The sequence below is a fragment of the Lactuca serriola genome, chromosome 8 (assembly GCF_051521515.1).
Source record: "Lactuca serriola cultivar US96UC23 chromosome 8, Lser_US96UC23_V15, whole genome shotgun sequence".
Taxonomy (NCBI): Eukaryota; Viridiplantae; Streptophyta; class Magnoliopsida; order Asterales; family Asteraceae; genus Lactuca; species Lactuca serriola.
In genome coordinates this window covers 309,183,157-309,255,245 of record NC_136415.1, presented here as the reverse complement: position 1 = coordinate 309,255,245, position 72,089 = coordinate 309,183,157, and the positions used below count along the sequence as shown (strand labels likewise).

The following is a 72,089-nucleotide window of genomic DNA, read 5'->3' as shown; positions in this document are numbered from 1 at the left end:
TTTTAAAGAAAACCCAACGAATTGAAGAAGTGGATCAAGTGCCTGAAACTCCTGAAGATGACATTCCAAAAGAAGCAGAAATCCTTCAGTCTACTGAGATTTCGAAGCCTGATGACATAAAGATTCTTGAACAAACGTCTTTACCACAGGTTACTTCAACAACTGATTCTCCTACATTTCAGTCTATAATGGATCAACCTTTCACCACCATATTCTCTACACAATCAACCGAATCACCAAATCCATCATCACCTGTCGCTGAAACAATGACTATTGATGAGGAAACTGACAACGAAGGGTTTGGAGGAACATTCGAAGCTCTTTCCTTTGATAAAGCTGAAGAAGAATTTCCTGACCATATGTTGATGACGATGAAGCAGTTCAAGATATTGAATTCAAAATTGAATTCTATCTTGCAATATCAAGCGGATGTAGGAAGTGCTGGAATCAATATCTTGGAAGTTGATTCTCTTATGAAGGAAATGGAAAGCAGGGTGATTTCGAAGGCGTCAGGGTTAGTACGTGATTCTGAAAGCCGAATTCTTGAGAAGACTGATCAGACTGATAGTTCCACAGAGAATAGAATCAATTCTCTGAGATCTGATTTTCTGAGGGAGGTGAAGGATTTAAAGATGGTTACGAAGGAGCGGCATGAGCTCTTCGTATAGGAAGTGAAGAAGGTTCGAGAAGACGTGAATATGCAGATTCGTGAACTTCGTGAAGAAATGACGAAGGAAGTTCAACATATTCAACAAGTGAATGAATCAGCACATCAAAAGATCGATATCATTTGTGATGCGGTTGTTAAGTCTGTTAAAATGTTCGAACAAGTCAATACTCAGATGATCTCTCTTTCAGCTAACGAAGAACAACATTTTGGAGAGTTGGTGAAACTGCTGAAAGAACTTCAAGACATATCTTCGAAATCATTTTCTCCAATTATCTCTCAAGAATTTCTTTCTTAGAAATTTCTTCATTTCGAAGCCATTCTTCAAAAACATCTTACTCCATTACTTCGAATCTCAAGCCTTTTGCCGAATGTATCAGATGCCCCACCTGCTGTCACAGGGGTGCAAGGGGGAGAAAAGGTTGGTCAAGCAAAGGCTGGTGAACATCAGAAGATATCTGAAGATTCGAAGGTGGTTGGAAAAGTTTATCCTTCGAAAGTTATGGTTAAACCAACAATAGTTTCAGCTGCTCCAGTCATTTCGACTGTGACTACAACTGTTCCAATTTCAAGACCTATTACAAAAGGTATTGTAATTGAGAATGTAGTTTCTTCGAATCTATCTTCGTCAAAGAATGCAGCTCCTTCGAATGTTAAAGACAAAGGAAAAGGAGTCATGGTTGAGAAGTCAAACAAAGAGAAGAAAGCTGAGGTAGCAGCAGAGGTTGAAAGAATGAGGCAAGTTGAAAGTATTATGCGTCAAAGAGCTCTTGAAGGTTTGAATGTTGATAAAGGGGATCCTTCGAAGATGTACAATTACGAAACTATTGAATCAAGGGTGATGTTCGATCACATGTATTCATTTGAAAAGATTCTGAAGAAGAGTTTTGTGGTGACAAATACTGATTATGGTCAACTTGACTTTCCGATAAATGAGATGATGTTCGTCATGCCACAGTTCAAAGCTGAGACAAAGACTATGGATACCGAAGAGGGAAAGAAGATGAAGATAAGATTTCATGCTGTGTTAGCAAAGGCTCAAGAAGAAGTTTGGTTCTTGGAGAAGATTAAGAAGGTGATATCCATAAAAAAGGATGTTATTTTCGAAGGAAAGTTTCAGAATTTGAAATATGTTGTGACAAGAGCAAGTGGAAAGATACAAGAGTTCACTGTGGCGGACTTTCCATTGATGAACACTTACGATCTCATCAATATTGCTCAGATTCTTAAAGACAAGCCCTTCTCTTTTCTTCAAGATACAGAACCAGATGTTTTTAGTCTTGGGTGTAGGCATATAAAAATTTTCTTGGAGAACTATTTCGAATGCTTAGCTCAAACTGATGTCGAACTTGCCACTGTTAAGGGCATCGACATTACAGCACCAATGGCTCCTACGAAGAAGCAGGTTGAGTTGAAAAAGTACAAAGACGGAGAAATATGTCTAAAGCCATTGGGGATAGTCTTCGCAGGAAAAGATAAAGCTGGAAGAGCCAAGAGATTCTTGTTTCAAACTTCTAAAGTGGAGAGATATACAAATTCGCAATATATGAACTTAATTGTTCGTATGAATCATTGCAAGAAGAATTCAGAAGGAGACAAGAAGGAGATAAAGAAAGTCATCTCCTGGTACATGGAAATCCGAAGAGTATTGATGTATGCCGTTCAACTACTAACTTCATGAAGACTTCGACCTTTATTCCAAAGGGGGAGAATGTTAGAGTATAAATGTTGTAATATGTCGAAGTGTTAGTTGTTACGAAGGATCTTTAGTCTTCGTAAGAAGAGTCTTCGGATGTAATGTTATTTTTACTAAGGCATGTTAAATGAAGTCTTAATGTCTAGTCCTTAGTATTTTTTATTATGCTTTTGTTCTCTTGTAAATAGAGGTCTGTACTTAGTGAGTAACGAATCCTTTCACTGAGTCTTTTACAGTTTATTCCTTTGTACTCTGTAAACACCAAAAGCATAATACGAGCTGAATCAAGATTATATTTACTCTCGTGTTCATCGTGTTTCTTCTTTCTGAATTCTTACATGAATTGATCTTAAACTCGATTACTAATCACATCAGGATTATATCATTACCCTTTCGGTTCCACTTACACACTTTTGGGAACCAAATTTTGATTCAAAGGGTTTTCTTGTTAAAATTTCGATTGTTAATACATTACCTTCAAGTATCAAAAAAAAACAAAAACAAAAAAAAACAAAACAAAAAAATGGCATGCAAATTTTCAGTTGCAACTATCTTAGATAGGTGGTCGGTTCAATTATTGAACAAATTTTCCAACATCTTGGTCACCCGGCGTTTGATATTCATTTGTATAGGTTTGTTTTATTGTATATAGATTGAGTTGTTTTTTTTTCGCAAATTGGTGATGTTAGGGAGACTGTCGAGTCGGATACTACGGGAGGTTTGGGCTAACATTAAGTGAACCGATTCCTACAACAGTGCCCGAGCGATTAAACCTAGTTACACCTGAGAGAAACCGGCAGACGTGAGAGCAGAGTGTGCACTTAAAGAAGAGCTCCACCCGAGCCCATCCAGTTGCTTTCTCCCTACTACAGATGTTCTTCATTGTATGCATGTTCCATTAAGACTACGACTGACCATCCCTCCTTATTCACCTAGAGGATTTGTCCTGGCTGTGGTTTATGGTTCCATTGTCATCTGATGAAAAAGTTGTGAGATAGCAGCTAGATCAATTCTGACCATGTTGACTAACGTCGAACAGGTTCCATGGTTCTATCCATTCTTTTTATTTCTAGGGTAGTTCTTCTGACTATGTTGACTAACATCGAACAGGTTCCATGGTTCTATCCATTCTTTTTATTTCTAGGGTAGTTCGTCCCAAGTTCATTTTAGTCGTGTCTTACTTGAGGACAAGTAAGGTTTAAGCTTGGGGTGATTTGATAGCTTCATTTTATTTACTTCTTTTTATAGTTTTTTTAGCACATTCCATTCGCATTTTAGTTAATTTCCATGCATATTTTCCTTTTTGTTATTTTTATGACCATTTCGGGTACTTTCTAGTTTCTTGAGCATTATTGCAGATTTTAAGGAAACTAGAGGAGCGGGAGTGTGCGGGATCTTTTGGAAGGCAATTGGACTTGAAGAGCAGTGGGGATTTCGTGCTTGATAGCTTTGGAGGTGATTCAGGGAGTAGGCTTGTCGATTTCTTGAAGGCGCAGAAGTGTTGAACTTTAAATATGAAAGGGCGCGGGAGAATTCTTGAGTGTGCAAGATCGATGTTTAGGAGTTTGCGGAAGTTTTGAGTGATGTGGAAAGACAAATTGGGCTTTAATTGAAGAAATATTAAAGAAAAATGGGCTAGGAGCTGATTGGATTCGAACTGGGCCAATGGATTAGCTGTAAGGGCCCAAGACTTGAAGAAGCCCAAAATTTCCGTCGAAGTCACACGGCCCGCGTGAATTCCTAACAAGGGCAATTTCAGGATTTTACTTAGAGCTCTATATTGGGAAGGTTGTTGTGCCTCTTCAGCCTTAGCTTGGAGGTCCAATTTTGATACTTTCTCTCTGGAGTTTGGAGCACTTTTGCAGGCCAAGAACACTTCAAGAATATCTTCTTTTCATTTCTTGATTCTTGTCAAGTGTTTGGTACAATCTCAACTAACTTTGTTTCTTTGAGTTTAGTCATGCTTGGCTAAACTAATCTTGGTTGACTTTTTGTTGAATCCTTTGAACTTTTGTTGGATGTTGAAGAATCCATGAACTTGTTCTTAAATCTTTATGGAAATGTTTTGTGTTTTATCATATTATCACTACTAGTATCTTTTTATTCATGAGTTTAAATGTGTTTGTGGTGATTAGTTGGCTAATTTCTTGATTAAGTAAAGGATCCTCAAATTAGCAAGCAACAAGTGATTTTTGTGTTGTTTTTGCTTCACACAATCATAAAAACATTTTCTCCAACATGGTAGTGAAAGCAATTGACTCCTCTTGGATTTTGTGACTTTTTGGTTCTTAATGCTAGTTGACTTTCACTAATTACATGTTATTTGGAATTAGTGACTTTGACTAAGGAAATTGTTATGAGCTTCTCTAGCCATTTCAACAATTAAGAAAATTCTAGGTAATCTCAAGCTCCTTGGATTACTATAGCCAAATTAAGGATTTAAATCAAAGTATTGCACCATTGGATTCTAATGATATGTTCATCAAGAGTCAAAGTGAGGAAACTTTAAGTCAACCGTCTCTCCCTTATTGATTTTACATCAAACCCTTATTTTTGTTGAAATTGTCTATTTAAATCATAGTTAATTCTAATTTGTTTCAAGTATTTCAAAATACCAAAACCCCCCATTTTATTTTTATTGTTATCTTACAAGTATTTTTACAAAGAGATTTTTCATAGAGTTATAAATTGAACCAATCTCCATGGATTCGACCCCTTTACCACTATACACTATTTTAGTGTGTAATATTTAGGGTTATTATTTTTGTTGGCCTCGACAACCACCACCCACCACCGTCGGCTACCATGACTTCATTTACTGGAGGGAAGAGATCTGAAAATAGATTGCAGATGTGTCTTAGAACTCCTGATTTTCAATGAAGCACTTCATCTTCTGCTGCAAAAAGAGATCTGAAATTTGATTTCTTGTCTTCAAATCAATCAGTGGGTGTTGGTCGGTACCTGAGGAAAGAGGAATTATATTACAGGTGGAAGGGAAGGGAATCGATGGTGATTCCAGCCATCTCTTTTTTTATGAGGCATAAATGAAAACATGAGAAGGGTAAATTATGTCCGGTGGGTTTTAATTTTAACTTTATCGGAGATGAAGGTAAAAACTTAAAGGGGAAGAGATAAAGGGTGTGGGTCCCTCATGTTTAGTTATCAATTTCTTTTAATAATAGGGTTATTGTCACTATAGCCCAATAAACTTTAGTATATCGGTTTAAGTAGTCCCTCGTGACTGTTTTTTGTATTTAAAGGGCACGAACTTGTATTTTTAGGTTTTAAAATGTCCTTTTAGAAATTTTGAAGGGGTCACCCGGTGACCCCATCCTAATCATTTATTTGCAAATGCCACGTAACTAATCCACCTCATCTCTCTCTCTCTCTCTCTTTCTCTCGCTCTCCTTCTCTCTATCTCTCTCTCTCTCTCTCTTCATTTTTCTCTCTCAAGACAGTAGTCACTGAAGATATCTTGTTGGCAACAATATCATACCCACCACCTTCTTCCTTATCTTCATCTATCTCCACCATAAACGGTGGTCGTTGTTGTGTTTCTTGAAGTGCCGCCAGAACCCGCCATTGTTGTTGTGGCTAAGCTATAATAGGAGTGGAAAAAGCTTGTCATTCAATGGATTCCTAGAGCACATGATTATATCATTTATCCATGTGTGTTCTTCCAAATTCAGAGTCATATCCTCTGATCCATGCCCCCAGAATAAAAACGATGTTTCTTCATAACCATCATCAACGTATCCATCATCATCCACAACCATGTGATACACCATCTTCCCTTCCTTCTTTGCAGTCGGTGGATCATTTCCCTGCATTTCCACAAACACGTGGTGTGCATCCCAACAAGTGGGTCATAGATAATTTCTCTGGTCTAGCTTCCACTGTTTCAACATCCTTCATAGATTCATCGTTTTCATCTACTAAAACAGAGATGAAAAAATCAAAACACCAAACCCATTTGAGTAATTATTGAAAAACAAGATTAAATTACAAAAGAAAACTCACATAATGTTATGGTTACATTGATGTTGTTGCTTTTGCTTTTCTCGAAAGCCATAGCCATACCTTGTGATCTTGTGATTCTTCGTGATGGATGTTGTATCTTCATTGTTAACCCTTTAAGTTTCTTTCGAGTTAATCAAGAAATAATCACCAAAAAATTAATTTACAGAGAAAAGAAAGAGAAATCAGAACGATTGAGTGGGGAAAAGTAGAATTTGTTTGGGGATTTAAGAGAGATTTGTGGCAATTGAGAATTTAGGGTCTGTAGTCGGACCGATTTCGTCTCCATAAAAGCTCCATTCCGCTACTTTTTCTATTAAAGATATGAAAAATAGATCGTGGAATCACAAGAAAGAGTGGGTTTGAAGATTAGTTCCACTTCCACAAGATTGAAACTTAAGCAAATTTACAAAGGGGGTGAACAAGAACTGGGTGACAGCGGAGGTTGGAAGGGGTGATTGAACTCAACATTCAGGCCTCTTTGTTGTTTGCACATTACGACAACGGAGCTCAAGTTTGTGTAATGATAACCATGGTGAAGTATTCTATTGTTATGGAGTTTGAAACAAATAAAATAAAACTAAACTGATAAATTTATAAGTCAATGTAGAATCACATGCTTACTTGGCACTTAAAAAAGTCGTGTGACTTTCTAATGTGAGTAAAAGTATCAAAATGATCGGTAAAATACAAGTTTGTGCCCTTCAAATTTAAAAAAAATAGTTACGAGGGACCATTTAAACCAATATACTAAAGTTTGTTGGGCTAGAGTGACAATAACCCTCAATAATATTTACATGTATTATAACAAAAATATAAAAAAGAAAAAAAGAAAAATAGTCTTTTAAATAGTGGTAGGGACCAAAGGTATAATAAAAATATAAAATAGGGACTGTCCGACTTAAAAGAAGTTGTTAGGAACCAAACACACAAATTACCTTAAACCACATGGTTCATCTATGTAATTTACCCTTAAAAAAAGAAACATAGAAATTTAAATAACAAAACTAGATATTATATTTTTTCGCAATCTCCTCTTTGGCTTCCAACGTCAATTTTTTTTTTCAAGTCGAGTAAGATTGCTAGTGTTTTTTGTTAAGACTGTCATGGCATTGTTTTTTCCCTTCTCTTGAGTGGTCACCTAAGTATTGCTCCTACGTCGACTTCAAGTTGTCCATGTTTGTTGTTAGATGTTTGATGTCACCCGAACCACTTGTCGTCGTTTTTCACTTTCTCTTAGCTTGGTCTCTTCCCATGAGACGAGTGACTCTTAGAACCTCAATAGGCTAATCTTTATTGAGGTCAATCCCGACATGTGTATCAGATGACGATTCACTATGAGTTGTTTTGGAAGTTTTGGTTCTTTTAGAAGAACCACTCGTGAACGTTTTCAAACTTTCGATATCTTTCCACATTTTGGACAAATTCATAATATTCCACACATGAATTTTTTTTGAAAATTGTCCCTTTCTGACTCCGGTAAAGTGCAAGAGCTTTTTGAAATACCGACTCATCATTTGCACCACTTTTCCATCGTCGTTTTACAGTCGAAAACATCACATTAAACTCCATCACAACTTTGTTGATGTTTCTCCACTTCGAGTAAATTTGGTGTTTTTCTGTAGTCTCCACGATTCATTTCCACGAGAAAACGCCGAGTAATTTTCTAGAGAAAAGTAGGAGCATTGTAACACCCGGTTCCTGGTACGTAATTTAAATAAGAATTTTTACACTTTTACTCTAGGACTCGACGAGTTGGAGGCTCCAACTCGTCGAGTGAAGGCTAAATTTGGACGTGGGTGGAAGAATCTACTCGCTGAATCGGAAGACCCGACTTGACGAGTAGACCTATCAGGATGAAACCCTAATTTTAAGGGTTTGCCCCCTATTTAAACGCCTTAACTTATCCTATTTCAGCCTTCATCGTCTCTCACAATCCAGGAAATCCCTAACTCGAAACCCTAAAGCATTTGGAGTGTCCTTGAGCCATTTTTGTGTGTTTTTGGTTGTTTGAAGCTTGAAGAAAGAAGTGGAAGCTTAGGGGTTCCAGAAGAAGCAAGTAGATACAGAGGTTTTGCTTCATTTCCAGCTCATTCAAGATAAAAAGCTTCAACCTTGACCATCTATCTCTTAGATCTCTAGTTAGGGTTCATTTCTACCTTTTCTAAGCTTTAGTAGAGCCAACTTCGGGGTTTTGTGGTTCTAAAGGGGTAGAACTTCAAATCTGGAACCATTGAGGATTCCCATGGCATAAAGCTGCCAACTTTATGGCCATGGGAGTCGCATGCATCATATAACCTCATTTTAGGGCCATTTGAGCCAAATACCCCCATGCATGAATGTCAAGTTTGTAACTTTACGTGTAATATGGACCATAGGAGGTCAAATCTATGTCCTGGATGTATTGAGCTCGACTGCAATCAACTGTATGGACATAAACTTTAGGGGACTAGGCGAGTCATCCATGGGACTCGGCGAGTCGGGGTATGGTTCCCCAACCTTTTCTGTTTCTGATCGAACTAGTTGAGTCTAGAAGAGGACTCAACAAGATGGATGTGAATATGGACCTGAAGATAATAGAACTCGGCGAGTTCAAGACTAAGTCCCAACTGCATGAAGATGAACTCGATGAGTTCATAAGGAACTCGACGAGTCCAGGACTAGATGATGTGTGCAAACTCACTTAGTTTTAAACCTACTTTTAATTATCAAATAACACACAAAAGGCAGTGAACCTATCAATTGTGGTATAGCTAAATAAGCAGGGTATCGAACACAGTGAACGACAAATTTAATTAAAAACTAATTTTATCTAAGTTAATTAAGAAGTAGGGGTTTTTCTCTAGTTTTACAAAACTAGAAACTTACTAACTATTACTAATTTGAGACTAGAAAATAACGACTTAACTAGATTCAATAATTGGAAAGGAACTTCTGTTTAGTTCAACTTGGTTAACTCTATGGTTGATTTCAAGGTAATAGTGCAATGGATTAATTCTTTCGTTGGTTACCGATTCAAGTGATTAGATTTGTGTTCACTACCCTAATCCTTAGCAAATAAACTAACTTAAACAGTGGCCAATTGTCTAATTCAATTATATTCACTAGATTAATTATTCGGGTTAAGTTAGACTTGCAATAGTTAACTAATTTATTCTTTTAATTAACTTCTTGTTTGATGGTCATCTTACAAGCTTGCACATGAATTTACTCAATTTTCTTGTTAATTCTAGTTTCATATTCATTAATCCTAGACATATAGCATAATGATCACATAGCATATGAGGTCAATAATCAATAGATGTTCATGCTAATCAATTATCTTCCTATTAACAGAAAATTAATTATTATTCACACACAAGGTTCTTTAGCAAGCTAAAATAATAAAAATTCACCAACTTGGAATTAATCCTACCAATCAATCAAACCATATTGTCAACTTTGTATCCCCAAACAGAAGTCGAAAGGTTTTAGCTCATAATTAAAGTAAATAACAGCAAACAAACAAAGTCAAGTTGCTTAATCATAATGATAAAACAAAAGAATAAGTGGAATGATGAAATTTTGCCTTAATTACTCTCCGGAATTGAATTCTAGCTTCCTTCGTCGTCTTCTAGGGTTTTTCTGGCTTCTCAATCGTAGCAAAGTACTTCTGAATCGTCCTAGAACTCCCCTCAATCGATCTGTGGAATTATCTTTAAATATACGAATCGACTCGTCGAGTCAAGTGGTGACTCGTCGAGTCCCTCTCACATTCCCCGTATTGCGATAACTCTCTGGGATCCCGAGTCATTATCTTCTCGATTCTTCGATTGGACTCGCCGAGTAGTCGATCTGACTCGCCGAGTAGGTGCCATTTTTAGTGTTTTTCTTCTTTATTCCATTCTCGATCTTCTAACTGTTTCTCCCGCTTCCTTTCGCTTCTGAGCTTCATCTTTGGACTGAAAAACATAATTTAACACTTTTAAGTACCTTTTGTCCATAATATGCGATAATTAAACTAATAAATGAATAAAAATGTATACTTAATATGAACTAATTATGCACATATCAAAATACCCCACACTTGTCTTTTGCTTGCCCCCAAGCAAAACTGAATTTTAAACATATTAGAATCATATATAACAACTCCAATCTAACCCAGCCATTATGCCAAGACCGCAACGCATGCATTTGTGTCTAAAATTTTTCCTAAAAACCTCCCATACTCCAAATACTCACAATCCTCATAAACACTTGCCCACTCACCCCGAACTATGCTCATTTTATGCAACCCTCCGAATCCATCCGCAGAAAACCTCTTACCCTCAAGGTGTTTTTAATTGAGCAACTCAAGCATACATAATCTAGAATTACAACTTTTTGATACCACTATGGAGCTCTTTTGAATTCATCTCTTCTTTGATATTTGCTTTGATCTCTTTGAATTCACCACCTTTATTGTTTGATTTTCGGGTATCTTCAACTTTTTGGATTTCTTGGAATTTTGATCTTTTGATCTTCACTTTAATTGCTCCAGAATTCATACAATTTCTCTTGTAATTCTCTCTCTTTTTTTTAACATGTACCTCACTTTTTTCACTCAAATCCCTACATGCTTAAGCAGGGGATCTCAACCTTTATTGGCTAACGATAACAATCTTCCTGGATACATTTCAAGTTTAGGCTGCTAAACATATTGCATCCCTCGGGCTGAGCAAGGTTGTGTTTTTGTCCCATGATTTCACTGGAATAAGGAAGCCACAAATGCACTAGAACGTATATAGGCTCAACTAAACATTTGGGTTATCATGCAATTATCAACACAACTCTAACATGGAGTCCTAATTACTTTTACCAAATTTTTCTAAATAAGTCCTAAGTAATACTTTTGGTATGCAAAATTTTAAAATTAACCTAAATTAAGACTCTAAATTTTCTATTATGTAACCAACCCCCTACCCCACACTTATTTGATGCAATGCCCTCATTGCATATTATGCATGATAAAAACATAAAAAGAAACTAAAGAGGGAATTGGAACAAACTCCCCTGGGATAGCAGTGGATAGGTTGATCACTTTCATTTTAGCTCCAGCTTCAATTGACTTTAGACATGGTAACATCTCATCCATTCCTTGGGTGTCTCGTCTCGTGTGGTTCGCTCCAAATACGCGGAAATCAGTGTAAGATCTTCAGGAATTAATATGGAAAGAATAAATAGTCAAGTGGTACTCTAATTAGCATCAAATCAGCAGCCCCTTCGACATGAAACCAAACGAATCGTCGAGTATATACCAGACTCGTCGAGTTACTTCGTGAAATCTTCAGATTTTTGAGAATTAAGGGCGACTCATCGAGTTAGTTTAGTTCACTCGACGAGTTGGTCACTGAATCATTTCACCCCACACTTAACCTATGCACACTCTCAAGCAGACATGTCCGATGATTTGGAAGATTAAAATTCTAAAAACGAAGGAAAAATAAAAAATAAAAAAAAAAGTAAAAAGTAAAAGAAAGCAAACTCTATATAACGGGTTGCCTCCCGCCAAGCGCTTCTTTTTAAGGAGTCATTAGCTAGACTCCTTCCCATCTACGTTTCGTCATCTCCGAGCATCGGGAACGCACGCCTAACTTTTTGTGATTTGTACTTGATCTTGTAAGCATGAATCTTTTTCTTGTAAGCCCTTTTCAATGCATCTCTTTTCCTTTTCACAGCCTCATCCTCAGCTGCTTGGACTTCCCTTTTCCTCTTTTTCTTCTTTACCCCATTCTTTTTCACCTTCTCTTGCACCTCCTTCTCTTTAAATTTAATTACTTCACATTTCATGATGGTTCGTGATTTAGGTTTAGTAGTGAATGGTTGATCAGCTTCCACCCTCCTTTCCTTTGTCTCTTCATCCTTTCCAGTGCTCAACCCATCTTCAAAATGAAACGTATCAAGACATGCTACATCGGCGTATTGAACTTTCCTTCCCTTCCCTTCCCTCCTTCTGCTGTTTGTTCTTCTAAAGAATCATGAATACTATCTAAATCCACGGTATGTGAAGAACTAGTAACAAACAGATTTAAATCGGCCAAATCTTTGTCAAATTCTACTAGACTCGTCGAGTCCATTAAAGTGACTCGGCGAGTCTGATCGGGTTTCATCACTACTTGGGTGTTTTCTGAGTTGGCTTCTTCCAGTAGCTTTTCTAACTCCTCCAAGTCCTTGTTAACATCTACATCATCTTCAGAGTGTATCAAAAACTTGCTCGGATCATCTTTTAGCAAAAGTTCAAGCTCTCTTTGTAATATCTCATCATCTAATTGGATAATTGAGATTTCTTCATTCTTTTCCTCTTCTTGCTTGGCTTCTGGAATAGCTTTAAACATTATAGATTCATCACCCACCCTTAATGTCAATGTAGACTCACATATATCAATTAAATCACACGCGGTGTTCAAGAATGATCTCCCCAAAATAATTGGAATTTTGGGGTCTTCTTTCATATCAACTACCACGAAGTCTACTGGGAAAATAAACTCGTCAACTTTTATTAGGAGATCCTCACAAACGCCTTGTGGATGAATTATTGTCTTGTCCGCCAAATGGATCTTCATATTCACCGACCTTGGTTCTGGTAAATTCAACTTCTTAAAGAATGAAAAAGGCATCAAATTGATGCTTGCCCCCGAATCAGCTAATGCTCGGGTGAAAACTTCATTACCAAATTGGCATGGAATCACCATATTTCCCGGATCACCCTTCTTTTCAGGTAGCTCACTCATCAATATTTCTGCGATTTCAGCCAAATCCTTCCTAGCAGCAAAAAGGCCCTTAAGCAAGTTGAAGTACTTAGGTGTTTGTAGCATTGTTTCCACAAATGGCACATTAACTTGTAAAGCTTTAACATGCATCATGAAGGTTCTGTATGCTTCTACTTTTTCTGCAGACATGGATTTGATTGGGTATGGCAGAGGAGGATTATAAGGCTTCAAAGAACTGACAGTTTTCTCATTTACGCATGGACTCGTCGAGTCCATTGGAGTGACTCGGCGAGTCGGATCGGGTTTTGCTGGGTCCGATTCTTCTACCTTTTCTGTCTTCTTCTTGGAGATTCTCAGTGCTTCTGTAACTGTTTCTTCACTGCTGGAGGTTATTACACTTACATTCTCCATTCTTGGATTGGGTTCGGTGTTACTTGGAAGTTGACCCGGTCTTCTATCATTCACTTGATGCGCAAGCTGCCCCAGCTGTTTCTCAATGTTGAGAATTGATGCTTGCTGATTCCTAAGCATGTTTCTGGTCTCATGTATGGCAGCATCGTGATCATTATGTCTTTTTTCGGACGCGGCTATGAATCTAGTGAATAACTCTTCTAAATCGGCTTTCTTTTCTACCGGTTCTTCCTTTTGGTATAGTCCCCTCTCCTTCTGCTTGTATTTCTCCTCCTTTGCCTTCTTATACTCCTCGTATGGTAGCCAATCCTTCTTATGTTTCCACCAATTTTCATCATATCGATCACCACTTGAATAAAAGACTTGAGCTTTCTTATTTCCATTCTCATCCAAATCACAATCCTTTGTGAGATGGGGCCCTCCACAATTTTCGCATCCTACCCTAATAGCATGGATTGCTTGATCCATTTTTGTCATTCTTCGATCTAGACTATCAAGCTTTGCTATCACCGCCGCCATGCTATCATTTGCCGCGTTTACTACCCCTCGACTTACTTCGTTTCTCGGATTGTGGTATTCTCTAGAGTGCTTAGAGAATTCTTCAATTAATTCTTTAATTACCGGGGGCACCTTCTTTGTGAGTGGGCCTTGAGAATCAAGTAATTGCCTTGTGGTGACATTGACTCCATCATAGAAAATAGAGACCTCTTGTTGGCTATTAAGGTCATGGTGTGGGCAATTTCTAAGTAAGCTCTTGTACCTTTCCTAAGCTTCATAAAGAGATTCTCCGGGTTGTTGCTCGAAGTTGGCAATGGCTTTCTTTAGCTTGGCTATCTTGGAGGGCGGGCCGAAATGGTCTATGAGCACTTCTTTCATCTTGGCCCATGTGGTGACCGATCCGGGAGGAAGTGACTTTAACCAATCTTTTGCAGCTCCTTTAAATGTGACAGGAAGCATGCGAAGAAGCTGGGTCTCGCGTGGAACATTCGGGACGTTGAATTAATCGGCCACATCATTCACTTCGTCCAAGTGCTTGTAAGCGTCTTCGTGATCCTTCCCGTAAAAAGGAATCTCCTTGAGTTGGGCGAGAATATGGCCTTTTAGTTCGAAAGTGGCGATCGCGGGAATTGCGGGTTGCACAAATCCCGACCCGGTGTCATCACGCATCCTTTTCTTCCATTCCCCCATGGGGACTTCATCAATGTTAGCCATTGTGATAGCTAACTCTTCTTCGGAATCGGTTTCGTGCTCGTAAGTATGCTCTTCTTCTTCCTCAGTCTCGTACTCGATATCTTCTTGAATTGGTTCTTCAACCGTCAACGAGGCACTGGATGCTCCTGATTTGCTGCTCTTCTTCTTGCTGAAAACGGATTTTAGGTTTTTGAGTGGTGAGTTCTTTGGAGATGTGGTTTCTTTAACGGCTTTTCCTTTGCTTCTTCTTAGTGCGGATTCCGGGTCTTCCAAAGGAGGTACCAGAGGTGTATCATATCATCGGGTCATGAAACAACTGAAAAAAAAATGAAACAAAAGAAACGAAACGCGTAAAAAGAACAAAAACGGAATAAAAAAATAAAGCTGAAACAGCGATGTACTCGCCGAGTCGGCACGAATGCACTCGGCGAGTTCAAAGCAAAAACTGAAAAAAAAAATTCTAGTTATCCTAAAAACAGAATTTTATTCAAACTAATTCTACTTACTGAATTACTTTGTAAATAACTTTGTGTAAGATAAATCTCACACAAATGATCGATTAAACTAGAATTTAATATTAATTTTAGAACCGTTCCCCGGCAACGGCGCCAAAAACTTGATGTGTGCAAACTCACTTAGTTTTAAACCTACTTTTAATTATCAAATAACACACAAAAGGCAGTGAACCTATCAATTGTGGTATAGCTAAATAAGCAGGGTATCGAACACAGGGAACGGCAAATTAAATTAAAAACTAATTTTATATAAGTTAATTAAGAAGTAGGGGTTTTTCTCTAGTTTTACAAAACTAGAAACTTACTAACTATTACTAATTTGAGACTAGAAAATAACGACTTAACTAGATTCAATAATTGGAAAGGAACTTCTGTTTAGTTCAACTTGGTTAACTCTATGGTTGATTTCAAGGTAATAGTGCAATGGATTAATTCTTTCGTTGGTTACCGATTCAAGTGATTAGATTTGTGTTCACTACTCTAATCCTTAGCAAATAAACTAACTTAAACAGTGGCCAATTGTCTAATTCAATTATATTCACTAGATTAATTATTCGGGTTAAGTTAGACTTGCAATAGTTAACTAATTTATTCTTTTAATTAACTTCTTGTTTGATGGTCATCTTACAAGCTTGCACATGAGTTTACTCAATTTTCTTGTTAATTCTAGTTTCATATTCATTAATCCTAGACATATAGCATAGTGATCACATAGCATATGAGGTCAATAATCAATAGATGTTCATGCTAATCAATTATCTTCCTATTAACAGAAAATTAATTATTATTCACACACAAGGTTCTTTAGCAAGCTAAAATAATAAAAAATCACCAACTTGGAATTAATCCTACCAATCAATCAAACCATATTGTCAACTTTGTATCCCCAAACAGAAGTCGAAAGGTTTTAGCTCATAATTAAAGTAAATAACAGCAAACAAACAAAGTCAAGTTGCTTAATCATAATGATAAAACAAAAGAATAAGTGGAATGATGAAATTTTGCCTTAATTACTCTCCGGAATTGAATTCTAGCTTCCTTCGTCGTTTTCTAGGGTTTTTTTGGCTTCTCAATCGTAGCAAAGTACTTCTGAATCGTCCCAGAACTCCCCTCAATCGATCTGTGGAATTATCTTTAAATATACGAATCGACTCGTCGAGTCAAGTGGTGACTCGTCGAGCCCCTCTCACATTCCCCGTATTGCGATAACTCTCTGGGATCCCGAGTCATTATCTTCTCGATTCTTCGATTGGACTCGCCGAGTAGTCGATCTGACTCGCTGAGTAGGTGCCATTTTTAGTGTTTTTCTTCTTTATTCCATTCTCGATCTTCTAACTGTTTCTCCTGCTTCCTTTCGCTTCTGAGCTTCATCTTTGGACTGAAAAACATAATTTAACACTTTTAAGTACCTTTTGTCCATAATATGCGATAATTAAACTAATAAATGAATAAAAATGTATACTTAATATGAACTAATTATGCACATATCACTAGACATGTCTTCTTCCATGAAGAATGACTCGACGAGTTCAAGGATGAACTCGACGAGTCAGTAGTAGAAAGTCTCGACCTTGTATGAAGAAGGAATCGACGAGTTCAAGGATGAACTTGGCGAGTCAGTGGTAGAAAGTTCTGACCTTGTATGAAGGAGAACTTGGCGAGTTCTTGAAAGACTCGGTGAGTTGGTGGGTCAACCCGACGAGTTGAGTCAACCAGATGTTGACTTTGACCCAGAGTTGACTTTGACCAAGGTGTTGACCTTGACTTTGACTTCGACGTGAGTTGACCATGAAATGGTAATTAAGGAAGATTGTTATATGTAGGAATCGAGAGGAGTTAATCCCGACAGCGAGGACAATTCAGACACCTCACGACACTGAGGTGAGTTACCTTCCAGTAGAATGGGTCTAAGGCACCAAGGCCGACCCACTAGTAATAGTTATAGTAGATATAATTGTCTTCGTGATAATTATCTTGTTTGTTGTTCCCTGTTATGATTATATGCTAGCATGATATGATGTGATAGTAGATAGTAAGGGGAATAGTCCCCGTGTTACGGTCGTAAGGGCCGAAGGGTAGGTCGGGTACCCCAAATATGTCTGACAATATGTTTATGCTATGTTATTATGTGGTAGTGGTAGGGGTGAAATAGTCCACGTAGCTGGTTGAGATAAATTGGAGGGTAGGTCGGCACCCCATAATTGCCAGACAGGGTAGGTCGGTACCCCAGAATTACCAGACAGGGTAGGTCGGCACCCCAGAATTGCCAGATAGGGTAGGTCGGGCACCCCAGAATTGCTCGGCATTATGCATGTTATATGGTATGTGGTATGATGGGGGGAACTCACTAAGCTTTATGCTTACGGTTTTCAGTTTTGTTTCAGGTACCTCTTCAACAAAGGGGAAGGAGCCGGCACAGTAGCAGCGCGTCGCACACACATGATTTCCGCACTATGATGTTCTTGGGATTGTACTCTGACACTATTATTATTCCATGACATGTTTTATGACAATTGATTTATGGGATGTTATGAGATCGTTGATGTTTTTCAGTAAACAGTTTTATAAGTTACTTAATTAAAAATGAAAATTTTGGTCTTGAAAATTGGGACGGTACACGCATCTTGGTTTTTCCTGGCCTTCGGATCTTCCGAAACATCTACCCGAGCACAAGCCAACGCCTTTTCTTCCTCTGTTGTCCATTTCTTGGGCGGTGCCTTTCCGATTTTCTTGGGTTCCAGATGAATCCCTTCCGGCTCGAAATCCGTTTTGGGTACGACTTGAGATTAGAAGTTCATTTGAGGTTGGGATTGCGATTGAGGTTGGAATTGTGGTTGGTTTTGGAATTGTGGTTGGTTTTGGATATGATATGATTAGTATGCACCGACATAGTGGAAATTATAAAATGAATAAATATGCCAATCACTTTGACTTTGGATGAAAGTAGGTGATGAATGTGAGATTGGGTTTGTATTTTGGATGTTTTTTTTGGAGTTTTTGGGTTGGAAAAGGAAACTATTTTTTCACAAAAACAAATACCTTTTGAATGAAAAATGAAAGAATGTAATGTGGTATGAAATGTGGTAGCGAGTGATATTTATGTAGGGTTAAAATAGGGGTAAATTTTGAATTTAAAAAATGGTCAAAATTTTAAGTAAAAAGCGGATACATTTTTTGAAATATGGAAACTCCCACACTCCCTCTCGTCAACTTAATCTCACCGAGGCCCAGTGTTCACCGAACCCACGTCGGCTTTTGTAGAGTCTCATCGAGTCCACTCTGCTTGGCCTAATGTAACAGAATTTTAAATGTGTGATGAAAACATTAAATAGGGATTGTCATTGTTAAAATTGGACAAGATAAAGATGGAATGATTCAATAAAACCATTAAACCACGGGGACCAAAATAGTAAATCTTTGGGGAAAATTAAAATAAAACCACATAAATAAAAATAAGAGTAATTACATGAATGGTCTCTGTGGTTTAGGGTAACTTGCATGTTTGGTTCCTAACTTTTTTTTTTAATTCACACCATCCCTAAAATTTATCTTTATTGCGTACTCGGTCCCTACTAGACGTAAAAAGACTATATCGGCCTCCTTTATTTTTTTTACATTTATTAATTCTTTATTTGTTATTAAGATTTTGAAAATATGTTTAATAAATGAAATAGGTCCCCACCCCATTTCTCACCCCTAATTTCTATTCCTTTTCATCTTCAGCTTCAAGACATCGACGTCTTCACCATCACCTTCTTCTTCCAGTCCTTCAACTTTGGTGAACCAACACCACACCTCACCGTCTCTTCACCAACTTTTCCACTACTACAACCCAACCTGTCATAACCCTTGCTCGAAAAGAAAACTGATACCAAAAGAAAAATTATAGAACCAGATCAATTGAAAACCAAAATCTAAAATATAAACTCAAATCAAAACTTGAAACCCAAAATAACGAAACTCGATCATCACCCTCTCATTCCCTTTCTCAACTTCGGTGAACCAAAACCACACCCCACTGCCTCTTCACCGAATTTTCCACCATCACCACCAAACCTGTCATAACCCTTGCTAGAAAATAAAATTGATACTAGAAAGAAAAATTGTAGAACCAGTGTAAGGGTTATGACCCTCTACAATTGGGGGTCACGTCGTGAGTGACCATTGACCCGTTGACCCGCATTGTAGAGTTTCACGATGTGAGCGTGGCTTAATGACCCCAAACCCTAATTTTTGGGTATTTAAGGGAATAAGAGGCTAGGGTTACCTATCCTCAGCCTCTCTCACCCTCTAAGACTTTGGAAACCCTAGTTTTTGTGCCATTTGAGTTATTGAGTATTTTACTTGTGGAAAGGAAGGAAAAGGAGAGAAAAAGTATCTTGGGAAGAAATTTTCTTGGGATCATCATCATCATCAACAACAACTTTCATCTTGTTTGGACCATTGTAAGTATCAAGACTCAAGCTTTATTATATTTTATGGCTAGATTTAGGCTTTTGGTCTATTTTCTTATGTTTTGACTTGTTTAGAGTGGAGTAAATCCATAAAGTTAGTAACTTTATGGATTCAGATGGTACTTTGAGTCTTATATCATTTAGATCTAGGATTTGGTGGAGTATTAGAACTTGTATGAGGACTTGAGGCCATATTTGCCCTTTTTGACCTAAGATGGTAAAGGGACATGCATGGTGAATGCATGTCCATAAAGCAAGTATTTTTATGAACCATTAGGGTCCCATTTAACTTCTGGAAGAGGTGAGATTTAGGATTAAGAACTTTAGAAAGGAGATTTTGGTTTCAGCCCGTTCTCACGACGTGAGACATAAGGTCTCACGAAGTGAGCATGAGTCACCGTCCCTGCTGAGTCGTCTGAGTCGGGAGTGAGTCCCGGAATCGAATCAGACACGTCTCATGACGCGACCAAGGACCGGTCACGACATGAGGCGCTGTTATGGGCTTTTGGGCTTTAATGGGCCACTAGTTTATGACTTTGGGCCTTACTGTTCTTGGGCCCATTTGGCCTTGGGTGTCATTTAGGAAACCGGGCCTTCTTATATTAGGCATATGATGGGTTTTGGACCTATTTAGGAAGATGGGCCACTATTGGGCTTTTTGGTGATAATGAGTTGGGCCTTAGATTTGGACCAAGTAAGGAAGAGGGTAAAATGGTCTTTTACCCTAAGCATTGGGCAAGTAACTTAAATTCTTGATTATGGATTGAGATCCAATTATTAATTGGATATTTATTTGATGATGTTAGCGACGGGATTTTCCGAACAAGCAGACTGAGATTTATCTGAGTGATTCTACATCTTGAGGTGAGTCTCCTCACTATGTTGGCGGGGTCGAAGGCACCAATCTTGGCCCATGGTTTATTATAGGATGCTAGTTGCTTGTGTGACTCTGTATGTATGTTCTCTGAGATGCGTACCGGGCAGCGCCTGAAGCGGGACCCCAATTTGAATGCTATATATCTTTGTGATACTTGCATGAGTTTTATATGTTGGAATGTATGTTGGGCGGGGCCCGTATGAGAGTTAGGGCGAGGCTCGTTATACTCATTGGGCGGGGCCTGTTATGCGAGTTAGGACGATGCCCATTATACTCATTGGGCGAGGCTCGTTATTTGTTTGGTATGTGGTATCATGGGGAACTCACTAAACTTTGTGCTTACGGTTTTCAATATATGTTTCAGGTACTTCTGGTTCGAAGGGGAAGAGCCCGAGATGATTGTAGTGCACACACCACCTCGTTCCACATTTTACGATACTTTGATGTTTTGTGATGTTGTTGATACACTTGTTCCTCCATGACTTTTATGATGATGTTTTGGATAATAGTTTTAATTAATCTAAAAACGAAAGATTTTAGTCTTAATTTTTGGGACGTTACAACCAGATCAGTTGAAAACCAAAATCTGAAATACAAATGCAAATCAAATCCTAAATTCCAATTGAATACCAAAATCAATCGATTTCTGAAAATGCAAAAGAAAATCGATCGATTTCTCACCTACAATAACTGAAAAGGGATAACATAAGAACTGATTGTAGGTAGATTTGGTCCATCGTTATTCCAAAACACTCGTCACCATTGTGATGTTCCGTCGAACCCATGTACCGACACCGATCATCAGCGAGATTCTTGTTGGCAAGCAGATCATTTAGATGTTTGTGGAGTTCTCGAAGAGGGAGAGAAGGATATAAGGGCCACCGACGAGGTAAGATCGCCGCTGAAGGTATGGTCACATACGTTGGAGGATTTTGACGACTCTTGTGCTTGGTAATTTACAGGTTAAAGAAAAGAAGGTTAAGAGATTAATATAGGAAAGGGTTATGGGTGGGTGTGACGGAGTGGGGTGAGTTATTTTATTTTTTTAATTTAAAATAATATATAAATGATAAAGAAATTTAAAAAAAAAATTAATAAGGATACAGTAGTCTTTTTAGGTCGATTAGGGACCAAGGACGCAACAAAAATAATTTATAGGAGTTGTCCGAGTATGGATCAAACGCACAAATGACTACAAACCACAAGGACCTTTCGTGTAACTTACTCTAAAATAAATTCATCCGTTTCTTTTGATTAACCCGCTGCATAATCCATAAAACCTCCCAAGAAAGTAGAAACCCACGATAAACTGCTGTGTGGGTCTTCTGGTAGTAGCAGAAATCGAAGAACTCTCCGAGTAATGAAGCAATTATTTTTGGTATTTCATCTTTAACGAACGAGAAATCTGCTAAATGTAACGATTTGTTCGAATCCCTTTACTTAAAGATTCAAACATATGCAAACGTTTCGAGTTGGCGATAAGAAGAATTCATTGTTGCAGAAACTCTGGAGCAGATTTAGGGGAAACCACAACTACTAGCAATGAACTCCTTAATTGCAAGGACGAATGGTCGTATCATCGGGATTTCATCGTATGGAGTCACAACCTTAACATCGAGAAGAATATTAATTGATCGTTCTCCAGTAAAAATCGCAATAAATTATGAGCATGTTTTAACGAGGCTTTATGCTCGGTGTTACTGTTCTCTTAAAACAACCGGTGTTAGTAAATCCAAGTCGAAGAAATCAGATTCTAAAACGGCGGCGATAATGGAGGAAGAGAAGAATGCTTTCTTTGTTGTCCGGAAAGGGGATCTTATCGGTGTGTACAAGAACTTAATTGATTGTCAAGCTCAAGTTGGAACTTCTGTATGCTCCTTTATCATCTCATTTTCCTGGAATTATCAATTCATGCATTTGTTTTTCAAATTGGGCGATAATGTATCGTTTACTTCTCTGTTTTTTTGAATAGATATGTGATCCTCCTGTCAGTGTGTATAAAGGCTACACCATGCCCAAGGAATCTGAACAATATTTACTCTCTTGTGGGCTTAAGAATGCTCTTTATTCCATCAGAGCCATGGATTTGACAGAAGGGCTATTTGGAAGCCTTGTGCCATGCCCATTTCAGGTAAACATAAACCATGACTTCAAATGTAATCACTTTGATCAGAAATAGTACTTCAACATCTTCTTCTTCTCTGCAGCATCCACATGTTTCCATAGCCGAATCCAAAAGAATTTTTCATGAAGCTTTAGGGTCCCAAACTGCAGTAAGTTTTAGTTTCTATCCTTTTCTTTATATCAAACTGAAAAGAAATCAAAGTGCTTTTGCTACTTAGATGATGGTTTCACTGTTATCAATTGACAGGGTGCTTGTATTCTTGAGTTTGATGGTGCATGTAAAGGAAATCCAGGACAATCAGGAGCAGGAGCTGTGTTAAGAACTGTTGATGGAAGTTTGGTAAGTTTTTAGGGCTTGTTTTGTTGTTATGATTTCATCAACTGATATACCTCTGATTGTAGCTTTGTAGATTGCGTGAAGGTTTGGGTATAACAACTAATAATGTTGCTGAATATCGAGCTATGATTTTAGGGTTAAGATATGCTCTTAGCAAAGGATTCACAAGTATATATGTTGTAGGCGACTCTAAACTCGTTTGCATGCAGGTATTCACCATATCTTATTTGATCTCTCTCTTTTGTGCAAAAGACATGAATACCCTCAAAAGAAAAACTTGTTTTGGTGCAGATTCAAGGGCTATGGAGGGTGAGAAATGAAAATATTATGAAATGGTATGAAGAAGCAAAAAGACTAAAAGATGAATTTCACTTTTTTGAGATCAATCATGTATTAAGGGTAATGATCATTTGAGTTCATTAATTATAAAAATAAGCATCTTGTTCTTCATTTTTATGGTTGTTAATCTTTGAAAATTTTCATCTTTTGTGCATTTTTAAAGAACTTCAACTCGGATGCTGATGCTCAAGCAAACTTAGCTGTTGTTCTTGAAGGTTAGATTTCATTTCTCTTTATAGGTATAATTTGTAAAAAAAAAAAAAAAGGTAAATATGTTGCTATTATGTGTAAATAAATAAAAGTATGTTGCTATAGTTGGTCAGGTTCAGGAGGAGGAGGTTGATGAATAGTTCAGTTAACACACGGCGAATGAAAAGTCAAAATCAAAGTCAAAGTCAACAATCAATCGAGTCTTCCAAGATTGGCTTCAACAAGGTGTTAATGAGCACAATATATGCCATTTTTGTCCATATTTATGGAGGTTGTAAATGATTTTTGGTCATGCTTGTGGTTTTAGAGCGATATGAAGAACTATAAAATGATATTCTTTTGTATTTTTAATGATTGATAATTGTGTGATGCGGTTTTTGATGATATATATATATAGTCAACAATGTGTATAATATGTGTTCGATTGTATGATTTGGATCATGTTATTCTTTTATATGTTAAGATCTTAGGGGTTGCTTTTTTTTTTTTCATTCCATTATATCTTGTATTGGTAAGTGGCTAATAGGGGATAAATTGTTGTATACATGATGTCTATTTCTTTTATAGAACGAATAAACCATCTAGATGTTGATAACTTGACCATTTTACCATTGCATTTCAAAAAACAAATTTCATAATATTCATCAAGTTTAAAGTGAGATGGGTTCTGAGGAAAAAAAAAAGGGCAAATAAGTAAAAGGTTAGTGACTTGATACATTAAACCAAGTTATCTGGCTTAATCCGTTAAGTGATATTGTCGGGATTAAGTGAAAGAAAATAATATATAGTTGTTTACTTTAGGTGCTTAATCCATTAAGCCCATTAAGTGAAAAAAATAGCTACAATCTTGTTGATGGAAATAAGAAAATTATGATTAATCACAAAAATATCCTTATTTGTTTATTTTATCAACTAAATGATTAATATACTTCATCAATAATGTATTATAAAGAACTTCTCACCATGTATAATTGTTCTTCCATCTTTTTTTTTTTTGAAGAACTTCGCTTGTAACGGTTTATTGTTTCATATGGATGGTAAGTATGATTATAAAAACAAACCCTAATTTGAGCATCTTGATTAGTCTGAGTTGAATTTAAAGGTGAAGCTGGGATTAAGAAAGTAATAATATAATTTTTTTGTGATAATATGTATTTTGTAATGTAATAATAAGGTTTTATTTTTGCTCTTTTTAATATGCAAGAAATAAATATATACTTTTGTTTATCTGTTTATTATAACATCTCATTCTCATTTCTTTACGTTACAGAATTGTATTTTCATTTTTTTGCTTATTAAGGCATTAGACTTTGAAATAATTATCCTTTTTTTTTCATTCTTTTCTTATTAAGATTGCAGTCTAAAAAATCTACCCATTGTAGCCATGGTTCTAGAAAGCTCGTCATGGCTCCAAGGTTTGTATCTAACACCACACTTTTAGTAAAGTTATCGTAAGTCACACACACACACACACACACACATATATATATATATATATATATATATATATTGAGAACAATTATATAATTGAGAACGCAAGAACAAATATGTGCTAAATATATATATTTTTTTACCGCAAATCCCTCCTACGTGCTGGCGCGACAGAGGAACGTAATATTCATGTGAATATTAACCATGACCACTGGGCCACATATTTATTTTTGCCACAAAACCCTCCAGCATATCGGCACAACGAATGAATGTAATATTCATATATGAATAAGTTTATATATGAATATATAATGTATATTCACACATGAATAAGTATATACATATCCTCATAGCATTTCTGGACGTGGTGGAAGAGTCCATAGAATGCTATGCCTTGATAGCAAAGCCAACTAGCAGAGCCGAGGATCGGTGGGATGCTGTATCTTTAAGAGATAAGGGTTGAGGCCACCAGAAAGGCTTTTTTTATTATTCATATATGAATATACTTATTCATATATGAATATTATCTGTTTCTAGTCCCGGTACGCTAGAGCACTTAAGCTGCAGATTTACAATATGCGAGAATATACTTACCTTTATATTCACATATGAATATTACGTTCCTCTGTCGCGCCGATATGTTGGAGGGTTTTGTGGCAAACAGAAATGTGTGGCCCAATGGTGGTTGCATTAGTTGCGGTGGTTGTGGTTTATATTCATATGTGAATATTAAGTTCCTCCACAATTGTAGATGAGTTCCCATATTTGTTCTCGCATTCTTGATTTCATAATTATTCTCATTTGAACCTTCTCCTCTCTCTCTCTCTCTCTCTCTCTATATATATATATATATATATATATATATATATATATATATATAATAGTTTAAACTAAATTACAATCCTTTAAATTTGAGATATCAAAGCCGAAATATTTCAGCTTTTCAACAATAAATTTAAACTTTTGTATTCTGTGAAATTTTTTAAACAAACATATCTCATTCGTTTTACGTCGAATTGATATGTGGTTCTTTCCAACGTGTAATTTAGAGTTTGTAGATAATTTTAGACTGTAATTTTGTTATTTTTGGTGTTATATTCAATTAATTACAATCCTACAAAGCTGGGATATCAAAACTGAAATATTTTAGCAAGAAATTTTAACTTTATGTTATGTGAAATTTTTTAAACAAACATATTTCATTCGTTTTAAGTCGGATTGACATGTAGTTTTTTCTAACGTGTAATTTAGAGTTTGTAGATGATTTTAGACTATAATTTTGTTGTTTTTGGTGTTATATTCAATGGGTGATAATCGTTCAAAGTTAGGATATCAAAGCTGAAATATTTTAGTTTTTCAGCTATTATTTTATGTTTACGTAGAGATCGCACAAGCTTAAACATGTTAGATTTAAATAACAATGATACAGGGAAGATGGCAATGGAAGATTGGATTATGGCATTTGCTATTTGGATTGATTTTAAAGTTTAAACTATGATTTTTGATGTTACGGTAATTACTCTTGTATGTTTGTGTTAAGATTGTTAACTTTTGTTGGTGAACTTGATTTAGATGTTAGTTACTTTTACGCTGATTAATTTTATTTGGAATATGATAAAGTCGTTAACTTATTTGATTCAAAGTTTAAATAAATGATATAAATAATCAAAGTTTGACCGGTCCAACAAATATAAGAAACGTAAACATATTCATTTTTACTAGTTGTACCGCATCAAACCTAAAAACATATTCATTTTAATGAGTTGTAATGTATCAAACCCAATAACATATTTGTTTTAACGAGCTGTACCATATCGAAAAAAGGCGTTTTAACGAGTTGTATGGTCCAACAGGTCCAAGAACCGGAAAACACGGACATGGACCCGAACCCCATAAACCTCATTCGGTCTGGTCCACGGTTCACAATATTCTCCAAAACCGGTTTGATCCAAAAGCTGATTCGGTCCGGTCCAAATGTTCATCCCTACACTACACTAATTGGTCAAACTTTTCTTTAAGAGGATGCATTAGTACAATATAATAAATTTCGCGTACTGAAGATTTTAGCTCATTGACCAGCAATGATTGAAAAGAAAATGTCCAAAGTTTCCAAAAAAGGAGAAATGCTAATGCAAAATTTTGATATTCCAACAACGAGTTTGTAAGACGAAACAAAAATTCTAATTTTCAGGTTGTACTTACCTTAAGTTGTTGTTCATGATATTCCCGTTCTTGTTGTTTATGAAAAGTCCCATGACGACGAAATATGGATCTGATGATAAATTCATGTAACTACAGATGGAAAATTAAATCGATTTAGATAGTCAGATAATTTGTTGTAAAATTGCATACATAGACTCAAAGTAATTCCAGAACCAAGTGGAACTGATAACATGAGATGCATATTTGATTGAACGAACGATGATTCAATTTGTACGAAAGAGGGGCATGATAGTGAAATTGTTAATACATTCATTGAAATTAAACCTAATTTCAGAAATTCAAAACCAAGAATATTACAGTAGGATACTTGAATCTACTTCCAAAAAGTAAGCTTAATTTAATTGTATTATAAGATTAAACAATTAAACAATAATATTGATCTCTTCGTTCATTTTTTTTCTTAATCAAAGCACTCAAAGATCAGTGAAGAACCTTATACTGTATATAACTACATATATGGATCATGAGATCTATTATAACACATACATTATAGAATTTTTTTGAAACCCTCGATTTTAACATGTCTGCTGCCAAATGTATTTCTATCAATCTCCAACTACTTACCGATTACCACCCTCAACCATGGTTATGGCTCCATCAAAGCTCTCGTTACTATCGGAACCTTAAAGGTATGGAGACTATATGGTTTCAAATGTTTAGAATCAATCAAAGCCCACAACGGCGTCGTTGATGTTCTCACCACTAACAAAGGAATGGTTTTCTCCGTTACTGTAGATGGAAAGCGTAAGACATGAGAGAGACTTGAACCAGAAGGTGCACATTTGTTCATAACGAGGTTGATTAATGGAGCATCATTCTTCAAGATGAAGACTCATTAAGAGGGTTGATAGTGGTAGATGGTGATGATCTCAAACTCATCCCCTTTGACTAGTTTCATCTACATGTAGCATATGATAAAGGAACAAACGGTCAAAATCAAAATATAATTTGACTTAACTTTTAAAATTAATTGGCATATGAAACTCGCTACTCGGTGCTTTTGTAGTTTTTATTAAAAAATGGATAATTTTCTTAAAGCCCAAAAAGCCCAAAACGTACTTTTCAGTTAGCCCAATAATTACTTTCAATAGGCCCAAATAGCTAACAGCCATGACAAGTTGAGCCTTGCCTCAATTCTTGTAGCCGTCATATATTTGTCGTATAAAAGCGGTGCCCTAAAATCTTACTAGTTTTGTAGGGTTTTTGCGCCCTCTATCTCCTCCTCTTCCTTCTTGACAATCGCCTGCTTCGTTAACTCCTCTGTTTCCAGCTGTTGGATTCGTCGTGTTTAACGGATATTTTTGGTATAGTACTCTTACAAACTTCTTTCATTTTGTTGAAATATCTGTTTGTTCGTTTGATTTATGGTTGTTAATCTCGATATATGTTCATTTGTTTCTGGATATACCTACATGTATGTATGTAAATTCATGCCTGTTTCTGAAGTCGAATTGATTTTTGTATCTTAGCTCAGCTGGTGATATTGTGCTCGTCTCCTGTGTTATATCTTATTGTAGTTAGCAATAAAAAGACAACATTTTGTCATGATATGAAATTTTGTTAAGAATCATTTTATTGCTGTTAAAATTATCGCTATCAACAGTTGAACACAACTAGCTACGCCTTTTAATCAGCAGCATAAGAGTTCAACACAACTAGCTAAAATTATCGCCATCAACTATTAATGAAATGAATTTGAAAAACGCTGTAATGTAACTTGATTTAACAATTCCACTAATTTTGATCTTCTGTTGAAACACCATTTGAAGTAGTAAACACATTTGGATTTGGATTCGCTATGATGTTTTAAGATTTCTGATATCTTCATTTGCTTTGTTTTCTGTTATTACGTGTCTAGATTTACTAGGGCAAATTTTTAGATTTTGCTAACAACTTACTTACAAGATGAATTCTCAAACACCTAAGCTTCTTGTATCAATTAAAACCACTCAAAACTCAAAACAGTTCATAGCAATAGATAAACATTCACCAGATTTCTGATATAACGACTTGTGTTGCTGCAGTTTCTGCTTAAATATCCAAACATGGTGCAATACAATTTCAAGAAAATCACAAGGGTACCCACTGGAAAAGACTTTGTAGACATAGTCCTCAGTAGAACCCAAAGACAAACCCCAACAGTTGTCCACAAAGGCTATGCAATCAACCGAATCAGAGGTTTTTACATGAGAAAAGTGAAGTTCACACAAACAAACTTTCACGAAAAGCTCTCCACCATTGTAGACGAGTTCCCAAGACTCGATGACATCCATCCTTTCTATGGAGACCTTCTTCATGTCCTTTACAACAAAGATCATTACAAACTCGCCCTTGGTCAAATCAACACAGCAAGAAACCTCATTGGGAAAATAGCAAAAGATTATGTCAAGTTATTGAAATATGGTGACTCACTTTACAGATGCAAAGCCTTAAAAGTTGCAGCTCTTGGTAGAATGTGCACAGTGACAAAAAGAATTGGGCCAAGTTTGGCTTATCTTGAACAGATCAGACAACACATGGCTAGGCTTCCTTCTATTGACCCAAACACCAGAACCATTTTAATTTGTGGGTATCCGAATGTTGGAAAGAGTTCTTTCATCAACAAGATTACAAGAGCAGATGTCGATGTACAACCTTATGCTTTCACTACAAAGTCTTTGTTTGTTGGACATACTGATTATAAGTATTTAAGGTATCAAGTGATTGATACTCCAGGGATTCTAGATAGACCATTTGAAGATAGAAATATCATAGAAATGGTTAGTATAACAGCTTTAGCACATCTCAGAGCTGCTGTTTTATTCTTTCTTGATATCTCTGGTTCTTGTGGATACACTATTGCACAACAAGCTGCTCTTTTTCATTCCATTAAGTCGCTCTTCATGAACAAGCCTTTGATAATTGTCTGTAACAAAACGGATTTGCAATCTTTGGAAGGGATTTCGGAAGATGATAAGAAGTTAGTCGAAGAGATGAAGTCAGAAGCAATGAAGACTTTGGTTGTAGATGGTCAACAAGTGTTGTTGACCATGAGTACTTTGACTGAAGAAGGGGTAATCGCGGTAAAAAACGCAGCTTGTGAGAGGTTGTTGGATCAGAGAGTTGAAGTCAAAATGAAGTCAAAGAAGATAAACGAGTGTTTGAATCGGTTTCATGTTGCAATGCCAAAGCCACGTGATCAGAAGGAAAGACCTGTTTGTATACCTGAAGCTGTTGTTGAAGCTAAAGCCATGGAAGCTGAAAAGGTGAAGAGGAAGTTGGAAAGGGAGAATGAAAATGAAAATGGTGGAGCGGGTGTTTACTCTGCAAGTTTGAAGAAACATTATCTTTTAGCTGATGATGAATGGAAGGAAGATAACATGCCTGAAATACTCGATGGGCATAACGTGTATGATTTTATCGATCAAGATATTTTACAGAGGCTTGAGGAATTGGAGAAAGAAGAAGGGCTTCTTCAAGAACAAGGAGATGGAGAAGATGAAGAAATGGAAGGTGAGGATTTGACTCCAGAACAACAGAAAGAGCTGAATGAAATCAGGAAAAAGAAAAGCATATTAATCCGTGAACATAGAATCAAGAAAAGCACAGCTGAAAGCAGACCGATTGTTCCAAGGAAATTCGATAAAGACAAAAGATTTACATCGGAAAGAATGGGGAGACAGCTGTCATCATTAGGGCTTGATCCATCAAAAGCAATGAAAAGGGTGAGAAGTGAGTCAAGGGGTAGAAAGAGGGAGAGATCATCTGATCATGGTGATGGAATGGATGTGGATGATGGTGAAGGATCGAATAAGAAGATGAAGATTAGGTCAGAGTCAAAGTCAAGGTCAATGTCGAGGTCAAGGTCAATGTCAAGGCCACCTGTGCATGAATTGGTTCCAGGTGAAGGGTATAAGGATTCAGCTCAGAAGGTGAAGGCGTTTAAAATGGGAAAGAGTTCAGTTCATAAGAGGAATAAGGCAGCTAAAAAGGGTGAGGGCGATAGAGTCATTCCGACATTGAAGCCTAAACATTTGTACTCTGGAAAAAGATCAAATGGGAAGACTACTAGACGTTAAGGTAAACTTTTATTTTATGTTTTTTTTTTTATGTGTTATTATTTGTATCATTTTGTTTAAATTGTGTTGTGTTTTTGTAGGATCTCTATTGTTATGTGAAGGCACTACACACAGTAATGGTGTTTTTGAAACGGATCTTGTTACGTTTTTTTTCTTTTTGAAGTTAAATGATTTTGGTTGTGGGTTCTGAATATTTTTATTTTTTTGTTAAGACTTTTGTTGACAGCTATAATATTTGGATCTGAGTTTTACTGGTTTAAGGTTCCATTTTTGGTGATTTTGCTGTGTACTTTTTTTTTTTTTTTTTTTTTAATATATAGAGGACATGGACTCGACTAAATTCGTATTTTATTTCATCGGTTCATCCTATTGTCTCAAATGTGGTCACTTTAATTAATATATTAGTTTATAAAACCAAAAGAATATATAGAATGAAATTATTTTTCACGATTCGGAGGCGTCTACTCAACTTGATAAGACTTCCAAAGAAATTTCCAAACTTAAACCTGGACAAATGAAACGTAAACAGAGATAGTCAGTCGGAGCTGCAATGTTTCAGGAGTTTATGGCCTAACAAAATGCTAAAAAAACGTACTATTGAATTATTAGAGTAGGATACAACTATTGTTGATCAAAGGCATGTCAACTAAATTTCTTGTTTAAATGTCATCTATGATTCATTATTGATAGGATTATTTATTTATTTATTTAATTTGAGTATGTCTTTCATTGGATGTTTTTCTTAACTACATATTGGCACAATTCTATTTTAAAATTTATTGCTACGTATTGTTCTATTTTCAAAATTTAATGCTATATATTTTATGTTTATAATAATCATCTCGAATAGGTACATGTGCTTAAATGGAAATTGAAAAGAAAAAGAGAGAAATTTTACTGTTTCAGATTGTTAGTAGATTAAGTGTTCTAGCTTCTACGTACTTTTGCAAATATATATACAAGGAACCTTGTATTACATCTCCCCAAACTGGAGAGTCTTGGATGAATGAAATTTTAAATGGTCATCCTATTCTTTGTGTCGATGCATTTAGGATGCACTCAAATGTGTTCCTACAACTAGCTAAAGAACCTGAGTTGTTGAAAAGTACGGATTGGAGTCGAGTGATAAAATGTCAGTTGTTGAAAAGTTAGGGATATTTTATACACTCTTGTGTTAGGTGTATCCAATCGAGACATTGGTGAGACATTGGTGAGAGATTTCAGCTATCGTATGATTCAATTAGTAGAGCATTTTATGAAGTTCTGGAGGCAATAACTTCTAAAGACAAAAGCTTCATGGGTCTAGCATGCGACGTCATACGACCGAAAGATCCAACCTTTCGATTCATACCATCACACATCAAGAATGATAAAAGATACATGTCGTATTTTAAGGTATTATATTTATATATTTCTTTTGACTTTTTAATACAATACTACAATATTATTACTAATTTGGAATTGCATTAGATGTATTGATGGTACACACATAGTGGTACACATCCCTGAAACTCAACAGTTGCGTTATATTGGTAGAAACATTTAACTTAATAACAACTTGTGATTTTGATATGTGTTTTACCTTTGCATCTGTTGGATGGGAGGGATCTGCACATGACACACGGGTGTTCGTTCATGCTATTAACATGCCATCAATGAACTTCTCCAAACCACTTGAAGGTAAATTATCAAAATTAACTTTATTATTTTCCTATTGTTATATAAATGATGTTATAATTTCTTATTTTTAATCATTTTATTAGGTAAATATTATTTGGTTGATAAAGGTTATCCAGATAGAAATAGTTATATAGTTCCATATTCCAAGACAAGATACCATCACTCTCAATCTGAAAATGATCCTCCAACTAATATGCAAGAAGCTTTCAATAGTTCTCATTCATCATTGTGAAGTTGTATTGAACGATCATTCAGAATCTTGAAGAATAGATGGAAGATACTCAATGGAATGCCTAAATTTAGTGTGCAAACTCAGAACAACATTATTATGGCCACATTTTCTTAGCATAACTATATTCGTTGTAACTCAGAGGAAGATATGTTTTTTAATTTTGTTTCACAACATCCTAATTGCGTACCAATTGACGAACTTCATGATGTCCGTGGTAGGGATACAAATAATGAAGACTTTTAATAATATGAAGCGTGTATATAATGATATTGCTAATTTAATATGGAATGCTCGACGTCAATGATTTTATTATTACTATATTTTTTATGTTTCCGTATGACTTTTGATTTTGTAACAATACATAGTTATCAGAAATTTCCTAGTTTTGAAAAAGAACAATTTAGATAATCAATTTTTTATTATTATGTTTCTATTTTATATTTTTTACAAGATGTCATTTTATGTAATTTTACGTGTTTTAAAAGCTTCCAGCTACTTTTGTCGAACACTAATATAACAAATAAAAGCAACAACTATCAGCTAATTGTCACCAGCTACCAATTACCAGTTACTAGCTACCCGCAATCAACTACCAACTAGTATTGCCGAACACCCACTATATATAGAGTTGCTTGCATTCCAATGCATGTTAACATGCAAGTGAACAGTAGAAACTTTGTGTCATTTTTTTTAACTTTGACCCATAGATGTTTAAAATCTTTTCGAGTAAGTATAAAATTTTGTCAAATAGTCAATCAAATACGCATTTGCTCTTGTTATGCGTGTGTCAAACTCAAACGCCTATAAAAGGACTTTTTTGTTGTCCAGTTTCACATACCAAATACTTTCTTACGTTCTTACGGGGATGAATATTACTACAAAGTTATCCAAGACACCAAGAATATTTTAAAAGGATAGAAATCAATAATTTTGCAATTTCATTGGGAAGAAAATGTTTAATCTACCATAATAAATAAAAAGTCCAATTTATTCTGAGTTTTGGGATATTTACAAAAATGACTTTGAAATTTGGAAATATATAGAAACAACCGGATTTTTTTGGTTTGACTTAAGTGACCATTATGTCCGGAGCTTTATGTTGCATTACAATTACCTTTTCTGAAAGTAAAATATATTTCATATTAAAATTTTGGATATTCGTAATCTGAAATTTCAAGAACAATTAAGAGACTAAGAGGGTGTAGGAATTCATTTTGAACTTCAAAAAAACTTTTATACAAAATGACTTATGGACTTATGGTTGTAGAAAATGAAGTTTTTTAAATAGTATTTAGATTAGTTTTTATGGGAGGAATAGTCAATAAGTCAATAAGTTATTTTTTAAACAGTGTTTACATTAAGGGGGTGTTTGGCAAAAAAACTTATTGATTATTAGCTTATAAGTTAATAAATAAGTGTAAAGTAACTTATAAAAAAATGACTTATTAAAGATTCCCTACCGAAATAAGTTATTTTCATCCAAATATTTTTTTAACTTATAGTGGTGTGGAACGTAATAAGTTTTTTTTAAAAAGCTTAGCCAAACACTACCTAACTTATACGTATTTTAAAGGGTATTTTAGCATTTACAAGCAAAAAAGTTACAAGAAATTTTAAAAACTTGGAAATTCTAACTTATTGAAATTTCCTTTTTAAAGGCTCGATGAAAAGTTGTTTTCATATTGTCAAACATTTTTTTTAACTTACTAACTTTTCAAAGAAAATAATAAGTTAATAGGTTGTTTTTAAATGATATCCCAAACGATCAACAAATATGAAATTTTGATAAAATGCATGGTTTTTTACCGTGATTTTAACAAAATAAAATAAAATAAAGAAACATCGCAAGTTGAATGTAGATACGACACGAAAGCATATAAATGACATTTGGCTGAAAAATCAGTAATAGTTAAGAGGGTTTTTGAAAAATGTTTAGTGCAAATGAAAAGAAATACACATTCTATATCACTGAAATCTGAAATGTTTATTTTGGAAATAAATCAAAGTAAGTTGCTAATAATAAACAGATGAATGGAAGTTTGTTGTAGCTTTTCCTGGATTAAAGGTTAGGGCTTTATGCAAATTATCTGTTGCCCATTTGCATTTATACTCCTAACTTCCACCATTTGTGCGAGTTTTGATATTTTGTCTTCTCTCATTGCAAGCTTTGAGATCTTGAACTTCTGTAAATAAATGCACAATGTAAAACAGTTAGAACATTCTGGAAGCAAATAGCAATCAATGAATTGTTGTTACAGATGATATAAGGAGCATTACCTTTCTGGCAAACCTTCCAATTCCTATTAGAATTAACAAGACAATCCTGAAAAGAATTGTATACACCAAATTTCAGATTCCAGAGTTTGTTTTGGGGTTAATGAAGAATTTCAGAGCTATATATATATATATATATATATATATATATATATATATATATATATATATATATATATATATATATATATATATATATATATATATATATATATATATATATATATATATATATATTTACCTGTAATAATATATATAGAGAAGAGCATTGCTGGAGCTGCTTCACGTTCTCATCATCCTCATCTGCATCGTCCTTGTGAATGATCGGTTGTGGATCCATTTTTAATTCGATCAACAAATGAAGAGAAATACTGAATTCAAATTCTGAAAATTTTGTAAATTAGGTTAGGTTTTGAGACCAGGATGATGAATCTGAATTATTTCTGATGAGAATGCGAAAATGGTGAAAGAAGAAAAAAATGGTGGAGATATAATCGGAAGATAGTGTGAAAGAGAAGCGAAAAAGCATACAAAGTTCTTTTCCGTCAATTCGTCGGTGTCGCCGCCGGCTGAATGGAAGAGGGAATATCTTGGCGTCTCCACCTTCGAGCGGAGGGGAGATGAGGGGTTTTACAAACAGAGATAATCTTATTAGGTTTGACCAATAACCTTTATTTATTTATTTTATATTATTTTAAGTAATTTTTAAGGTTTTTATCGTAGAAACCCAACAACATTTAATATTTAGTTTTAAAATGCCATTTTTTTTGTCTTAGAAAATACTTGTCATCCTTTCCATTATTCACATTTGAAACAAATTAGCCGGTAGAAAATACAAAGAAACGCTTTAATTCTTTTTCACTTGACTTGTCTATGTTATTAGAAGACAAAGGAAGAGTATGAATTAGGGTTTTTAACCATCATAACAATTGTTGAGATTACACAACTGCTATCCAAGGTATTTAACTCTTTGGTTTTTGTTTTATTTTTACATGGCCAGGAACGATCAAAAAACTATTTGTTTGAGACTTCATCTAAACTACAATAGTGTATTTGTGTGACATACTTTCGCATATGTTGGTGAGGATCATTTCCTTTTTACTAACATCGATTGGGCAAATATATATGTAAGAAAATGTTATGCTTGTATTGAAAGAGTCATTGGGGAAGAGGTTCAACACCTATATTACTACATCCCTAACATGTCTTTATTTAGATGTATTTGTTTCATTGTAAATGATTTTGAACTATACCAAGTTTATAGATATTAGGTATGAATATAGGGAAATTTTAGTTTATGTTGACCATATTGGGAATGGTTTGGATGAATGGTGGGATGATAAAATAAATTTGTTTGTTAGCGAAGATAAAAGTGGCCTTGTAGATGAAGGTACACCTACGAATGAAGGAGCCTTACCATTGATGAAGGTAAACCTACAACTAATGGAGGCCCTTATACTGAAGGTGTTTCAAGATGAAGTTTTTAAAAATGATAAAATACCTTTGAACAAGACCGGTGATGATTAGGGGTGACAATTGATGACACAACACGACAAAAATACACGACACGAAACGAAATTGAGACGAAATTGAAATTAGAATTCGTGTTCGTGTTCAGAATTTGACAAGAAATTGACACGATTTAACATTTTTTGTTGTGTTTTTCGTGTTTTCTGTGTTATGTATGAAAAATATTAATTAAATACATTAATTGTTATTTCATGTTATCTTTGTTGTGTCGTGTTGTGTTTGTCGTTTTTTAATCGGTTCGTTTTGTTGTTAGTTCAAAAAAACCCCGAAATCGTGTCGTGTCGTGTTCGTGTTACATAAAACATTGTCGTGTCGTGTCGTGTCAGGAAAAAACACGACATGATGACCCGATTTGCCACCCCTAGTGGTGATGAGTTTCTTAGTAAGCCATGTCCTCCTGAAGGAGATAATGAAGGAGATAATGTTGAATGTGATGAAGTTGAAAATGATGGTGTAGAAATCCATTCCCTTTTCAATCCAGACTTGCATTATTGTTATTGGGATGAGATTTGAAAGTCTGAAGTAGTTGAAAAATAGGTTAAGTAATTATGATGTAGCACATTGATACTAACTATGCTTCAAGAAGAATGAAAATAAAAGGCTTTTGGTAACTTTTGTCATCCTCTCCAGTTTTCCAATGTAACTTTTGTCTTTCGTTACTTTCAACTCATATTTTAGAGAGTTAAAAGCATTCTTAACTTTTGTCTTTCATTTCTTTCAACTCATATTTTAGAGAGTTAAAAGCATTCTTGTAGTGTTCAGACAACTCATCATCTATCCACCTGAAGTACTTACGTTTTTCATTGCCATATGTAACTACAAAGTAATAGACCAACCAAAAAATGAGTTTACACAGAGTCGCTACTTCTTTGGATTTAAAACTCTAAATTTTAGATTATCGAGTTTAGTTATTTTGATTTAAAACCCTAAATTTAACATTATCCAGTTTATAATTGAAGAAGACGACGCTTTCCCTAGAGTTCACACATTTGTGAGACCCGCATGCTGGATTTTTATCGGGCCACGACACCTATTCCATGCTTGGCTTAGGATTAAAACAATTACACTACGACGTTAGATTCGTCGACAAAACAAGTGTTTGGTTCCCTGAGCTTCGTGATCCGGATGAAGATGCAACATGTGTATCTATGTGGACAATAACCACATCTGTAATGCAAAGTCAAACAGACCTGTAATAGTGAGTTTAAACATACATGAGTGCCTTATTTAACATGTATTTTTCGAGTTTGAGGGTCCATACCGACCAAACAAAGCAAAAAGGACCTTTTAAAACCAATTGTTAAAGTTTGTTGGGTTCGTATGGTATTAACCCTAATTTTTATTATGTCTTTTTAGAAATAAAAAAAATACAAGAATTCCATAAATAATCATTTTGGAGTGGTGGCGGTTCTTTAAAAAAAATGCAAATCATCCTAGAAAAAACAATTTTGCAAATCATTCTAAAAAACAATTTTGCAAATAATTCTAAAAAATTGGGTTATTATTTTTGTTATTTTTTTGAAAGGCTAATATCATAAATGAATAATATACTAGGTGTGAGACCTGTGTACTACACGAGTTTATTAAAAATAAAAAGTTTAATATCATTATGTAAACATTAAAATTTTATAAAGTAATTGAAAAAAAAAGTAAATCAACGAGTTTGTAACATTTATATGAATGTATTCTCTAATTAATAAAATGATAACGTTACATGAATAAAATGGGAACCTTCCATATATATAATCGTAAAATTTGGAAATTTAATGTAAGAATGAAAAACCTCAAAAAATGACAAGTGGAAAATAAGAAAATGAAAAAAAAGCCAAAAAAGTCATGTGGCAAAATGAAGGAGAAGAAGACACGTGACAAAAAAAATCTTTAATTATTAGAGATGATGATGCTGATTGTTCTCTTTTTAGACAAAATTGCAAAAATGGTCCATGTGGTATGCATTTTTTTGGGGTTTCAGTCCAAACCTCGACTTTTTTGGATTCATGGTCCTTTTGACATAGTTTGTACGCAAAATTGGTCCCCCGACTTAACTATCGTTAACTTTTTGTTGTTAACCTCCTCATGTTCATCTCACATGAGGGTATATTTGTCTTTTCACTTCTAAAGGACCATTTTTGCACCTTTAAAAAGTAATACCTTTTTATTTATTTTAATAATGAAAAATAAAAGATCGATCTCTCTCTCTCTCTCTCTCTCTCTCTCTCTCTCTCTCTCTTTCTCCACAACCTTCCCCACAATTAGGAATCGATCTCACCAGGTGCTGCTCCAGCTTCATTTCTTCACCACTTCAGCTAGCTCAAACCACATCACATTCTTTAGCCACCTCTTCCCCCGCTCAAGCACTTTGTTCGCCGTTCCACCACGTCGATGTTGTCGGATTCATCCTCCGCGTCGTCGTCTTCCTCATGTGGGTTCTTTATTTTAACAACAAGATGTTGGTTATCGATTGGGTTAATTTCACAAAATCAAAATCGATTTCTACTTTGCTGATTGCTATCGATTGATTGTCAATTTTTTCTCATTCTATTGATTTCTTCTGATTCTTCCAAATCGAGGGTTTGATCCTTGATAAACTTCTGATTCAGTCACCTTTTTCTCTGCTTTGAAGAACAAAGTGAATGTTCATAGAGTGTTTGCTCTTCATGAAGCATTCATGTTGTTTGATTTTGAGGATGAGAGTATATAGGACTTGAAATTAATGCTCATCAGATGCTTAATATCCCCATTGTATTTGAAAATGGGTCAAGAAATATGAGTTTTAACATTCTTATTTAGGTTATCTAGACAACTTGTGAAGGAATCACTAGCAATGATTAGGTCTCAAATTCCTTTCTGGAGGAAGTCAATGTTGGAGGCATATGTTCACATCGTTTTTAGGGCTTGGAAGGCTGCAAATGGGGAGACAAGAGAGGAGATAAGTTGGAGGCATATGCAGGCATTGGTTGATAGCTCAACTCATGAGCAAGGTTATTGAGATAAGTTTTGCTTCATGATTGAAATTGGATTGCACATGGTCTTTGTCACACCCCAAAACCACGAACGGTGGAAACGTTCAGGGGTGGAGGACGTCATGTACAATATCACAATAGTGTAATATAATAAACAAGCAACAACATCATCCATTGCATTATAAGTAAAGTTTAATACATGTGTGTTCTTTCATTGTAATAAGACACCAAAAATATACAAACAAAATAAAATACGAGACTTGTCTGCTTCGTCTTCTCAAAACCTGGCCACCGTACCTGTCTACTGTTGACCTGAGAATACAAGTTATTTTGAAAGCGAGTATCAGCTTTAAAGCTGGTGAATTCATAAGTAATTAAGTGTCGTTGTCTTGCTTATGAAACTCTATTATGAAGGCCATGTAAACCTTTAAATGAAAATGTTGATGTAAGTATGAAATCCCTAGAAAATCCCTTATTTTTATAAGTATGAAATGTAGTCTTCTACCAATACCCGAATGTTTTGTTATGACAATGTAGTCTTCTACCAAGACCCGAATGTTTTGTTGTGACAATGTAGTCTTCTACCAAGACCCGAATATTTTGTTGTGACAATGTAGTCTTCTACCAAGACCCGAATGTTTTGTTATAACAATGCAGTTTTCTACCAAGACCCGAGTGTTTTGTAAGTAAGATGATAGTTTTCCTTTAATTGTTTAGTACTAAAGTACTTAGTCTAACTCATCGTTTATGTGAAAGTATCACAAAATAAAGTAAACAGGAAAATGTACTACTGTAAGTGTTGTCACTGGGTACTAGGACTAACACAACATCACATTAAGCGAAATATGTAACCTAATGAACATCCGAAGATTGTCCAGAAAAAGTAATAATGTAAGTGTCATCGCTGGGTACTAGGAGTAACACAACATCGCAATAAGCGAAAGATATAACCTAATGAACAATCGAAGATTGTCCACTTGTCCTCTATAGCAGCAACAGGTGGGTGGAGGGGTTAGCCCCGGTTATCGATCTACCTAGTATAAGTAGTAACCTTAGACCTCCGTAGATGGTCATCGACCACTGGTGCTAATCAGTGGGGTTCGGAATGGTAAGTCCCGCCGAGCTATCCCATTGAACCGGGATAGGAAAGATAATTTACACAGTAAGTACTAATAAATCATCCTCGTAGTTCTAAGTACAAGCATCCAGGTAAGTGAATACAGGATAATGCACCTATGTAACAGTGTTCCTGTATGGTATTCATGTATGTGTGTCCATGTAACAGGTAAGTATATGTAAACATATTCATGTATCAGGTAAACATCTGTAAGTACTCATGTATCAGGTAATGTACTAGTATAGACTCATGAATGAACTGACTCTTGTTTGATTACTTGTAATAGAAGTAATGTTTAATATCTTCAAATTATCCCTATGATAATTTACTGTAATATAACTGGTTGATCATGTAGGTTTATACACTCTTACTACTCAAGGGTGTGGGAAACTAAATGAAAGGTGTAAACTATAACATCGATACATATATAAGCATATAAGTGTATATGCATAGTTTAGTTCAAGAATGTAAAATGGTTTTGTAAGACATCTTATTGGTTTTGAACAATAATTAACAATGACTTGATGTCATTTTAATATACATTTCAAAGGTAAAACATTTGATAACAATGTGTTTTTAAGATTTAAAACCATTTCATGCATCACATTTTGTAGCATGTGAAATCTGTTAACTGACAAACACAGTTATAAAATACATAACAATGATTAAATAACATGTTTGTTTCTACTTGTATTCCCCCCCCCTTTTTAAAGCATTTAAAATCATTAAAAACCTTGATTAGGGGTATGAACTCACCTGTAGTTGGTGATTGGGATGAACTGAACGGTATAGGATTGCTAGGTGTCAAGCGAGGACTTGTACACACACTACGATCCTAATGAACATATAATCACACATATATGCACTCAATTATTCTCAAATCACTAATTGATAATGTTAAGACATCCTTGTTGGATTAGTGTCTAAGTCCATAACTATTTTGGTATGTACTTGACCCGATGGTGCATGGTCCTTTTGGGTTGCCTTCACCAAAGCAACTTGATTGGAGAAATAAATAAAGAGAGAGAGGTTATTATGATTTATTAATATTTTATAAGAGTAATATATTAAAGGAGAAATCATATTTGTTTAATTAATATTGGTCAATAATTAATTAAGAATTAATTTTGTGATCAAATGTAATTAATTAAACTAGAGGGGCTGAATTGTAATTATGTGATAGTTAAAAAATATGGTAATGGTTATAATAAATATGGGTTGAACGAATTCAAGGAGATAAGGATCCTTGAAATCGTCCAAAGGATAAAAGATAAGGGTTTTCAAGGCTTATCTTATGGTTGCTTGGTGGGCAAGCAACTAGATAAGGATAAGGACTGAAACCTAATCTCTACACCTATATAAATAACCCTAAGGCCATAAGAATTCGTCCATGCCTTGTCTAGGGTTCCTAGAAACGAATTTTATACCTCTTCCCTCTCTCTCTTGCTTCTCCATTTGCTCTTGGTGTTTGTGAACCATTAGAGGAGTGACACTTGTGACTCTAAGCCTTCCAAAGTCAATACAAGGAGATTTGGGATTGTTATTGCTACATAACAATCAAGGTAATATTATAAACCTATTCTTATGTTAATATGATTACTTATATGCTAGAATTAGGGTTTCTTTATGTGTTCATAATGTTGTGTATCTAATAGTAAAAACATAGATCCAATTCTAGGGTTGCATGCACACATAGGATTGTTTGTACAAATCCCATCAATCCTAGACATAATAAACACTTTATATAAGTGTTTTAAGCCCTAAGGATTGCATCTAAGCTATTGTGGGACAAGGTACTTGTGTTTAGGGTTCCGAAGGACCCCATATATGAGTTTACTCCCCATATACCATCACACATGGAGTTTACGGTTGTAAACTCTTGAGTTTACGGCCGTAAACTCCCAACCATGGGGGTATTGTTTGTTTTGAAGTCCCAAATGATTCCTAGAATTATTCCAACTTGGTGGTTCAATTCTCGAAAGGGCTTAAGGTCTAAAAATACTCCAATTAGGAGTTTACGGCCCTAAGGCCATTTCCTTTGGAGTTTACGGCCGTAAACTCCATTGGAATGGTGTTCTTTTTGTTTTCAAGCCTCAAGCATAGGTGGTATAAGTTCTAGGTTTTTATTCCAAGCATATGAAGACATTAGGCACACTTTGGTGCCATTCTTTCATGTTTACGGCCCAAGAACAAAGTCTTGGCCGTAAACTCACTTTGGTAAGTGATTTTGATGCGCTTAAGGCCTTAGATTAAGTGGGAAACAATTCCATGTAAAGGTCTAGGGCTTTAGGTGTCTTAAAAACACCCTTTGGTCCATTTCTATGGAGTTTACGGCCTAAGATACACTTGGGCCGTAAACTCTCATTTGTTTGTGTTCTTTGATTGTTTTCTTGTCCTTAATACACCTACAATTGAGTCTAAGGCAGTAGCATAACACAAGGAACAAGCTAGGCTCGGTTTCGGGAGTTTACCGCCCAAGAACACCTTGGGGAGTAAACTCCTAGATCTAGTGATTTAGCCTTCTAAATCATGTTATTAACACATATAAAGCTTTCTAACACTACTAGAAAGAGGTACTCACAATTTGGGATAAAAACCCGAAGATCCGTGAGAGAGAAAATGGCTTTTCTCTAGTTGGAAATGTGAATAATGAATGAATTTGGTTCAGAATTCTATTTATAGTCCTGAGATATTTTTGGCAGAAAATATTTTTATTCCTGTAATGATCTCTAATATAATAGAGTGTTGGAATAACAGTGTTGCACAAAACCCTAGTGCACCCACTCTCCTGATATTTCCTGAAGTGTAAACCCTGAATTACTCAAACTTACGCGAAAAGTCTGAAAATTAACTGTGACTGCTATAACTTCTATTGAAGTGATATAGTTTATACAGAATGAAAATTTCAGGTTGTCACAGTCTTCTAGTAGATACTTCAAAGTGAAGTTGATAGTGGGCATGGTGTTTAGTTTTGAACATAGGCAGCTAAGAAATCTTTATACAGACGTTTTATGTAAACAGAAACACTATTACATCTCCTTGTATATGAATGTGAAAACTGATTTGTATATGAAGAGGATGGATAACATCATAACGTCATCTGGGTCTGTGTGCTTTTTTAAGAGAGAGAGAGAGAGATAGAAGGAAAGAGAAAGATAGAGAGAGAGAGAGAAGGAAAGAGAGAGAGAGAGCGAGAGATCTTTTATTTTTTTCATTATTGTATTACTTTTTAAAAAAATATATTTTTTTAGGTGCAAAAATGGTCATTTAGAAGTGAAAAGACAAATATACCCTCATGTGAGATGTACATGAGGAGGTTAACAGCAAAAACTTAACGACAGTTAAGTCGGGGGACCAATTTTGCGTACAAACTAGGCCAAAAGGACCATGAATCCAAAAAAGTCGAGGTTTGGATTGAAACCCCAAAAAAATGCATACCACAGAGACCATTTTTGCAATTTTATCTTCTTTTTATTTTCTTTTTCAAAATATGGTTGTTTTGAAATGACAAAATTGCAAAAATGGTCCAAGTGATATGTATTTTTTTGGGGTTTTGGTCCAAACCACGACTTTTTTGGATTGATGGTCCTTTTGAGATAGTTTGCTTGTGATTTTGGTCCTTCAATAAACTGAAAAGACGAAATTGCCCTTATTATATTTATTTTCCTATAAGTATCTATATATATAAAATAGATCTCTTTTTCTCTTTCTCTTTCTCTCTCTCTCTCTCTCTCTCGCTCTCTTATACCTCACCAGACCAACCTTCCCCTTCTTTCTTCTTCACTTACAACCAAGAACCATCGCTGCTGGCCATCAGAGCAGCTCCCTCCGCTACTCCTCGCTGCCATGGTAAAAACCCACCAGCACCGTGTTTATTTTGTCGAGTACAGGAGCCCCAAACATCCCTGACCCTTACTCCTTCCTCCCCTTGTATCAATTTCTTACATGTTAGTTTCTAAATGTTTCAATTTCTTGATTTTCGTATAATAAAATAAATCTCAGATCTTGGTGTATGAATCTTGCAGGATTGTCTCCAGATACTGATTGATTGCAGAGTATGCTAACTCAACAACCGTAAATGAGGGGATAGATGTATATGGCTTCAGTGTAGTGCTATTAGAATTGGTAACCGAAAAAGAACCACAGGAAGAAGATGGGGATATGAATCTAGCAGAATGATCATGGAGGTATTTCAGCGAAGAGAACTCCATGGTTGAAGCTTTGGACCCAGAAATCAAGTAGGCTAATAGTTTCATGGAAGAAATTACCTTAGTGTTCAAACAGGCTCATTTGCACAAGCTAATTCGGAAACTGATGCTACCACCCACAACTGATTTGGGCTTAATACACACACACTGAAAAATTAAAAGACACATACTCACACTCGATTTTGTTTTCTGGGTTTTAGAAGAATCGGAGCAGTCTTTTATTTGGGAACATGGTTTAATAAATTAGGCACCACATCTGGATGGGTAGAGAGTGCAAGTGAGGAATAAGAAGATGAAGAAGAATAAGTTGGGGAAGTGTGTGTATGTGTGTGTGAGAGAGAGAGAGAGTGTGAGAGATGTGGGTCCCAAATTAGTTAATTATTTTATTTTTCATTTAAATTAAATAGAAAATGCATAAAAAATATACCAGAAGGGCATAATAGTCTTTTCAGTTTATTGAGGGACCAAAAACGCAAAAAAACTAGCTCAAAATGACCACCAATCCAAAAAAGTCGTGGTTTGGACTAAAACCCTAAAAAAATACATACCATATGGACTATTTTTGCAGTTTTGTCTTTTGAAAAAAATAACTTATAAGTTATAAGGTATCAAGGTAACCGATTGGAATATTTGTTAATTTAAATTGTGGGTATTTTTATTAACAAAAGATTCACTTATTAACCTTCTGATAATACTTTGTTACCCATTTACAACATCAATTTTTTAGGTAGTCATTTTGTAACATTATTTCACCCATATTGATATTTTGGGGGCTTAACCCACAGTAATATATAATATATTCAATAATGTAAGTTGTAAAAGTGGTCATTCAATTTTGTAATTGTTTAAATCGGATTCAGCCAAAATGAATGACTATGATACCGTAGGGTCGGCAAAAATATATTACGGAGAACCAATTAACATGTTACCAACCGAACCAATAAAATCGGTAGCCAACATGTTTGGTAGCCAATATGTTTGGCCGGTAATACCATGTCAATTAAGTAATCTCGGTACGGTAACGGTATAAAATTTTGAATATCACGGTTGTACCATACCAACCTATATATATATATATATATATATATATATATATATATATATATATATATATATATATATATAGGTTGGTATGGTACAACCGTGATATTCTGAGTTATTAATATAATTCAATTGATATTGATTCTTTTTTGAACGAAACATTATAGTAAAAGAAATTATTAACACAAGGTTAAGGAAGGTACATGACACTAAAAAGATTTACTAAAACAAGCAATGACCACAACCAACTCACGTTTATATTTGGAAAACTTTCTAACCATTCAGTGATGATTATAATATGAAGTCTTATATAGATTATAGTCTTAAACTCTTCAAATATAGATATTATTTAAATATTTATGTATATACCAATACCAATATGTACCAACCAAATTTGTTGGTAACCAACTAAGTTGCTACCAAGTATCATTGGTACGATATTGGTAGATAAAACTTTGTGCCATTTATAATTGATACAGTATACGGTTTGAAGGAAAAAAACTTGGTACCGTATCAATTCCACTGCTAGTTGTTTATATATATTTGAGTTTGTTTGACCACAAAAAGTAAAAACATAAACTTTATATGTTTATCACACGATAAAAAAACAAAATTGTTAACATAAACATGGAGGATCAAAATACTAGTATAATTTAACTACAAAAACAATGGTCACAAGCTTCTCATTTTCTTTACTTTCTTTTTAACTGTCTTCATCTTCATTATCATCATCTTCTTTATCATCATCTTCTTCTTCTTCCCCTTTTCTCCAACTTTCTTCTCTTTTTTAATGGCTCTGAAAACTCCATTTCAGATTCATCTTTTTCTTCGATCACATTATCAAATTCATCACCATTTTCATCAACGTTCTTGAACGTATCAAAAGCAGCATCCTCCACGTATGAATCCAATAGTATTTCAGTCACAGGATTAGAGTTTTTTGTTCCATGAACAGGTGCTTTAATGGAAGGTGGATTTGGAGAGCTTGACTTCATTATCTCACATCTGATTTGCTTCTCAACCTTCCCAAAAGTAATGGGCTCAGTTGAAATAATGTCCACAAATCTATCAAAAGTCGAAACACATAATTTAGGATTTTCAAAAGTTTGACATTTGAGGTCAAAATCACTAGTTTTTTTATTTCAAGATTTACTCGAAAGTCTTTGATTTTATTATAAGTAGACTAAATTACACGAATGGTCCCTATGGTTTGGGTTAATTTACACGTTTGGTCTCTAAATTATTTTTTTAACTCGAAAGGTTCCTACTGTTTGTTTTTGTTGTGCGCTAGGTCCCTATCTTACCTATATAGACTATTTTACCGTTGATTTTTTAATTTATTTAAATAAACACACACTCAACCTCACTTCCACCTCACCTTACCTACTCCACTTTATTTAAATAAATTAAAAAATCAAGAGCAAAATAGTCTTTTTAGGTAAGACATTAACCAAACGCACAACAAAAACACACTGTAGGGACCTTCCAAATTAAAAAAATAAATTAGGAACCAAACATATAAATTAGCCTAAACAACCATTTATATAATTTAGTCTTATAAGTTATAAGTAAAGTACCTATTGGCCTCTTTCTCTGATTTGAAATCAACAAAAGCAAAGCCTTTGCAAATGCGTTCCCTAGTATTTTTGTTCCCCATAACAGCTGGAATTATGTTTATAATTTCAGAAAATGATTTAAAAGCCTCTTTTAAATCTCTATGAATGTTCTTTTTCTTTGGAAGGTTATTCAAACGTACACGAATTCCATTTGGAATGGCTTCAGGTACTGAAAAAGAATATAAGAAAAATCAAGATTGAATATAAAAATTCAGCCACGTGTATTTTAATTACTATTATTTATTAAAAAAAAGCTTATAATACTTTAATTACAAACTCATAATTCATCACTCAACAGTAGGAAAAGAGATGTGATTTACCGGTCAATGGGGGTCGTCGAGTCATCGTGTAAGCAGAGAATAAAAAAAGACGACGTTGAAACTTAAAAGTATTTCCAATTAGGTCTAAACAAAAAAAGTAATCAAATAGTATTAGTTTTGGGTAAAGAAATCCGATTTAATTTATAGGTGTTGAAAATATTATATAGAGATAATTGTACCCTTATTAATTTAAGAGAAATAAATTTTAAATTTTGTTTAAAACAAACGCACAATCAGGTTTCCAAAAAGTTATATTTATCAAACCTCATTTTATTTTAATTTATTACTCTTTCCGTCCCAATATTATTGTCCACAGACAAAAAACACAAAGATTAAGGAAAGCATTAATTACCACTAACTTTATATAATAAAATGACAGTTTTGTCATTACTTTGCATTTAATGTTCCATTAAATGCTTAGTTGGTTAACTAATAATAAGGGGTATTTTGGTAAAAATGTTACTTATTTTTAGAAATGGACTATTATTTTGGGACAAACCAAAAAGGAAAGATGGACTATAATATTGGGACGGAGGGAGTAATTTATAAAAATAAAAAAAATGACACTTGTATCTTTTTTTTCTTTGCTCATTGCATATACAACCATGGTCTGGTTTTTTTAACATTTATACCCCTCATTTTAGCATTTAACTTTTTTCTTCCTTAGGCATTTTTACACCACCAATCTGTTAGAGAAAATATTAATTAGATTATTACACAATCGTTCACTTAACAAAAAAACTTCAAACTAATGTATATCAAATCTTAATGGATCTCGATAGGAACTCTTTCAATCACATTGCAACATGACATATTTGTCTTTCCTTGAATCTTGAATTGATACTATATATCTTTTACTCTTTTAGTGTAATAAACTTTTTAGTAATTTATTATAGGATTCAAATTTGGAGTTAGCTAAATAGAGATTGTCCTCATACAATGTAATGATTCCATTTCCTCTGTTGAATCAATTTTAACAAAAAATCAGACCTTACATAGACACATGGTTTTAATAAAATCAAAATCAACAGGTTAAACCCATGGTTTTAACATAATCAGACTCGAAATTTGATGGAACTGAAACCGGAATCAGTTACACCGACTCTTTAAATTTCTGAACTCATCATATTAAAAGTTTCCATTATGTAAACTACTCACACAACCAAGAATGTATCATCCCAAGTACATCAAATCTTTGACTAAATAAGATTGTCCCAACTACATCTACAATTGTTTATAGAGTTCAAAAAAGTTCACCGTAAATGTGGATACATATATCCGTATGGATTATTCTCTTCTTTTTGGGATTTGAGAAAATTAAGAAGCAATAGTTTCTTTTTATAAAGAAAATTTAATAAGACTCATGTATTCCCAATATTAGGACATTGCAACTTGAAGCTTTTAACTAGTAAACCAATAAAGATAGGTGATAATACTCACAGTTGTAGTTGCTTTTTATGGCAGCAATTGCTGAACTTTTGAATAATGTTGTTTATGTTATGAGGTAATCATTAGTTTGGATATCACTAGAATTTCATAAATAAAAGTAAAATATTCTTTCTAAACTGTTTCCCATATGCATGTTATATTTTTCTAACGATGTTATTATGGTTAATCTTATGTATATATCAACAATGGGGCAACTATTGTGAAATTCGACAGAATCAAAATAGTTCAACATAAATGTAATGGAGTTTTAACTTCTAACTCAATTGATAATTATTTCCAAATATGTTTATCCTAATTTTCTCAATAATTACATGTTCTTGGTTATGTGTTCTCTATAAGATGAAACATGTCTTTGTCATATAATAATCAAGTGAATATTAAATTATTAATGATTCATATGCACTTTCATGAAGTTACGTGACTATGAAGGAACTAAACAATTTGTTGGTTTAATTACGTACTCTGGGATGAAAGTTAACTAAAGATATAGTTTTCGTTCTTGAGGCACAACATAATAAAAAAAAAAACAACAGACATCATACATATTAATTAACAGAATCAGAATATAAGATCAAATTTAGAGTTACCGTTTTCGAGTGGGTTGAAGAATAAGCGAATGAAGCAATGCCGGCTGAATAAGCGTTGTCGAACGGCTGAAGAAGCAGCGCCGTAGGTTGTGGGTCGTGCGTGGTTTGGAGTTTCCAAACGTGGGATTTTCCTCTCGTAACGTAATTAAATACCTAGAAAATTAAATGGAAGTATTATTTATATTCGTCCATAAACTCCTTTTTCGTGCATGGATTAAAAGTATCATGGAATAAATCAGGATTCATAATTCATAGTCCCGGCCCAAAGGCTTTATTATTTTTAAATTTTTATTTAAAACATCCTAATTTTTCCAAGTCCAAATAGCGGTGATAAGTGATCGGCTATTCCATAACATTGTCGTATGTTAATTAATTAGGTGTGAGACGCGTGTATTACACGGGTTTATAAAAAAGTTTAATATAAAATTAGAAGAATTACATATTTTTTAAAGTAATAATTTTACATAAATACAAAGAATATAATAAATAAAGTAAGTAATAAAGGTTGTAGAACATTTATTATGAAATTTAATAGAATGATCTACTTTACATATATAAATCTCATTAAAATGTGGATTTTAAATTTAAGAAAAATGAACAATTTAAAAAAATGACAAGTGGAAAAGAAATAATTTAAAAATTCTTATAAAATGACATGTGTCAAATTTAATGAAAATATGATATTTGACAAAATTGATTTTCATTTATTAGATCTGGTACATAATGACCTTTAGGTGCCTAACATAAAATAGCATTTTAAATAAAGTTCTTAAGAATAAAATATTTACTTGCTATGTTACCTTTTACATAAACAGAATAAATAGTTTATTATCCATTTACCATATTAATCCTTCTTATTAAAGATGAACATGGGTCGGTTTGGGTTGGTTTTTTGCTAAAACAAAACCAAAACGTAGAAAATCGGTTTTTCGGGTTTTAAACCAATATAGGTTTGGTTTTTGTATGGTTCGGTTTTCCGGGTTGGGTTTATGGGTTTTTGGTTTTAAACCATGGGTTTATGAGTTCTTGTTTTTTTTCTAGTTTTTTGGTTCACACCCAGTGAAAGTACATTACGATAAATAATATTGTATCTACTTTAAATATATTAAAATAAATAGTACGGATTCTAGTATTTTAAAAGCATAAAAGTGTTCAAAAGATCAAAGTTTAACACCACTAAAGTTTGTTAAAAATAAACATAAAGTAATAAAAAAGATAAAGTCTAAAGTCTAAAACTAAAGTTTAAAATATAATAAATAATATATATGTGGTTCGGTTCGGTTTTTATGGGCGGTTTTTTACATCAAAACTGAACCAACCGTTGTTTTTCGTTTTTTGTAAAATTCAAACCTAAACCGTCGGTTATTGCTTTGGTTTTGTTTTTTCGGTTTCGATTATGTCGGTTTTTTTTGGTTTTCGGTTTTCGGTCTGGTTTTTGCTCATCCATACTTCTTATAAAAGTCGCTTCGTAACAATATTTCGTCCATTTTGGAGATTAAGCTGTAGTATATAGGAGGTGTTTCTAATTGCTTAGTAAATGTGCTTATCAACTTATTCCTATATAACACAGGTAATAAGTATATAGTAGTGTTTAAGCTACCAAAAAAAAAAAAAGATTATTCCGGTATGGTATCTATATGAGATAAGCATTTTTGTTAGGTTGTTTTTTTTAACTTATTAGAAACTCCTTATTAAAAAAATAAAAACTAAATTACAATTTTATCCTTTAAAGAAACAGTAATATATAAGGTGTCATTTTTGGTCATTTTACGTTACCTTTTGAAATGCAACCTAATAATTTTTTTTTTCTACAAAAAGCATAAACTATTTTGAATAAACAATCCCAAACACCCCATAATATAAATTATTCAACCATGTAAATTATAATTGAGATAATTCAATTTTATAATCGGTATTGTATTCGATCAAAATCATCTAAAATGACTATTATATATATAATAAAATAAGACTTATTTTAACATGCTATGATCATAAATAAGCTCAAAATTCGCATGGTATACAACTTCCTTGACATGAGGTAAATCACATAACATGATGGTTTAAATGGAAGAGATAATAATAAAAAAAAACATTATTGATTTTTATAAACATATCCTGAAATAAAGTTGAAAAAGTTAGGATCAGTAGGTATTTTTTCTTTTTTTTTTTTTTTTTTTTTTTTTTTTTTTTAAGATATGATTTTTAAAGTTAGGATCGTGCTTTCAATTATGTAGGATGAAATATCTTTTTGTATACAGATTCAGTTATTTATAATGACTAAAATTCAAAACCTTTTAAGTTCAAAAGTCATGCATATAAGTTTTTACTTTAAAATTATTTAGTACACTTGTCATCATCTTAAATAGGTAGGAAGAAAAGTAGGAACAAAAAGTAGGATGATATTTAATTTCTCGATAGGAGAAATTAAATAGTCTCCTACTTTTTGTTCCTAATATCCTCCTACCTATTTTAGATGGTGACAAATGTCATTAAATTTAATTTAAATTTGATTGAGATTTTGAATTTGTACACTTGTCATCATCTTAAATAGGTAGGAAGAAAAGTAGGAACAAAAAGTAGGATGATATTTAATTTCTCCTATCTCTAATAAAAGACTCTTAAACCAGCCACATGTCCTCTTTTAAAAACAATCTCATGCCACGTGTCATATTCTCCGAAGCCCTTGACTCTATTTCCTGCTTTTTTCTTCATCCAAAAACATTGCTGAAAATCAATTTTTAAATCGGAAACTATTCTGATTTCAATAAATTAGCAATATTCTAGGCAATAAATCAGCAAACGTAATCTTTTCAAAAAATTTAAACTGATGACCCAATTACTCCCCTTCTTATATGCTTCGGTAATTTGTGATTTGAACATTCGTCTGCACTCGGTTTCTAGCAGCCTACATGCTTTTAACTTTTGCATCGATTTTAATATTTATCCTTCTATGAGATTTGAAGATTCATACCATCAGGTAAATATTTTTGTGTTGTTGTATTGTGTGTGTGTGGTACTTTAAATGTGGACGCCTTACCCCATTGGAAGATACTACCTTTTTTTTTTTTTTTCTAAATCTCTAAAAAAAATCATGCAATGAGTTTGCAGGTCCTCCTTAGTTGAATATCATCGATGTTACTAGGTGCTTATTCCTAAATTTCATCCATATTTTTTTGCTTCCTTAATCTAGAAAAAATTATTTATTATTTATTCGTTAAGTTTAATTTGAATCACATTTCAATAAATAAAGTTGATTCACAGTACTTTAATATAACTATTAGCTTGAATGGTTTATAAATGGTAATAGGCAACCGATAATAAGGAGATGAGAGTTAATATTCGTTAGAATGCATACAAGGTGTTTGATGGAATGCCATAGTAAAATTTTATTGCAAGAGTTGAACAATTGTACATTCCATTCAACGTTTTATGAAAATTAATTAATTATTCATCTCATGAATCCAAATTTAAAAAATATTTTTTTGTTTTTATTTGGTTCTTAAGATTTTAGGACAACAATCCATCAAGCAAGCATGGTTGACAATAAACATTATTGTTTTCCTTTCTATAATGATTAGAATCAAATTTGAAGGTATGAAGTTTTTGATTTACTATAATCATCTTTAATCATAAATGGCTTGAAGATGGAATGGAAATCTTCTGTGTTATATGCAATATATATTTTCTCTCTTATCATATTTTACAGTATATTATTTCTAATTTTATCTTCCATTGTATTGGTAGAAGATTTTGAAGGCGTGTGGAAAGGGGTGAAGTGAATATATTGTCAAACAACAAAAGATTAAAGGATATTGCTCAAAAGTCCATGACACTAGACGTTCTGGTAATCTTGTCCAATGACTCGATGATAAAATGAATTATGTATAAAAGACATGAATCTAACAATAAATTAACTTCGGTCCTAAGTTCCACAACTCTTAACTTCTCTTTGATTTGGGGATGATAATATGACTGTTTTACCCTTATGAACTTGCATGAAAATAATACCCAATTTGATTCGTTGTAGAGTCAAGGTTATATTCTTTTAAGAGAAATTTCTTGCTAGAAATATGATTTTGCAAAATAAAAACCCCAAAATAAATTTGAGATAAATGGATCAAAGACATTTGATGTTCAAAATAGTAATTTTGCAATTTTAAGGTGAACTACCAAGTTGATCACATGCAATATCTATAATCCCTAATTACAACCATAATTCTTTTTTTACATAAGAAGAAATAATTTTGGAACCGCAAAAGAAAATCCAAATCATATATAATCTCTGATTTTATTCATTTATTTTATAATTTTAACTTTTTTTTCCTTTTTAACCATTGTATTTTGATTCTTCTCAGGTATCCGATTTGCGTTCTCTTTAATATACTATGTTGGTTAGGGGTAAAATTATCAAAATTGACATCAACACTCTAAAGGGATAAGCAATAAAGCCCTTTGTTCTTCTTCTAACATTTTCCTCTTTCTCTTTTAATTAAGACTCATTTTTCCTCTCTTTTGAGATGATATTGAAGAAAGGAAACTTTTTCATTTTTTATTCTTTTGAGATGATGTTGGAAGTTGTTTAAAATTGTTGAGAATTTGTATTGAAAGACGTTAGTTTATATTATATTATTTGAATTGTGTTTAAAAAATGATATTGGTTTCAAGTTATACAATTACAAGTTATGCTTTTGTAAGCACCTTCCGTCTAATAATCAATAGAAAAATAACATTTCTACACCTACATTTTCATTTTTGATTCACTTAGAAGGGATAAATGAATATTTACACAATCATGTTTCATATTTTTATGAATTTATTCAACTCAAATGTAATATGCTGAATAAGCATCGGATTCATAACATATTAAAGAATCCAATTCAAAATTTCAAAGAACATTTAAACAAGTATCAAATGTTATATAAAAGTAACTTTATAATTTATGATTAATGATTACATTTTTCTTATCTTATCTTATTTTATTTTGTTAACCGTGTAACACACGGGTTATAACCTAGTTAAATAATTTACATGACCTACTTGACAAATAACAAAATACAGTTTTTTTATAATAACACACATAAACATTGAAGAAGCCATATAACTCACATAAACAGCAATACCAATATATTTTAATATCAACCTACTTTCCATGAAAACAATAATAGCAATATACTTTAATTTTTATCTAAAAATAACAACATACTTTGAAACACACAAATATTATTGGGAAAAAAAATTTAATGGATAATCTAAACACACATACATAGTCATACATAAACAATGGCTATAAATATAAAGGTATTAGGATTGAATGTGTATATTGATTGATCTTCCATTGACTAGGAGATAAACCTTTTAACTGACGATTAAAAATATAAATAGTAAATTACACGAATGGTCCCTATGGTTTAGGGTTTAGGGTAATTTACGTGTTTGGTCCCTAACTTATTTTTTTAACTCGGAAGATTCCTACTGTTTGTTTTTGTTACGCATTTGGTCCCTGTCTTATCTAAAAAAAACTATTTTTCCCTTGATTTTTTAATTTATTTAGATAAACACACCTCCAACTCCACCCTTCACCTTACCGACCCCACTATATTTTCCTATTTAAATAATAGTTTTTTTTTTGTAAGACAAGGACCAAACGCATAACAAAAACAAATAGTAGGGACCAAGCGCGTAACAAAAACAAACAACAAGGACTTTCCGAGTAAAAATAAATAAGTTAGGGACCAAACGCACAAATTACCCCAAACCATAGGGACCATTCGTGTAATTTACTCAAATACAAAATATATAAACTTTGAGGTAAAACCTTGCAACATAAACATGGAAGATCAAAAACTAATAACTCTAACTACAAAAACACTTAGTCTCATTCTTCTAAACAAAAAATTACAAAAACAACAAAATCTCTCATTCAACCTCTGTTCCTTTAGCAACCATGGCAGATTTGCCACCATATTTTGAGAAAACACCAGAAAGCAAAGCCTTCTCCTTCATCTTCAACCTGTTTGCAGATCCAGGAATATTCTGTTTTGTTACATTCTCTACTTTCTTTTTAACTGTCTTCATCTTCTTTTTCTTCTTCTTCTCCTTTTCTCCAACTTTCTTCAATGGCTCTGAAACCATCTCCTTTTCTTTTTCTTGAATCACGTTATCAAATTTCACAAATTCATCTTCATTTTCATCAATGTTCTTGAACGTATCAAAAGCAGCATCCTCCACGTATGAATCCAATAGTGTTTCAGTCACAGGATTTGAAGAGGGGAGTAGGGCACTGGGATTTGTAATTGGAAGAGAGTTTTTTGTTCCATGAACAGGTGCTTTAATGGAAGGTGGATTTGGAGAGCTTGATTTCATTATCTCACATCTGATTTGCTTCTCAACCTTCCCAAAAGTAATGGGCTCAGTTGAAATAATGTCCACAAATCTGTCAAAAGGTTGAAACACATAATTTAGGATTCAAAAGTTTGACATTTGAGGTCCAAATTCTTTGATTTTATTGTAAGTAAAGTACCTATTGGCCTCTTTCTCTGATTTGAAATCAACAAAAGCAAAGCCTTTGCAAACAGGTTCTCTGGTCTTTTCGTTCCCCAAAACAGCTGGAATTATGTTTATGATTCCAGAAAACGGTTTAAAAGCTGCTTGTAAATCTCTATGAATGTTCTTTTTCTTTGGAAGATTAATCAATCGCACACGGGTTCCATTTGGAATGGCTTCAGGGACTGAAAAAGAAGATAACAAAATCAAGATTGAATATAAAAATTCAATCTTTTTGACAAAATGTGTATTAAAGTCAAAAGCATATCCTGCAATGAAGGGATTATGTTTTTATGCAATTATGGGGTTTGAGGAAGAGGAGATTCAAGAGCAAGTGAGAATAATAACCTTTCTGTTTCAGAAGCTTTTCTTTTTTAGAATTAGGGTTTCCATCTTCGGGGTTTTTCTTGAGGTTAGTGACATTTGCAAGCTGAGCAACCCTACTCTGCTCCAATTCTTCGAGTAATTTATCTTCAACGCTCGTATCGTATTCTTTCCCTTCACCAAACCCTTGTGGTTTATTCCGGGTCCATTGCCTCATGTTCTTCAACGGAACAAAAATCTCTTCATCTTCGTCTTCGACTTCATCTTCGTCGTCTTCTTCGAATTGCTCATCAAATTCATCTTCGAAATCGGAATTCTCCGTTTCAGGAATGCTAGTTTCGACTTTTATTGAGGTTTTTGAGGCAAAAACAGGAAATCCTGATGATAATTTGACATGAAACGAGAGTAACTTGTGTTTGGGAAGTTGAATTGAGAAGAAAGAATGGTGGGTTTTGTTGGAATGAAGAAGAGGGGAAGTGGGTGAGATGGGGATTTGGAACAGAGTATTCGGTTTTAAGAGTACTCCATTGTTCATTGTTGGTAGATGAATTTGAGAAGATGAGCTGCGAGGGATTCAATTATCAAACGGATTTTGCAGGGTCTGCGTAGTTTTGGATATACACACACTCACACACAAGGACACAACGATGCTCTCCGTTCTGCAAATAAGGGATTGATATTTGCCGTTTTGCAAAGGAAAACCCGTATAAAACCATTTTAACTTTTCACTATTTCAAAAAATAACCTTCTTGAGGGTTGGAGGGTGTTTGGATACATAATAATAATAATAATAATAATAATAATAATAATAATAATAAAAAAAGGGTGTCCAGGGTTGGAGGCAGGGATGTGTGCAGTGCGGTTTGGTGCGGTTTAGAATCAAAATCGCAAACCGCACCGCATATGCGGTTTGAATATTTTAGAAACCGCAAACCGCACCATAGATGTTCAAAACCGCGTTATGCGGTGCGGTTTGTTGCGGGCGGTTTATGCGGTTTGGTTGCGGTTTGTGCGGTTTAATGAGTTGTTCAACATTAAATCTATCAAAAAACCAAAAAACTGACCCGGTTAAAAAAATTGATTGCTTTTATTTTATAAAAACAAATACAATTTTTAAGTTAAATCGTTTGTAATAAATTGTGATTCATGCTAGTATAGTTTTGTAAATGTCATTGTTATTGCTCTATATTACCGTTATAGTTGCTATATTCTTATAAATCGTTGGATCTTCATCTAATAGTGTTTTAATGTTACATTATAGATATTTGGTTATTGTAAGAAATATATTTAAATACATCGTTTCTAAATCGTGATTTGAAATTATAATAAAGTAAAGAAAAAAAAGTATATATATAAAATGCGGTGCGGTGCGGTTTGAACCGCGGTTTTATAAATACAAACCACAAACCATACCGCATAGTGCGGTTTGATAAAATGATGAACCACAAACCGCATCACGAAATTCTAAACCGCATTATGCGGTGCGGTTTGGTGCGGTGTGGGCGGTTTGTGCGGTTTTTTGCACACCCCTAGTTGGAGGGTGTGTTTGGATACATAATAATAATAATAATAAAATAAAAAAAAAGGTGTTAAATTTACCGAATACCCTTTTAAAGTGTTTGGATATTGCTCAGAGCATCCGGTATGAGCCTCAACGAGAAGAGACGAGTGTGAGTGTGTGACGTGGCACGGCTCAACGCCGTCTTAAACGAGGGGAACACCGCCCCCCTAACTCGTTGCATCTCGTAGGTTGAATCTCGTGGCCACGAAAACGAGTTGAAACGCCCATTTCCAGCCAATGAATGACTTTCTCTTTTTCTGCATTTCTTCACCTCAACGGCGTTGAGGAAATTGAACACCACCCCCAACAAATAAAGGTGGAGATTAAGAAAACTTTTGGTGCTTAGGTGGCACACAAAAACGCCGTTATCAGAGTGTCCATACCCATCACTCTTATTTCCTATCTAAACACTCTCCATCCCCCAACCCAGTAAGCTAAGTTTGAGGGTGTTTGGATAGGGAAAAAAGATGGTGTTCGAAAATTTGTTTATTGTTTATTCCCACCACAATAAGCTAAGTTTAATTGTTTAGATAAGAATCCTTAAAAATCAGCTTATTGTCGTAGGAATAAACTGATTTTAATAAGTAGAAGATGTTTATTACTTATTGCTTATTTTAAGGGATTTGAGAATTTACCGAATTACCCTTAAAAAAAACGATACATAAACCTATAAACCCTTTCTCGATTAATTAGCTTCACAATTCTTCTGTCGTTCGCTATTACTTCTCGACATGCCATCGACCCTGGAAGCCATCGACGACCTGGAAGCCATTGACGATCACATTTGCGTTTTCTTTATTTTTTTCCATCTTGTATACATTTTTTTCGTCATGCATAAATTGACGAGGAAGCCACTGATGCATCTTTTTTTCTTCATCATTGATTATTGTTGTTATTTGCTGCTATTGATGTTAGTGATTTTTGTTGGCATTTACAAATTCATATGCGTGTTTCTTTTTCTTTTCCTTCTACCTGTTTGTTGCTACAGAAAAATTGCCCCTGTGATGCCTTTTTTTTCTTCATCGTTGATTCTTGTTGTTATTTGCTCCTATTGATGGTAGTGATTCTTGTTTGCATTTACAAATTCCTCTACGTGTTTTGATTCAACATTAGGGTGAAAATTCAGAATTTTCTTCATTCATTACCATGATTTAATATAGGTAATGGACACTATCAATGTTCATGATGTGGGTATTAATGCACCCAAACTGAAAGTTACAAATAGAATTAATTGGGATCCTCATACATTCAAGATGTTTCTTGAGGAATGTATGAACGAGATAAAAAACGGGAATAGAGGGTACTTATTTCAATAAGACTGCATGCCAAAATATATGTAAGAGGCTTTTGGAATGAATAGGTAAAGATTTGGACATAAATCAAATGAAAAACAAATGGGACATTATGCAAAATGAGTTTAAATATTATGACCGTTTAACAATACTAGAAATGGTACTTTCAATTGATCCCGTAAGAAATATAATCTCAACATCAAAGGAATGGTAGGATGAGAAAATAAAGGTAATAATTATAAATTTTATCTAGCAATTTATTATTTGTATTGTGTTTTTTTGTGACATTCTCATTTTGTACATATAGGAAGATAAATAGTATGCTAAGTTAAGGATAAGAATTTGGAGGTATATCAGACATATTAAGAGGCTTTATTTCGGGATACCGTAGCTGTTGGAGACAAGGCTAAGGTACCTTGCGAATTTTACGACAGTGGCACTCCGGATAATGTACAGTTTGTGGATATTATGGATAGAAAAGAAGTTACTAATGAAGTCCTCTTATTTGATGATGTTGATCCTTTTCTCACATATGATAGTTCTAGTAAGAAAGGGAGGGGAAATAAGTTAACTCCCAGGCGCGACAACAAAAGAAAATTTAAAGGAATAAGTACTGTAAACTCGTCCTATAAAGAGAAACTGGACACTGTTTTTGATGTTTTGTTAACAAGGATCACTCATCCCTCAAGACAAACCACACACTCACCAACAATAGAATATTGCATGGCAATTGTGTCTACTTTCCCGGGTTTTGAAGAAGGTTCAATAGGATATTTGGAAGAGTTGGAGGTCTTTTTAAAGAAGCCAGCTCATCAGAATTTTATGGTTCCAAAGACTAATGAAACAAAGATGGAGTTTCTCAAGAGGATTATAGAGAAAGAGAAGTAGTTGAAGATATACTGTGACATCCCCAATTTCACGGCCAGAAAAGACCGATTTGTTTATGCTTTGTTTTATAAACCAGAGTAATCGTTTAAAGAAAACGGTTGCAGAATTTGTTCCCAAAACAAGATATGATAATAACTTATCAAAACATTTCTCAAAGAGAATGTATTTTTATTTAATAATAAAACCTCGGGATGTCATGTTCCGATACAGACACATAAGCATAAACATATCATATATTCATTTACACTAGTGATTTACATCTCTTTTAATCTCTCAGTGAAATGGGTACAAAGAAAACTGAGTGGGTCAGGCTTGGAAGTCTGGTGAGCGTATAGAGTTTTCAACCCACAATAATATAATTATTATTTATTATATTTAATCATCAAACAATCAACCCAATTACCCATCCCCATTATCTTCTTTATTTCTTAGGATTTTACCCTAAGAATTCAACTACCCGTCATTCATTCATTCCTAAGGATTGACCTAAGGAATTGGCACAAAAATCTTTTGCTACATAAGGCGCATCTACCAACATCATCCTTTAAGCGCCTCTGCCAGGATTACGTCATACACTATGAGGCGCGACTGCCAGGTTTATGACCTTCCGTTTTAGGCGCATCTGCCGATGTTATCCTTTAAGCACATCTGCTAGTATTATCCTATTTGGCGCATCTGCTAATATTATGAAATTCTCTATTTGGCGCATCTGCCGACCTTATCCTATAAGCGCATCTGCTAGGATTATCCTATAAGCGCATCTTCTAGTATTATGACATTCTCTAATTGGCGCATCTGCCGACCTTATCCTATAAGCGCATCTGCCAGGATTATCCTATAAGCGCATCTGCTAGTATTATGACATTCTCTATTTGGCGCATCTACTAAGATTATCTATAACATCTTTCATACCACATCACTTATCTACCCATGTTTTACCCGACATATTCGTACATATAAAATTACATATATAGTTTAAATAATTTAAAAACTTGTATAAAACATTCATTCAACATCCATCTCAAGTAAACTAACAACGTATAAACACATAACACGTATTTCATAGCAAATACTTCATATCTATGCGGTAGAAGAAAGTAGCTACACACTCACACCAAACATATACTTAATACATTCAAACAATATTTGTATTAAAATCGTGTTTATGAAAGGGACTATACACTCACTTGATCAAAAGATGATCGGATAGCGCTACGACTTGTAGAAGTAGTATTCTTCGGTGAAACCGGGAGATCTTCACAAAAACCGGGCTTCTCGCGGGCAGAGCTTTGGCTCAAAAACTCCACTTCTCGGGATCTCCGAGGCTTCGGGACTTGCTTCGGGGCTCGGGAATGATACTGGGGCTTCAGGATATTTCTTTCACGAAAAAGATGCAAAACGGGAGAGAGAAGAGAAAATGAGCAAAGGAATCGGCTGCCTTCGCATGCTATTTACAGGGGCTGAACTTCGGGGTTATGTTGGGCGTAATTCCGGAGTACGTTGGGCGTACTCGGTACGCTGGGTGTACTAAGCCCAACGATGGGCGTACGCTTCGGATCAGACAGCTACGTGGCTAAGTATCGGTGGAGCGACGTGGACGAAGTTGGATCGAGCAAGGCAGTTGTACGTGGAGCGTACTCCTAGGTACGCTGGGCGTACTCTTCGGATAAGACCAGCCTTGTCATTCCTTCGGATTGTAACACCGTGAATTTCAAAATAATTTTTCGCAAAATATAAAAACATTTTTCATTTAATTTTCATAAAACATCACGTTTAAATCTTCAATTCACATCATACAAAATCCCAAGATCATATCACATAAAAATCCCTTGCGTGTGTACAGATCAAGCCGGCGCCTTCCCACGGTCATCACTGGTACCTGAAACAAACAACACTAACACTGTAAGCACGAAGCTTAGTGAGTTCCCCAAAATACCACATAAACACATATTAGCCACTCGAGGCTATAACTCTATGGGTCCGTGCACCCAAACTCTGTGAACCCTCAGGTTCTAACTCTGGGAACCTTCCGGTTCCATCTCTGTAAACATGCACAACATAAATCACATAGACATCATGCAGTACAACACATAGCATACACATAACATACACATAACATACACATACTCTTACACATAACTCTGATTACCTACTCAAGGTAAAGTATAGTGAGAAGACTCACCTCGTATATCTCGATAACCCGCGAATCCTGGAAATCACTCGTTCTCGATCCTCCGAGCTATAATCCTCCTATAACATCATACATCTCTAATTAACACTTTTACCACTAAGGTTGACTACCCCTATCAAGTCAACTCTGGTCAACTCTGGTCAATGGTCAACTTTGACCGGACTCGGCGAGTGCACTAGGGCGACTCGGCGAGTCTATACATATTCACCAACTCTCTAGGATTCTCTTTTGACACGTCGAGTACTCCCCTGACTCGACGAGTTCCACCTGGCATGAATCGCGGGGCCACCACGACTCAACTCGCCGAGTCTCAAGAACAACTCGGCGAGTCCCAGCTCGACTCAGTCCATCTGTCAACCCTCTCTAACTCTCCCTGACTTACTGAGTCGACCCTTAACTCGGCAAGATCACTCGCTGAGTGGTCAAGGACAAACTTCATGCTACTCGCCGAGTCTGTTCTTCGGACTCGGCGAGTCCATGCCATGCACCAACTCAATCTCACTTCTGAGGTCAGATCCGCTCCAACAACTCATAGATCTGGTCCTCCCAAGCACATTCATCACGTAAAGTTCATGTCTTGGTGCTCATAACACACCCCATGTCTCATAAATGGTGTTTTGACCTCAAGCACAAAGACCCCAATCCAAAACCCCCATGGATTCATAAAAAGCTTGGACAAAGGGACACTCTGGACCTCCAAGGGTCCAGATCTAGAACCTAACTCGCTTAAGGGACCAAGGAAGCACTAGATCTAGTCACAAAAGGGCTCAATAAGCCCTAAATCAACATGAACATCAACATAACAAAGAATGGCTCAAAAATAGTACCTCAAACGTGATGTTCTGGACCTCAAATCTTCAGGAAGTGGCTCCTCTTGTTTCCCCCCCCCCCTTGGCTATTGCTTCCTTTCCCTTGCTAGATAACACCTCCAAGGTCAATAATGGCTCCTTGACTTACTCCAAACACTCAAGCTCACTAGGGTTTCTATCAAGGGAATGGTGAGCACAAATGACGACCATAAGGCCCTTTAAATAGGCTCCAAACCCGAGAAATTAGGGTTTCATTAAACAGCGCGGCCTCGCCGAGTCCATTCCTTGGACTCGTTGAGTCCGGGCGCGAACCCGCGTCCAAATCCGTGATCATACTCGGCGAGTCTAGGCTCCAACTCGCCGAGTCTCCTCACAAATCATCAAAATAAATAGATAAATAAATATATAATACCTGAGAATCCGGGCTGTTACACGGATATTATCCGAATTAAAATAAATATATTTTAATTATTTAAAAACTTCAGAAATTCATATCTTCCTCATACGAGCTCCGTTTTCGACGTTCTTTATATCCACGCGTAGGTGAGACTACACTCTACAACTTTCGTTTAGGCTCCTTCGGCTAATTTTGATTTATTTTTATTATATTATTTTAGTAGGCCGGGACAGGAAAACTCCGTTATAAATTCATAACTTCTTCATTTGACGTCCGTTTTCGTCTGTCTTTTCACCATTGCACTACTATCAACGAGATATTTGATTCTCGTTTAGATTGTTTCGACCAACAATCAATCGATCTCGAATTCGAGTTTCGGGCTGCATACTGCTAAGCTGAAACTTAGAAAAATCATAACTTCCTCATACGAAGTCAGATTTGGGCATTCTTTTTATGCACGCTCTCGGTTTAACGAACTCTACAACATTCGTTTAGATCACTAAGGCTAAATATCGCTCTATCATAAATTCACTTTTTACGTCATTCAGCGTCGTGCCAGTTCTGTCGTGAAACTTCGCCATGTCATAACTTCTTCGTTATAACTCGGATTTCGGCATTCTTTATATGTACGGAATCCTTGTAACATATACTACAAATTAGTTAAGATTACCCCTTCTAAATAATCTTCCATCAAAAAGTCATTTTTGACGCTTATCGTCTCTAAATTGACTAGCCCTGATCTACGGGCGTTACACATACTTTACTTTTATGTCATGTGTTAGTTTCATGTTTGTTATTGTGGTCTAGTTTTCCCTTGCCCCATGATTTTGCTCTTGTTTCCTTTTCCATGATTTTATCTATTAGGTTGACTTTAAACGGTTGTCATGTGTTAGACTTATTCTTTTATCTATTACGTTGACTTTAAACAGTTATTTTGTGTTTGTTTTAATGCAATTCCGTTTCATGCTTGTTTTGTGGTCAATTTTGTCCTTTCCCCATGATTTTTATTTTGTTTTCTTTTCCATGATTTTATCTACTACGTGGTAAATTTCCATCTTACCCTTGTTTCCTTTTCCTTTAGTAACAGGTTATCTTCATGGCCAATGACTGTGAAAGTGACAACTCATATGACAGTGATGACTCATGTGATGAAATTGAAGAACATGAAAAGATTCAAAACACTTCTTGTATGTGGGCTTGCTGTCACAGGGTTACTATTTGCTCATAAATTGAAATATGTATGTAGACGTCGTCGTTCATCTTCACGTACAGGAAGCATGCTTATTAATGAAATACTTAATGATCATGAGAGTTGATGTTATGAGCTTTTCATATTACAAGTCTTGATTTTCAACATGTTATGTAAGGATCTTGTTGCACATTATGGGTTAAAGAAATCATGTCGTGTATCTATTCAAGAGTCCCTTGGTATTTTCTTGTTGTACTTAGCGCATGGATGTGGAATCGGTTAGTTCAAGAGTTCTTTAACCATTTTAGGGAAACAATCCATAGGCATTTTCATAAAGTCTTGGATGTTGTGGTTAACCTAAGTAAGGACATCATTAAACAAAATGCTAACTACAACGAAACTATACCATAACATATTTTAAATAACCCTTGGTATTATTCGTACTTCAAGGTACTTATTTTATTGCAAAGTTATGTTATTTGGTGAATTTGTGTAATTGGAAAAATAATTAGTAACTTATTATATTTTTTGAATTTGTAGGATTGTATTGGTTCTATCGATGGAACACACGTGAAGGCCACTGTTCCGCAATGTGACCAAATCAAATACATTGGACGAAAGAATTGCGTTACTTAAAATATTATGGCAACATGTGATTTCAACATGTGCTTTACCTTTGTGTGGGCTGGATGGGAAGGGAGCGCACATGACACGGGAATTTTTAATGGAGCGCAAAGGAGACGTGAAGTTAAGTTTCCACTTCCAGCCGAGGGCTATTATTATTATTATTATTTATTAATAGAAGTTTTATATTTTCAAATGCTATAAATGAATAACAATCATATGCTTTATTTGTACCTCTATAGGTAAGTTTTACCTTATAGACGCCAGATATCCAAATACAAAAGGTTATTTTGCACCCTACAAAGGTTCAAACATCCGTTATCATATTCCTGATTTTCGACGTGGACAGACTCGTGTTACGCGCGAACCAAAAGGCTTCAAAGAAAAATTTAACTATTATCATTCGTCACTTAGCAATGTAATTGAACGAACTTTTGGAGTCTGGAAGGATCGATGGGTGTTACTAAGAGATATGCATGTAAATTTTGACTTCGAGACCCAAGTGAAAATTGTGCTTGCTTCAATGGTGATTCACAATTACATTAGAATGAGTGGTAGTGGTGATGTAGCATTTCAGATAGCGCAAGAAGAATCTTATATTCCGTGCAATGATGAAGAACCCGATGGTGGCATTTAGCCACATGACGAAGTATCAAGTGCACAACGTAGAAATGATGATATGCATATGAGTGTAGTACGCGATATGATTGCGGGACAGATTTTCTTAAAGTCAAACACTCGTGCACGTAATGATGTATGATTTGTTTTGAAACTCTTTGGTATTTTCATTTTATGGTTTAATGTAGTAGCATGAAACTATTTTGGATAATATGTAATGGGTTATAACTGTGCGTGATGGATAATATGGATTTGGAATGAAATTTGTGGTTTAATATGAGTTTGCATGATAAATGTTTTTTTAGTTCTTATGGATAAGAAAATATGGTCTCATGTTTCTTGAATATTTCGAAAGATGTATCCGATCAATTTAAAAATAAGTGTAAAAATAATGTGGTAAATGTTTTTTAGTTCTTATGGATAAGAACATTATTATCATTATTTAAAAAACAAAATTGTTTTCTTTTAATAAGAAAAATATGCTAACATATAAGAGGAAGCCATTTTTGGTCATTTTACTTATATAAGCTGTTTTGTTTGCCAAACACTTAAAAATGCTTATTGCTTATTGTTTATTCCCACAACAATAAGCTAATCCAAGCACTTTTGAGAAAACTACTTATTCCCACCGCAATAAGCTAATAAGCAATAAGTTAATAAGCTAAAAACTAATTTATTCAAACAACCCCTTCATAATTCTTACTAGAGTAAATTACACGAATGGTCCCTATAGGTTTGGGCAATTTGTATGTTTGATCCCTAACTTATTTTTAACTCGAAAAGTCCCTACTGTTTTTTTTTTTTGTTATGTGCTTGGTCCCTACTCAGCAGTGGGCTGCGGTGTTATGGGCTTCTCGGTATTGGGCCATTGTTGTCTTGGGCCTTATTATGTAACATCCCAAAAATACTAGCCGAAAATTTCGTTTTTTTTTATTTTATTTTTTTATTTTTTTTTATTTTTAAACATGTACTTAGCAAAATATTTAGAAATAAATCATTCAACAACCATTTCATTTCACAAAAGATGTTGCATGTCAGAAAACATTGCAATAATCATAAAAATGTCAGAGTACAATCTCCCAGGTAGATGTCATAATGCGGAATACAAGCAGGTGTGTGTGATGTACCGCTACCGCGCCAGCTCCTTCCCCTTCAACGAAGAGGTACCTGAAACCAAAACTGAAAAATGTAAGCACGAAGCTTAGTGAGTTCCCCCATAATACCTCATACCATGCAATCATACAACATACAGCTAGGAGATACGGGCCTTGCCCACACTCATGAAGATACGGGCCTTGCCCACACTCTGCTAGCTGGGAGATACGGGCCTCGCCCACACTCCACTAGGGTTTCATCAGACAGCGGGGACTCGCCGAGTCGCCCACTTAATCATGCTCCGGGTCCCGTCTCTACTCGGCGAGTCGGACCTACAACTCGCTGAGTCCAAGGCTAAAAATGAAAAACACAAAGATAAGTTTTACGTACCAGGAACTAGGTGCTACAAATCTCCCCCACTTATTTTAGACTTCGTCCTGGAAGTCTGCTGCCCGATCCTAAAACAGCTCGGGGTAATGCTCCATCATTTCTTCCACCGGCTCCCAAGTCCACTCGGACCCCTTTCGGTGTTGCCACTGCACCTTCACTAACTCCACCATCTTGTTCCTTAGATCCTTCGACTTCCGGTCGAGGATTGCGACTGGGCGCTCAATGTAATTCAGGCTGTCATCAACCTGTATATCCTCTAACGGTACCACCGCTGAATCATCCACGAGACACTTCCGCAGCTGGGAGACATGGAAGGTGCTGTGGATCTGGATGAGGTCGGCTGGCAGATCCAGCCTATATGCCACCTTGCCCACCCGGGCTACAACACTGATTGGACCAATATATCTCGGGCCCAACTTGCCCCGCTTCCTGAATCGAATGACGCCTTTCCAAGGCGACACTTTCAGGAGAACCATATCCCCGACCTGGAACTCCAGGTCTGATCGACGCTTGTCGGCATAACTTTTCTACCGACTCTGCATAGTCTAAAGCCTGCTTCGAACCTGTTGGATCCTCTCGGTCGTCTTGAGCACCACTTCGGTGCTCCCCATGACCCTCTGGCCAACTTCACCCCAACATATCGGGGTCCTGCACCTCCGACTGTACAACATCTCGAATGGAGAACGGTCAATACTCGCGTGGTAGTTGTTGTTGTACGAGAACTCAGCCAAAGGAAGATAGGTATCCCAGCTACCACCGAAGTCTAGCACGCAAGCCCTCAACATATCCTCCAAAGTCTGGATGGTCTGCTCACTCTAACCATCTGTCTGCGGGTGAAAGGCGGTGCTAAAGTGTAGACGAGTGCCCAACTCATCATGAAACTTCTTCCAAAACCTGGAAGTGAACCGCACATCTCGATCCGATATCACTGACACTGGCACCCCGTGTCGTGCCACTATCTCCCTGATGTAGATATCAGCCAACTTTTCGGCCGAGACACTCTCCTGAATCGGAATAAAATGGGCGCTCTTGGTCAATCGATCCACGATGACCCAAATCGAATCCAATCCTCGCGCCGTCCGGGGAAGCTTTGTGATAAAATCCATCGTAATATCCTCCCATTTCCATAACAGGATATCCAACGGCCGCATCTTGCCGTGCGGTCTCTGATGCTCGACCTTGACCTTCCTGCAGGTCAAACATCGCTCGACGTACCATGCCACGTCCCGCTTCATACAGGGCCACCAATAGTCTAGACGAAGATCCCTATACATCCTCGTCGCCCCTGGATGAATAGAGAATCGGGATTTGTGCGCCTCCTCCATCAAGATCTGGCGCACGCCTCCAAGATATGACACCCACACCCTGCGGTGTAGTGTCAATAACCCCCGACTATCACAATCAAAGGAGGTGACTTGACCCACTATTCGCTCACTCTTCCGATGTTCCTCCTTCATAGCCTCCTGTTGAGCTTCCCGAATTTTCCCCAACAGGGGAGTCACCACAGTCATCCTCATGCAAATATCCCTGATCGGCACCGCCTTGCGGCTAAGCGCATCGGCCACCACATTGGCCTTCCCTGGGTGGTAAAGGATCTCGCAATCATAATCCTTCACCACATCCAACCACCGACGCTGCCTCATGTTCAGATTCGGCTGATCCATGAGGTACCTCAAGCTCTTGTGGTCCGTGTAAATGGTACATCGAACCCCGTAGAGGTAATTCCACCAAATCTTGAGAGCGAAAACCACTGCCCCCAACTCCAAATCATGCGTCGGGTAGTTCGCCTCGTGAGGCTTTAGCTGCCTCGAGGCATAAGCAATGACATGCCCCCTCTGCATCAATACTGCACCTAGGCCTGAGATCGACGCATCACAATATACTACAAAATCCTCTACGCCCTCGGGCAGGGCTAAGATCGGCGCCTCGCACAATCGCTGTCTCAGAATCTCGAACGTTGCCTGCTGCTCAGGACCCATCAAAAGACCACGGCTTTCCTAGTCAACCGTGTCAGGGGTACGGCTATCTTGGAGAAATCCTGAATGAATCTCCGATAGTAGCCTGCCAATCCTAGGAAACTCCGAATCTCGGATGGAGACTTCGGAACCTCCCACCTCATCATGGCCTCCACCTTGGCCGTGTCTACTGAAATCCCGTTCTGGTTGACGAGGTGCCCAAGAAACTGCACCTCGCGCAACCAAAACTCACACTTGGAGAACTTGGCGTACAAGCTCTCCCTTCTCAAGGTCTCCAAAACCTCTCTCAGATGCTCCTTGTGCTCCTCCTGCGTCTTGGAATAAACCAAGATGTCATCGATGAAAACTATCACAGACCGATCCAGCATCGGCCTGCACACGCGGTTCATGAGGTCCATGAATGCGGCAGGAGCATTAGTGAGCCCAAACGACATCACCACGAACTCATAACGGCCATAACGCGTCCGAAACGCGGTCTTCTGTACATCCTCCTCCCCGACCCTCATCTGGTGATAACCGGAACGCAAATCGATCTTGGAGAACCAAGATGCTCCCTGCAACTGATCAAAGAGGTCATCAATCCTCGGGAGTGGGTAACGATTCTTCACCGTTACCTTATTCAGCTCCCGATAGTCTATACACATCCGGTGCGGCCCGTCCTTCTTCTTTACAAACAGGATCGAGGCTCCCCAGGGTGAACTGCTCGGTCGAATAAACCCCTTGTCTAGCAGCTCCTGCAGCTGCGTAGACAACTCCTGCATCTCGGGAGGAGCCAACCGATAGGGTGCCTTGGCTATTGGAGCCGCACTGGGAACTAGATCGATCCTGAACTCCACCTGACGCTCCGGAGGTATTCCAGGAAGCTCCTCCGGGAACACATCAACGTAGCCTTGCACCACTGGTACCTCGCTCACTGTCGTCTTACCCGTATCCCGGGTATCCATAACATACGCGACATACCCCGCGCATCCCTGCTGAAGGTTGCGCCTATCTCTTGCTGCTGAACACACTATAGGTCCACGCTGTGGCCTCTCGCCGTGGATCACCAACTCTTTCCCACTCGGGGTCCTGATCCGCACTAGCTGTTGTGCGCAATCTATCACCGCCCCATTAGGGCTCAACCAATCCATGCCTATAATTACCTTGTTCCCTCGCAACGGGATGGGAACTAAATCCACCAAATAGCGCTCCTCGAAAAGCCTCAGGACACAATCCCTGATAACTGATGACGCTCGTACCGATCTATCATCGGCAATCTCTACCTCTAAAGGGCAATCCAACATGCCCGAAGACTCAGTAAACCTCTTGCTAAGCGCAAGGGAAACAAATGATCGGGTGGCACCCGAGTCAAACAATACCTGGACAGGAATATCGTTCACATGGAACGATCCTAATACATATACACAGAGCACATATCAATATCATAACATCATAAAAATAAAGTAGAGGGAAAGAATCATACCCGTCACCACATCGGGTGTGGCGCGTGCTTCCTCTGCCATCAACTAAAACGCCCGGCTCCTCTCCACTGGAGCCTCTGCCTTGGCCTGTCGGCCATCTGTAATCCGCAGGGTAGCTGGAGCCGGCGCCCTAACCGGCGCTGATGCTGTCAACTGGGGGCAATTGGCCTTCTTGTGGCCCCTCTGGTTGCAGTGAAAACACAGCAACTCCGATGTCTGAATAGCCGAAGCAGGAGTAGTACAATCCCTGCTAAAGTGCCCTGCCTTGCCGGACTTGTAGCAGCCTGCTGATCCCATCCTACATGCTCCCTCATGCGTCCTGCCGCATTTCCCACAGCGGCCCGACCCTCCTTGGCCTTTCGGCCTCCCATCTGATCCCCTGGGCTTCTTCCCCGAAGCTCCAACCACCTGCCCCGCCTCTGCTTTCCTCTTCCGAA

The 72,089-nt window shown here is 35.7% G+C and overlaps 5 protein-coding genes and 1 non-coding gene across 7 annotated transcripts; 3 read left to right on the top strand and 3 right to left on the bottom strand.

Annotated features, from left to right (window-relative positions):
* The first annotated feature begins 14,240 nt into the window (after positions 1-14,240).
* On the top strand, positions 14,241-14,347 carry LOC145071716 (small nucleolar RNA R71). The gene has a single exon (XR_013690723.1). It is a non-coding gene; the product is annotated as a small nucleolar RNA R71 (small nucleolar RNA).
* A 7,462-nt stretch (positions 14,348-21,809) lies between these two features.
* On the top strand, positions 21,810-23,998 carry LOC145070945 (uncharacterized). Of its 2 annotated transcripts, XM_079017893.1 has the most exons (9): positions 21,811-21,970; positions 22,058-22,425; positions 22,529-22,687; positions 22,764-22,829; positions 22,928-23,020; positions 23,083-23,226; positions 23,309-23,416; positions 23,520-23,571; positions 23,672-23,998. In XM_079017893.1, exons 2-9 carry the CDS (start codon positions 22,099-22,101, stop codon positions 23,704-23,706), a joined length of 984 nt encoding a protein of 327 aa, XP_078874019.1. In that variant the 5' UTR covers positions 21,811-21,970; positions 22,058-22,098; the 3' UTR covers positions 23,707-23,998. The 2 variants fall into 2 exon arrangements, with proteins under 2 accessions (XP_078874018.1, XP_078874019.1); XM_079017892.1 differs by having other exon boundaries at positions 21,810-22,425.
* Positions 23,999-28,374: 4,376 nt separating this feature from the next.
* On the top strand, positions 28,375-31,555 carry LOC145065536 (nucleolar GTP-binding protein 1-like). Its single transcript, XM_079012553.1, has 3 exons — positions 28,375-28,524; positions 29,245-31,279; positions 31,359-31,555. Exon 2 carries the CDS (start codon positions 29,266-29,268, stop codon positions 31,276-31,278), a length of 2,013 nt encoding a protein of 670 aa, XP_078868679.1. The 5' UTR covers positions 28,375-28,524; positions 29,245-29,265; the 3' UTR covers position 31,279; positions 31,359-31,555.
* A 3,577-nt stretch (positions 31,556-35,132) lies between these two features.
* Positions 35,133-36,131, bottom strand: LOC145068755 (Cox19-like CHCH family protein). The gene is made up of 4 exons (XM_079015756.1): positions 35,996-36,131; positions 35,706-35,848; positions 35,468-35,513; positions 35,133-35,373 (listed from the first exon to the last, which is right to left on the bottom strand). The coding sequence occupies exons 2-4, from the start codon at positions 35,802-35,804 to the stop codon at positions 35,303-35,305; spliced, it is 216 nt and encodes a 71-aa protein (XP_078871882.1). The 5' UTR covers positions 35,805-35,848; positions 35,996-36,131; the 3' UTR covers positions 35,133-35,302.
* Positions 36,132-46,849: 10,718 nt separating this feature from the next.
* On the bottom strand, positions 46,850-48,284 carry LOC145068240 (uncharacterized). The gene is made up of 3 exons (XM_079015201.1): positions 48,260-48,284; positions 47,901-48,108; positions 46,850-47,388 (listed from the first exon to the last, which is right to left on the bottom strand). The coding sequence occupies exons 1-3, from the start codon at positions 48,282-48,284 to the stop codon at positions 47,067-47,069; spliced, it is 555 nt and encodes a 184-aa protein (XP_078871327.1). The 3' UTR covers positions 46,850-47,066.
* Positions 48,285-56,071: 7,787 nt separating this feature from the next.
* Positions 56,072-57,851, bottom strand: LOC145069729 (uncharacterized). The gene is made up of 3 exons (XM_079016677.1): positions 57,187-57,851; positions 56,816-57,023; positions 56,072-56,728 (listed from the first exon to the last, which is right to left on the bottom strand). The coding sequence occupies exons 1-3, from the start codon at positions 57,695-57,697 to the stop codon at positions 56,212-56,214; spliced, it is 1,236 nt and encodes a 411-aa protein (XP_078872803.1). The 5' UTR covers positions 57,698-57,851; the 3' UTR covers positions 56,072-56,211.
* Positions 57,852-72,089: the final 14,238 nt, after the last annotated feature.

Coding starts and splice junctions, on each gene's coding strand:
- LOC145070945 (XM_079017892.1), top strand. CDS start 22,099: ATGAACTCCTTAATTGCAAGGACGAATGGTCGTATCATCGGGATTTCA. Junction 23,021..23,082: donor GAACTGTTGATGGAAGTTTG/GTAAGTTTTTAG, acceptor CTCTGATTGTAG/CTTTGTAGATTGCGTGAAGG. Junction 23,417..23,519: donor AGATCAATCATGTATTAAGG/GTAATGATCATT, acceptor GCATTTTTAAAG/AACTTCAACTCGGATGCTGA.
- LOC145065536 (XM_079012553.1), top strand. CDS start 29,266: ATGGTGCAATACAATTTCAAGAAAATCACAAGGGTACCCACTGGAAAA.
- LOC145068755 (XM_079015756.1), bottom strand. CDS start 35,804: ATGGATCCACAACCGATCATTCACAAGGACGATGCAGATGAGGATGAT. Junction 35,514..35,705: donor CTCTATATATATTATTACAG/GTAAATATATAT, acceptor AATTCTTTTCAG/GATTGTCTTGTTAATTCTAA. Junction 35,374..35,467: donor TTGGAAGGTTTGCCAGAAAG/GTAATGCTCCTT, acceptor ATTTATTTACAG/AAGTTCAAGATCTCAAAGCT.
- LOC145068240 (XM_079015201.1), bottom strand. CDS start 48,284: ATGACTCGACGACCCCCATTGACCG. Junction 48,109..48,259: donor TCGACGACCCCCATTGACCG/GTAAATCACATC, acceptor ATTCTTTTTCAG/TACCTGAAGCCATTCCAAAT. Junction 47,389..47,900: donor TCAGAGAAAGAGGCCAATAG/GTACTTTACTTA, acceptor GACTTTTGATAG/ATTTGTGGACATTATTTCAA.
- LOC145069729 (XM_079016677.1), bottom strand. CDS start 57,697: ATGAACAATGGAGTACTCTTAAAACCGAATACTCTGTTCCAAATCCCC. Junction 57,024..57,186: donor AAAGCTTCTGAAACAGAAAG/GTTATTATTCTC, acceptor CTTCTTTTTCAG/TCCCTGAAGCCATTCCAAAT. Junction 56,729..56,815: donor TCAGAGAAAGAGGCCAATAG/GTACTTTACTTA, acceptor ACCTTTTGACAG/ATTTGTGGACATTATTTCAA.